This window comes from Brachyhypopomus gauderio, chromosome 6, assembly GCF_052324685.1.
Source record: "Brachyhypopomus gauderio isolate BG-103 chromosome 6, BGAUD_0.2, whole genome shotgun sequence".
Lineage (NCBI taxonomy): Eukaryota > Metazoa > Chordata > Actinopteri > Gymnotiformes > Hypopomidae > Brachyhypopomus > Brachyhypopomus gauderio.
The window spans coordinates 29,865,670-29,926,757 of NC_135216.1; the positions used below are offsets into that span (position 1 = coordinate 29,865,670).

Genomic DNA, 61,088 nt, shown 5'->3' on the forward strand with positions numbered 1-61,088 from the left:
TCATCCTGTCACTGCTCGTGGTCACTCAAGTTTGTTGACAGTGCCATTGTCTCAGAATGCCCCCAAGCCTATGTTACCTTCTGGTTCCGCTTTTTTAGCTAGGCTGTAATAATTTACCTTAATGTCGGAGTTGCTGCCACACTACAGAAATGTTTATAATCTCATCTGTCCTGTATATGTCCTTATACAGAGCCTGTTGTATCTTTCCCACATGGCTTTCCGCCTACTCGAGGAACACTAAGAGATGGCCAGCCACCTCCTGCCTAACCAGATATGCCTACACCAAGATGGACATTATTACATCTTTTCCTTTTCTTTTTATTCTTTCTGTCTAAATTGTTGTCATTGTCATGGTGACCTGTGTCAGCCAGAGGAGGATGGGTTCCCCCCCTGAGTCTTGGTTCCTCTCAAGGTTTCTTCCTCATGCCCTTAGGGAGTTTTTCCTTGCCACTGTCGCCCTTGGCTTGCTCACTGGGGGCTAGGACTCGGCACTTGTAAAGCTGCTTTGTGACAACAACTGTTGTAAAAAGCGCTATATAAATAACATTTGATTGATTGATTGATATTACATTTAGTACATCCTAAATAACAACCTAAAACTAAAAGATGGGTATGGTTTGACGACAGAGATCCTAAGTAACAGCTGACCTGATGAGTGTGTTGCAATGCTTTCCAGTGTCACAGAATACTTCGCCGCCTCAACAGACAGCAGACTCAAATAGTATCGCGCAAGCTATCGCTGCTCAGGGACAGCTCCTGGGACAGCATCAACAATGCTTTGGTGACCTTAATGGTTCCTTGCACCTCATCTGAAGACATCAGGCCAAGAATCAACAACAGCTAGCCAGTATGGCACAGAACATGCAAGAGATCACCTCGCAGCTCCAGAGGATTGCTAGCGCTACACCCGGTCCTCCGGTGGAGATACCCAGTGAATGCCAGATTCACCTCCTTTACTATTATTTTAGCAAACCTGACTGTAATCCGGAAGCTTGCCATGGGTTCTTTATGCAATGTAACATTTATTTTAGCAATAATCCCCCTAGCCCTGACAGTAGTAAAATCACCTTTTTTATATCGCATCTCTTTGGAGAACACAAAGGGATTAACGTATGACCAGTTCCTAACTCAGTTTAAGGCAGTGTTCAATCACCTCCAAGGGGGAAGGTCCTGCAGGAAGCTCCTTCCTAAACTTAAACAAGGCAAGCGCTCAGTGGCAGCCTATGCGTGAGAGTTTTGCACTATTGCAGCTGGTAGCTGATGGAACAGGGCTGCTCTCCAGTTTACTTACCGTAATAGACTAAAGACTAAAGACAGTTCCTTCAGGAACTGGCCTGTCGGGATGAGTGCCTCGAACTGGACCAACTCATTGTGCTCACCTTATCCAATCTGTTAAGTGATCATAGGAGCAACCTGCCCAGGCAGGCTGCTTTGTCACTGTCACAAAGTGTCACCCGGGAGACAGAATATTGGAGGATGGAGGAACCCACTGGCTTGAGAGGGCTGACCAGTAATCATGGACCACAAAAATTTTGAATTCATAAGTAACATACAAAAATTATCTCCACGCTAGGCACGGTGGGCACATTTGTTCAAGATTCAATTTCACAATCACCTACCGCCCAGGGCAGGGGAATACTAAGGCAGATGTTCTTTCCCATATGTACCAGGAGGAGGAGGAGGGGAGAGAGTGAAAACCAGGGACCATCCTCCCTTCCAAGGTGGTTACCTCCTCTATTCGATGGGATGTTGATGAGGAGATTGAAGTGCAATTGAAAGGCACAGAAATACCCGCAGCATGCCCTTAAGAGAAAATCTATATCCCTCCGGCATGCCTTGACCAGCTCTTAGCATGGGCCCATACCTCTCTCAGAACAGATCACCCAGGGGAGACTCATACCCATCAACTCATTACCCGGAGATATTGGTGGGAAACACTTACTGCGGATGTGCACAGGTACGCCGCATCATGTTCAATGTGTTCCCAATGTAAAACTCCTAAATAGCTTCCAGCAGTTAAACTCCACCCCCATGTATCCAGAGAGACCCTGGTTTTCGTAAGGAGTGCGTTTCATTCCTTTTCCTGGGATCCCTTGTGCCTTCCAGACTGCAGAAGCCATATTCCAACATGTTTTTCGGATCTTCGGAATCCCTGAGGACATATTGTCTGACCGAGGACAAGTGTGGTCAGCTTTTCTCGAGTGACTCGGAGTCGCAGTGAGTCTCACTTCCGGATATCACCCACAGTCAAACAATCAGTGTGAACAAATTAATCAAGAACTCGGGAAATTCTTATGAATACTCTGTCATAATAATCCAGCTGCCTGGTCTAGGTTTCTCCTATGGGCAGAGATGGCACAAAATTCCCTAACCAGTTCCACAACCGGTCTTACGCCATTTGTGTGTTGTCTAGGTTACCAGCCTAACATGTCACCGTGGACAGTGACCCAATCCCAAGTACCCGCAATAGAGGACTGGATTACGTGCTGCGAAAAAGTCTGGGAGGAGACTCATCAACGTATTAAAGTTTTGCAGCGCAACAAGGAGAAGGCAGATCGTCTGCGTAGTCCCAACTCCAACTACCAGTTAGGGGATTGCGTATGGCTGCCCATAATATATCCCCGCCTGAGAGATTTCTGCCACAAACTGAAACCCAGGGACATAGGACCATTCCGCTTCCCATCATGCCCGCCCACGATGGCAGAGATCCACCTCCCTGGATTATTAGACACCTGTCACCCATTAGCTATTTCCTATATAAGACCTCCCTATACAACCCTTGTTGCAAAGTATTGCCTACATTCCTGAAACCATACTGAGCATTATAATTCTGTTCTGATTCTCTGGTTTAGCTATTCTCTGTTTTCCCTTTTGGATTTGCCCGCTGGTACTCCTGTTCATTTGGATTGTTTCTAGTGTACGGAACCGGACTGCCTTTGACCCCTCCTAGGATTACTTCTCTATTTGCCACGTTTCATTCTCTGCCATTAAAAACTTATTTAAAGTCTGCAAGCGTCTGTGTATGCCTCATGTTTCCAGCATCACATATTGTATAAAATTGGGTTGCGAGCTAATGACAATGAGAAAATGTTGGTCCCTGGCTGAGACCAGTTGAGAACCCCTATCTTAAACTGTGTGATGGAAATGTCTTAACACTAGAAGTGCCGCCCCTCATTTACATACTTATACCTAGAAGCGCGGAGGGCTGGTTATCTGACCGCTTTCACCACCTCCTACTAGCGCCGTGTTGTTTTCACCTACTTAAAGCGTGCCTCGGGCGGTCAAAAGAACACTGAGTCTTTACACAGGGAAGCTGGTACTGACACATAATTAACACTAGATGGCGTTTTGCACAAAAGGAAGAATGAGCCGCCCAAACAAAATATTCGTAATGGTGACATTTGCACGTAACGTCAATATGTTAACAAATTAATGTGTCTAAACCTTTTAGAATCAGTGCCTTGTGACCTTGTTTTCAGTAGCTTCCCCATTGCCAGTTTTGTTTAGTTTAATATTGCATTTCCTGGTTTGTGCGACAATGTAAATGCAAAATATAGTTTCGGTTTTGTTTCTTGGTTAGTGTAATAGTTTGCTTAATTGTCTGTGTGTTATTCTGTTGGCATATATGTCACTATATTATTATGTTCATTCACCACACCACTAGCCCACTGGCCTGCACCCCCCACTGTGAAGCGTTCTTTTGTTTTGCTAATGCTACCGACTGCGCTGCAGCCTTCGACCCCCACATCCACAGAAAGCTTGTTCAATACTCAGAGTACCAAATTGAAGCCCGCAGACCGAGCTAAAGTTTATTTGTATTCTCAATGTTACGCCATTTCAAGTTTTTATGTCTAAACGTTGTGTATGTTAGTGAATTGCAGGCTATGTTGAACATAACAAATTTACAAATAAATATCTATAATATTTTGTGTTAGACAAAGAACAAAAAGCATAAATAGGCAAAATTAATTTTTGACAAAAAAATATGACAAAAATATCATTATAAAAGGTAGGCTATATACCTTTGCGTAACAAAATGCAAAATTATTAAAACTATACTTTTGATGGCTTCACGAATATAGTTGCCTCTCTCCTCTCTAATGTTACCTTTTTTATCTTGCCGTATTGTGTTGCTGTTTCAAATTCACACAACTCAACATTCAAAACACAGCTTATGTGCAGTCTTTGCACATTTGCCACAGACCAGTCACTTACATCTGGCAGATGTCATATGTTTTGTTCCCTGAACATCTGCCCACTTGGCATTGTTTTCTTTTTAAGGGAGGGCAGGGGGCTTCAGGTAAAATTCCCTTTTGTGCCACTGCCCTAGCCACTTTCGCCATTTTCTGCTGTGCACACAGCTCCTTTACCAACTCGAGAATAAACCTTCGTCTTGAGAGAAAATATGCTTCTTTCAGATCTCACCCCTTTGTCTTAATCGTCTCCTGTCTGTCAACCCCTGGTGGGGCAACCAGTGTGATGGTTGCCCACATTTGCATGCCCAACACCTCTGTTCTTTGTTTGTATATCATCTGTCCTTTGTTGTATATCCTTTGAAGTCTTAACCCTAAGGTGCAACTACCCAACCAAATGTAGATTGCACCTTCATCCCCAATTTACCCCCCCCTTCCTCCACAATGTATAAAAGGCTTCCCACATAGACCCCAGTAGATCTGATCATGCTCCACCTTATGTTACATGCTCTGTGTGTCAATAAACTTGTCAACACTGAAGCCGTCCAGTCTCCTGATTCCTGAAGGCCGAATTTCTAACAGGTTAACGTTCATGCACTGTTTGAACAATATATGTGCATTTATTGCAGCCAGGTCTAGGAGGTTGTAGAAAACCGCTACAGGCCAACGACGGGTGCCTCCCTTCACCGAATCTATATAACTGAGTCAAGATGGCGCCTGTGTGTTTGGCTGGCCGTCTGCTCCTACTTCTATTTTCAGTTTTCTCTTCTTTATGTATGTATGCGTGTGTTTGTCTGTTTGTCAAGCACACAGAATCAACTGCACTGATTTACAATCGCCAAACTTTATTGAGCATACGATCAACTGTTACGGACTTATGTATCCTAAATGCTGGAGAACATGATTCTCGTCACCATTGCAGCACGCTACCTGAATGCTTTCATCGCCTATCCTGCTGCATTCCTCAGAAAAAGAAGCACAGCAGAAAACGAGGGAAGCGTGGTGGTGTTTTATAGAGGGTTAATTGTCTTGCACGCGTTCATCACGGAAATGCGCGTTTTTTAAATCGTGTCAACAGCGCTGGCTTAAAATGGACTCTCTCACACCGTTCACTGGAATTATGCTATGCTGATCTTCTGGCTGTTCACCCGGATCAGAGCTGTCCGATGAGACTGAGACTGCACGCTCGCAGAAGAGGAGGAGTAGTTCACCAGAATATTCGAATACTGGATCACATAACACAGGAGAAGAAGAGGGAACCCGTTACTATGGTCAAGGTGGCTCTGATAAATGCTAGATCTGTCTCCAATAAGACATTTATTTTAAATGACTTTTTTACATCCCGTGGACTCGATCTTCTATTTTTAACAGAAACATGGCTTACTGTTGGTGAACTTGCTCCATTTTCCGAAATATGTCCCGTGAATTGTGGCTTTCTTAGCTCACCTACGATTTCAGGTCGAGGTGGAGGTTTAGCAACAATTCATAAAAATGTTTATAAATGCTGCCGTGTTCCAATTGAAAAGCCCCCTAGTTTTGAGGTCCAAATTGTAAAAATTGTTCATATACAGACCACCAAAAACAAACCAACATTTTATTAGTGAATTTTCAGATTTTTTATCTTTTATCATGACTACTTCAGACAGGATATTGATCCTAGGTGATTTTAACATTCATGTGTGTTGCCCATTGAAACCAATGGCCAAGTACTTTATCCATCTCCTGGATTCTTTTGGCTTAACACAGTGTAATAAGGGTTCTACACACAGTCACAGTCATACATTGGATCTTATTCTTTTATATGGTTTCTTAGTTGAGGAAATTGATATTTCCTCCCCTTGGAGGTGATATATTGAGGACATTGGCTTTTCTGACCAAAAATCAATAACTTTTAATTTAGTGCTACCCAATAAGATGGTTCCTGGTAGAACCTCAGGAAAACTTTCCCGAATATTCAGACCTTGTGCAGCTGATCAGTTTTCCATAGCATATACAAATACTCTTAACAGTTCTGACCTTGTAAATTTGTCTCAGATGGGCATGGAAGAGGGGGTGGATTCATTTTATTCTGCATGTACTGAAATTCTTGATGTTATTGCCCCTTATAAAGTTAAATGTCCTAGATCTAGCACACAACCTTGGGTAAACGACGAGATTAGAACATACAGAAAAGAATGTAGGAAGGCAGAACGCAGATGGAAAAAAGATAAGTTACAAATATCTTTTGACATTCTGAAAACTACTCTGTCTAAGTTTCAAGAGGCTTTTAAATCAGCCAGGGCAGCCCATTTTTCAAATCTTATATCAAGAAATGCCCATAGACCAAAGATCTTGTATAGTACAATAAACTACATACTCAGCCCTCCTATCCCGGAGGGCCTTGAAGCCTGTCCAAAAATATGTGAAGAATTTTTACAGTTTTTTACAGATAAAATCAAAAATATTAGACAGCATTTTATACCTAAGATTAATGAGCCTGTTACATATAAACCATGTACGTCAACATTCAAAACCTTCAAACCAGTGTCCCTTTTACAGTTAAGAGATATAGTTTTTAAAATGAAGGCCACTACTTCACCGCTAGACGTTATTCCATCATGGCTGCTTAAGGAAGCTTTTGATGTTTTAGGACAAAATCTTCTAACTATTATAAATACAAGTCTCAACACAGCTACTGTTCCTGTTTGTTTCAAACATGCTGTTTTTCAACCTCTCCTTAAAAATCATAATCTTGACTCTGAAGCCCTGAGCAATTATAGACCTATTTCCAAATTATTATTTTTATCTAAGATTTTAGAAAAGGTTGTCTTTAAGCAGCTTGTAGATTTTTTAAACATGAATAATATTTACGAAGCTTTTCAATCTGGTTTTAGATCAAAACATAGCACAGAAACCGCACTCTTAAAAGTGACTAACAATTTGCTACTTGCCAGTGACCGTGGTGATTGCTGTATTTTGGTTTTATTAGATTTAAGCTCTGCATTTGACACAGTGGACCATACTATACTTATTGAGCGTCTGAAGTACTGTGTCGGTCTAAGTGGTACAGCTCTTGATTGGTTTATCTCATATTACAGATAGGACTTTTTCAATTAACAGTCGCTGATCAGTTTTCCCACTCTGTAACTATGGCTTCTGGTGTTCCCCAGGGGTCTATTTTAGGGCCGGTACTATTCTCTATATACATGTTACCACTAGGGCAAATAATACAGAAATATGACATTTCTTTTCATTGTTATGCTGATGATGTACAGCTCTACTTTCCCTTAAAATTGAATACCCAGAGCTCCTTAAAAATGTTGCATGATTGTATCCTGGATATTAAAACATGGATGAATAACAATTTTCTCCAACTTAATGACAGGAAAACAGAAGTAATTTTGTGTGGTTCGACCAAATTAGCACAAACCAGTAAAATTAATTTAGGCTCTCTGAACTCCTATGTTCGATGTCACGTAAGGAATCTGGGGGTAATTTTTGATGCAGAGTTGAAATTTGATAAACAAATCAGTATAGTTGTCAGAAATAGTTTTTTTCAATTAAGAAGCATTGCCAAAATTAAATCATTTGTTACTCCGCATGATTTAGAGATAATTATTCATGCTTTTATTATTTCCCGTTTGGACTACTGTAATTCCTTATATTATGGAAAAAGCCAATCCTCTGTTAATTGTTTGCAGCTTGTCCAGAATGCAGCAGCCCGCCTTCTCTTGGGTATAAAGAAAAGAGAACATATCACCCCAATTTTAGCTTCTCTCCATTGGCTACCTGTGAAATTCAGAACTGAGTGCAAAGTTGTATTGCTTGTTTTTAAAGCCCTGCATGGAATGGCTCCGTCTTATATTGCGGATATGCTGGTACCATACACTGCTCAAAGATCATTAAGGTCTTCTTCTCAGTCTCTCTTGACAGTGCCCAGAGTTCGGTTAAAACAAAAAGGAGATCGTGCTTTTTCGACTGCAGCGCCAAGAATTTGGAACAGTTTATCCCTGGAATTGAGACAATCAACATCTTTAATTTCTTTTAAATCTAATCTTAAAACACATTTTTATTCTCTTGCTTTTGAAAATAACTAACAACGTGTGTGATCGCGATTATATGTGTGCTGTAAAGCTTTTGGTCTATATTGGACATGTAAGAAGGGGGAGATATGAGCGGGATTTTACAATATGTAAAGCACTTTGGTTAACACCCTGTGTTTTTAAATGTGCTATATAAATAAAGTGAACTTGAACTTGAATACAGTTGTGCCATTTGATCCATAACATCAATGCCACATTTAATCGTGTTGTAATGTGAAACAGTTTCAGGCAGTTTCTTTGCGCCATTATCAATTGAAATTGTCTGATGCATTGAGCTCAGGATGCATAAATATTTTTTAGGTTTTGCCAAATCATTAGAGTTATTTTTCCAGCCCGCAACACCTTGGTGGAAAATCTTTTAGACTGTGCCTGTATACATGGGGGCATCTCACGTCGGATTTTATTAAATCGTACCAACAATAGTGGTTTTGTTCACCAAAAGGGTGTTTGCAAGTGCCAATGAAGTGACGAAATTGTCAGTCGTAACATTTCTTCCTTTACAAACACAACACAATATTGTCAGACAACCGTTGACCAGCCGGCCTGCTTTCATCTTTCCCTAGATAGGGAATGGCGTTCAACATATATTTTGTTTCAACATCAGCGGCCACCCAGAACTTAATCCCAAATTTATCAGGTTTATTGGCCATGTACTGAGTGAAACGACAGCGAGCTTTAGTTGGGAACAGTTGCTCATCAACAGTTATGTTCTCAAACTACGTTCAAATGCCCAAGCCGAGCTTTCAAGCAAACTACGTTGCTGTTCGATCGCCCAAGCAAAGTTTTCACTCAAACTATGTAGCCGCCCTGACTAATTTATAGCTCGTGTTGCCTCATGAATGCTATTGTGAATAAAGTGTTCATAACAGCACTGCCCATGCTATCATCTCAGTTTTACATTGCTCGCAAAGGTATGCATTTACATACGTAACTTGCGTTCTACTTAATTATTTTGTAATGCCAGTGTGGCAAAAGCAGCCATACTTAATGTATGTATCTAACAGCTAGCCCTGGCGAAGAGGGATTATACCCGAGAGATCATTTATTTTGAGTTATTGACTTGATAAGTAGGTTACCATTCGCAGAATTCCTGCAAACTACTAAAGCATTTATTAGGCAAAGCAAGACTCACTCACGGTTTGAAAACCGTTGATGTAAACTTGTATATAGTATAAATTAAATAATATTAATAAATAAAGTATTTTAAGACTTTGGAAAGTGAAACACTTTCACTTTCGTTCAACAGACGAATTCTGTTTTTTCTTTACACATAATCAGTTTGAACTTTGTGATTAATTTAGTTTTGAAAACTATTGATCTTTATTTAGTTATACTAAATATTAAATGACATACGAATCTTTGCGACACCCGTTGGCAGAAAAGAGAATCACAGTCTTGAAGTGTAGGCGATGACGGCAATATTACAGAGATATGAGCTAAATCAATTTAAACTAGCCTGTGCAGGGTTTCTTTTAACAATGTAAAAATACTAGTTTATTAAAAGGACAATTCTGGGAAAAGTCATGAAAGGAGGGTTCTGAAATTGGATCCAGTGCAAAGATATTATTTTTTTAGTGCTGATGCAGTCAAGTAACCAGTGCTCAGTGCTTCTAGGTATAATTAGGTTGAACAGAGGCGGTGCTTCTATGGAGAGGATTCAGTGCCAAATTGAAATGTAATCCCTACTAGGCAAAAATGGAAATGCAATCCACAAAATGCATTGCTTTTCCATACAAACATGCAGAATACGTGCCAAAATGAAATGCAAAAGCACTATTACATTACATTTCAATGCACTTTATCTCTTTATTGAAAAACAATACACAAGAATTTGCATTCAAAACCAAAACGCTGAATTTGTGCCAGAATTGAATATAATACAGCTCGAAATGTAATCACGGCACAGAGGTATTGCTTTTCAACATACGGTATTTGAGACATAAATATCTCCTTTAAGAAGCGCTGGTGATATGGGACACCTTGAAGCTCGCCACAAATGTCCATTTGAACATGCTGCCATGGTCCAGCTGGCCACTGCAGTGGCTGGAGGGGTGGAACTGTTGGAGGGCCAGTCTTTCCACTCGACAGGCATGCTGTACAGTCTTTAACCATAGTCTCAACGTCCTTGTCGATGCCCGTCACCAAACTACTTCCCGGCACCGCTGTTTGACCTTGACAATGCCCAGGTGGCCTTCGTGGGCCATAGCCAGTACCTGAGCCCGGATTAAGGGCCCGTGAAGCAAAAGCAATGGGTCGCTCTGTGTTGTCCTGGAGCTGAGACAGCACAGCCCCGACTGCAAAGTTCGAGGCATCACAGGTGAGGAATGTCGGACTGGATGGGTCAAAGTGAGCCAAGACAGGTGGTGCAATGATTTGGGCCTTCAGCTCTGTGATGGCATCTGCACAGGCTGGAGTCCAGGCCCATGGGGCATCCTTCTTAAGGAGCTGACGGAGAGGGGCAGTGGTGGCTGAGTACTGTGGGAGGAACAGTAGGTAATATGCTGTCATGCCCAGGAAAGAGGCAATGTGAGTGGGGCTGGACAGCATGGGCAACCGTTGGATGGCTTCCACATTCGAATGTATTGGACTAAGCCCACCTGCAGTCAGACGAAAGCCCACATACTCTACTTCAGATGCTGAAAAAATGCACTTCTCCCCATTCAGCGTCAAGTTATGGGAGGCCAGAGTGTCCAGCACTTGCGCGAGGTGTTGATCGTGGATGGTGGACGTTGGTTCATGCACCACAATGTCATCCAGGAAAACAACTACTCCAGAAATGCCAGAAGAAATAGTTGACATTATTTTCTGGAAACAGCTAGGGGTGGAGCAAAGACCAAATGGTACCCTCGTGTAGCGAAAAACACCTGCGTGTGTGACGAATGCAGTGAGGTTGTGACTATCTGTGTGCAGAGGAACCTGCAGGTAGCCCTGGTGGAGATCCAGCTTGGTGAATACTTTTGAGCCGTAAAACTGGCATGTCAGCTCCTCTGCCGTAGGCAATGGGTATTTTTCTGGGACCACAGCCTTGTTCACGGCTCTCAGGTCCACACACACACGCAAACCTCCTGATTTCTTTTTTGCGATCACCAGGTTTGAGATCCATGGGGAAGCATTGACTGGTTCGATAACGCCTGCTTCTAACAACTTAATAAGCTCCCCTTTGACATCCTCACGTAAAGCTAGGGGAATGCGGCGAAGAGGCTGTATGACTGGGTGCACATCAGAGCGCAGGAGTGGTTGGTGTGTAAAGTCTAAAATACAGCCCAGGCCCGAAAACAGCTGGGGCCACCGCTGCTCCCATAATGAGCTGACCTGAAGGATTGCTGCCCCACAGTTGTCCAGGAACCTGAAACCTAGGCTTGTGATTAGATCTAACCCCATAAGATTAGCACCATGCTGTGCCACCTGGAAAGTGAATGTTGGGACGCATTTGTTTCTGTGGCACACTGCACAGCTCAAAGAGCCAACTAAGTTGATCAGTGTATTGCCATAGCCATGCAGCACTGCAGATGGTGTCCTCAGCGTTTTGTGGGGCAGGAAGTGCTTAACAGTGGACCAGTTGAGAAGAGATACGGCTGCCCCCGTGTCTACTAGTAATGGTTGCTCTTCCCACAGCGCTGACACACTTGGCCCCTAGCAGGGCACACTGCGGCTTTACTAGCATGCGAAGAAGAGCCACAGTCACCACAAGTACGGCGCGATTTGTCACGCATGCGGCTCGTATAGTGTACACCCATGTTGATATCAGAGGATGCAGGGCTAGGTGGCCCTCGGGTTTGTTTACATGCTGAGCGAAAGCGAGCTGTGGAGTGGTGCTATGAGACAATTTGCTGGATAGCTCAGTAGCCATTTCAATTTGCAGTGCAATTTCCAAAGCCTGGCTAAGTGTTAGGTCATCTGGGGACATTACTAACTTCTCTCGTATTTTAGAGTGCGTTGCATGTTCCGCGAGCTGATCTCTGATAATTTCCTCTTCCATGGTTCCGAATTTGCACGACGCTAAGCCGCGGAGATCGGCTACATAATGCTGAATGGACTCACTCGCATTCTGTCTGCACTGCCGAAAGACGATTCTGCGCAGGATTACCGTATGTGGAGCTGCGAAATGTGCTTCGAGTAATGTTGTAGCGTCCTTATACTTCTCCGCTTGTCCCAGTGTTCCGAATATGCGCTGGCCTTCGGTGCCTAAACAGTGAATCAAAATGGCTTTACGGCGCTAGCTCCGCCAAGTGCGAGAGCTGCGAGGTATGTCTCAAATGATTCCAGCCACCGAATCCATGGGCTCGCCTGGTAGCGCGAGAAATGGGGCTGGTGGCAGAAGCGCCAAATGTTATATATGAAATCACACCGAGTCGTACGGCTCGTCCACACTTGTTTATTCACACACACCGCACAAGACAAGATGGGCTTCCCGCTAATCTGTAACCCTTAACTCTAGATGACATTATGGCTTTTAAAGACATAACAGAGCCCACACCCTCATCCAATCACCAGCCAGCTCTCCCCTGACACGACCAACTACAAAACGTGTACAGCACGGGTTTACTGAGACGCCAACCACAGCTATTCACTTTGCTGCCACACTGTGACACACCTGCACACTATGAGGTGCACTGCAAGGAATCCAACAATGCAGGATTTTGCACAATGCAGGGTTTTCCAGTGACTGCTGCTCCATGCTGAGCTTATGAAAGACCTGAGCAATGCTGGCCTCCTCCAGACTCCAGACCCAGCAACCTTACCCAGACCCAGCGACCTCACCAAGGCCCAGCGACCTCACCCAGGCCCAGCGACCTCACACAGACCCAGCAACCTCACCAAGGCCCAGCGACCTCACCCAGGCCCAGCAATCTCACCCAGGCCCAGCAACCTCACATAGACCCAGCGACCTCACCAAGGCCCAGCGACCTCACCCAGTCCCAGCGACCTCACCCAGGCCCAGCAACCTCACACAGACCCAGCAACCTCACACAGACCCAGCAACCTCACCTAGGTCCAGCAACCTCACCCAGGCCCAGTGGCCGTGACCTTGCCCAGACTCCTCATGTTTACCCGGTGTTGTTCTTCTGCCAGTTTGCCTCCACCTGACCATCTGAAGTGTGGACTGTCCTGCTCATGATGCTTCCCTGTTCCTCCGTGCTGATGCTTATTGGTCTTTACCAGCTGTTCCCATGCTAAGACCTAGACGAGAAGTAGAGAGTATGGCATAACTCTCTCTACACTCTAGTTTAATGAGTGAGAACATATTTGTTCTTCAGTCCTAATGATGCATGCAGGTCTTCTTGCTAAGTTTTGAGTCACAGTACACACTGCCAGCTGTCATATTGTATGCTAAATATAAGGACATCATAGTAGTGTATGGTGTAATAGGCCTACAATATATATTCATGATCTTAATGCAAATGTTTTCTAATTCTGCATTATGTTCAAGTCCTATACAATGTTTCCAGGTCTGGGTTGTGATTGCATAGATTTTAAATCAATGTTATTTTGAAGGCCAGGGTCCATTGACCTATTTAACTCTGTACAGATGAGCCACTATAGTGGTTATACTATAATGTGAGCGTGTGTTTGTGAAACCACAGAAAGCAGAAACTAAATATATAGACCAACCAACACAGGGAAATAATTAAGCAGGAAGTAAGACAATATCAGAAGAATGTGAGGGTGGGTTCAAAGTGCCCGTGTCCCAAGGCTTTATGGCAGCCTAGAAGATAAGCTGAAGATATGACCTCAGACTGACATCATCAGTACACAGCACCAAGAACTGTGACCTTGAAGGACTTTAGAGAAACTAAACAAAGCCATGTGTACATCATTCACACTTCATACAGTAAATATGACTAACATGCAACATTAATACACAACATGGATTCCACATCAGAGTTACATACACACAATGCTGTTGTCTCTGTCTGCTCATTCCCATGAAAAGTGACCTTTCAACTACATAGACAAGATACAGTTTTATAAGGTTTTCAAAAGAAACCTTCAGTGTAAACCATATCAACACCTAAAATTCCACATTCACAAAAAAAAACAAAACAGTACAATTCATAAAAACATTATCAGCTACAGGCCGTGACTGTATAAACATTAGCCTACAGATTTACTGGGTGTAGCTTGTATTTGTTCTTTATAGGACCGTGTGTATCTAGTCAGCCTACGCGGGGAGATGTGACAACACCTACGGGAAGAGAAGGACATTCCCAGTACAGCCTGTGGGAAGAGAAGGACATTCCCAGTACAGCCTGTGGGAAGAGAAGGACATTCCCAATACAGCCTGTGGGTGGGTGTGAAGTCATTCTGGTTCAGATCTTGTGTGATATGCTGTTACTATGCTCCTGTCTGAGACTCGCTGCCCTTTGCAAAAGTCAATGAATTTCTTTCTATTTTTCAGACATGTACCTTTTTCTGTCATCATTAACACAACAATAGCAAAAACACAGATTACCTCACAGTCAACATTTTTTTCCTTCCCAATCAGTGAACATGTGTGCTAGTGCAATGAAAAACAAATAATTAAAATTCGGGTTCTCTTTGAATGTGTATTGCAAATTTAATATTTTTCACAACAAACTAACTGTTGTCACATGCATGTTTAATTATTCTCCTGTAAAGTACTAAAGACATAAGGAAATACAACTAAAATCACTGTGATTGTCAGGCACACCAATAAAAATGACCCAGCCCAAGTTGCTCTAGTTTAAACCAGTCACCGTTAGAGTTTGTCAATATTTTAACAAATTTTACATAATTTTGCATGTCAACTCAATATAGCTGACAGATTTACTGTGGATAATAATGAAATACAACCTTAGATTGCACATTTTCCTGCTTTTGGTCTTGATTGGCCATCAGATCTTCCTGGCATGACGCTGCTCCTGCTGAATGAAAGAACTCAGTGTCTCACCTTTTACGGTAGACGTGTGTTAAAGTCACGTGACACAGATCTGACAATGAGGACAGAAAGATCACAGGTGTTGTCACAGTGCAAGAGGCAACACGGATATTTCCGTCAAAGCAGTAAATCATTTTATCTGAGTAACATCTAAGAAATCTCAATCTGATCGTGACTTTTGGAACAGTGTGGAGTCTCAACACTCCCTCAAACTCCTGCAGCATTGTGCACTGAGGCTCTGTCTGAAATAGTGTACTTCCCTCCTACACTGTACACCAAGGCAGTACGGTTAGGGGAGACTGGGGTAAGATGAGCCATTTTTCATATTTAGGATCATTACATCAAGGCAGTCATAGTTTTGTTGTGAACTAACATATCTGCAAATATTTCAGGATGTTGTGCATCCCTCCAAACAAACAGAATGAGTGTAAACACAACTGTTTCAATAATATAGCATGTCCAAAAAATGATGTCTCGTGGCTCAACTTAAGTTGAGCATATGAATGGGGTAAGTTGAGATGTATCCCTGCCCCCCCCCCACCCCACACCCTTGCCTTCTTTACCCCAATCCTGTCTTACCTTCTCCCTCCCTAAATAAGTAACTTCTTCACATTCATGTGTGTTTTTATTTATTATACACAATTATATTGTCTATATTGTCATCTTTTGCTGCTGCTCTAATAGACTTTCCTTCTCTCACTTCACTGGTGGCTCTTTCAAGAACCTCAGTGGTGGTTCCCCTGCTTGTTTTGCGCTTATATTCTCGAGGCATGATGTCTACTCTGTAATCATACAAAATGCAGAATCTTGATTTAATAAATAAGATATAGGCTACAGCCAAAATACGCTTATTAAGTGTATGGCTCAACTTACCCCAGAGCTACCATTTTGACTTTATTAGTCCCCACAGTTAAAATGGTGCACTTTTAGGCCTCATGTTGTAAGTCACAGATACCACAATTGATGTATAAAATAAATAAAAAATTATCTATTTTGGTCTAAACACAATTCTCAGGAAACTTATGATAGACTAAATTCACTTTCAAAAATGAAAAATGTTTTTTAGACCCTTGATTAAAAAACAGAATCTCGATCCGCAGATTCTAGCCAACTATAGACCCATTTCTAATCTCCCATTTATCTCTAAAATTCTAGAAAAAGTAGTTTCCAATCAGTTAAACCACTATCTCCAATCAAATAGTATCCATGAAAAGTTCCAATCAGGATTTAGACCAAACCACAGCACTGAAACAGCTTTACTCAGGGTAGTGAATGATTTACTAATATCGGCCGATAATGGGTTCGTCTCATTCCTTATACTGTTAGATTTTAGTGCAGCTTTTGATACTGTAGACCACAACATTTTGCTGGATAGACTAGAAAACATGGTAGGTATTAAAGGAGTTGCGTCTCCTGGTTTAGATCATATTTGACCGACCGCTTCCAATGTGTAAGTTTTAGTAAGAAAACCTCTAAATCTGTGCAGGTTAAATATGGTGTCCCACAAGGGACAGTCCTAGGACCACTTCTATTCACACTGTACATGTTACCCTTAGGCGAGATTATGCATAAGCACAACATCAGTTTCCACTCCTACGCAGATGACACTCAGCTACAGTGGCGTGCATAGACATTTTGGGGGGCAAGTGCTCGGGGGGGGGGGGGGGGGGGGGGGGGGGGTTGGGGGGACTTTTATTTGTCACATTCTCTAAACGTGAGTTTTCAATGGAAAAAAAGTCACGCAGCCAACTAATATAATTCATATCCAATATACAGTCATGTCCTTCAGTTAATTTCTGTTTACCCTCCACTGTCTGCAGGCCTTGTTGCATATATTTTGCAATTAGTAATCAATATAGGCCTACAATTAAGTGTGTTGTCATTACATGAATGCAGATGGGCATTTTTCACAGGTAATGGGGAACTTCCCGTTTCTTCTTTCACAAACGAATGTGTTAATTTATGTTGCCTAACAAAACCTATACAACAGAAAACTTTCAGCTTAATACATAGATTTGCAAACTCTACCTTAATTATTTGTATGTGGTCTTCACGTTATCTATCATTGATTTGGGCTAGAGCGACTAGTTCATCAGGTGACCAGTCGGCTAAAAATGCTTAGTAGTTTGGTGCCGTATGAGACATTTTACTGCACAACAAAATGATTTCACGTTGGGCTTAGAGGGCAAACGGTACGATTTGACTTGATGTGTATGTGACCTGGCTGGTGGGGCACGGGAGAAGAAGTCTATCTGTGACCGTGTGTGCTGTGCTGAAGACGCTTCCTTCCACTCGCTGAACTGAACTGCTGCTGCAGCGCATCTGGTGTTAAAGGAAGAGAGAGGTCGGGTGTGTGCGAGGTGGTGGCTCATTACAGGGCATTGTTTTTAATCGCTCAGGTTTTCAAAAGATCATTTCAAACCGACCTCAGTAAAATGATAATAATAATAATAATAATAAAAAAACGAAGTTTCAAAAGGGCACTTTCGTTGATAAAGGGCAGAGTTCCACAATTGTGGAATAATCTTCCTGCCTTTATTCGGGACTCAGACACGGTCTCAATGTTTAAATCCAGACTAAAAACTTATCTGTTTTCTTTGGCCTTTGAATAATCTGTTACATATTTACCACATCACGTATATTTTTTCTCCGAGGTTCACCCTGGGAGTAACACTGGAGTCGGAGCCTACAATACCAGTATCACTGCTCCGACATGGAATGAAAGCCTGGCGTTCATCAACAGACATTTACATTGACAATATCAACACCCAGAACATTCATTTTTACCTTTTACTTAGTCTGATTGTGTGATTTGTGTGTGAATTGTGTATTTGTCTGTATTTTGTGTCATTTGTGTCTTAACGGGCCGCCCAATGGAGGATGGGTTCCCTTTTGAGTCTTGGTTCTCCCGAAGTTTCTTCTTATTCCCCACCATCATAGTGAGTTTTTCCCTTGCCACTGTCGCCTTTGGGTTGCTCATTAGGGTTCTGTATGGTGTGATTTTTGTTTCAATAGTTCCACAAAAAGCAAAAGTAAATCCAAGAGCAGAAAGTAAATGTTATGAATGCAAAACAGAAAAAAATATATCAAAAGTATATTTTTTTAATATAATTGGTTATTTGAAACTTATTTTCGTTTGCATTTTGACAAGTTTTTGGTTCCATTGTTTTTGTTTTTTTGGATTTTCCCAGTAAGGTCTTTTGCTTCTGGAATCTCTCTTTGCTTCTGCTTCGTTTTTTGCTTCTGACTTTTGGAACACATTTAACGTGTGGGAGGGTCTTAGATGAAGGCGTTCCTCTGCAATCTCCATTGGTCACTGATTCCGGACTGACACAGAGCTCTGTGACCGCCTCTGGGACCAAGCCACGCCCACCCCACCAGCTTCCAGCGTTTTCAAACATGGCGGAACGCGGGGGTTCTGTTTCACAGTAGCATGTAAACTGAGTTTTACCATTAAAGTTTATACAAAGGTTTTAGTTAATTGCTAAATGGTTTTTAGTTCTGGTCCATAAATGGTCCATAGTTCTGGACCCATATTTGTGGTGAGTGTAAATGTGTATTTGTGGTGAGTGTAAATGTGTATTTGTGGTGAGTGTAAATGTGTATTTGTGGTGAGTGTGAATGTGTGTTTGTGGCGAGTGTGAATGTGTATTTGTGGTGAGTGTAAATGTGTATTTGTGGTGAGTGTGAATGTGTATGTGTGGTGAGTGTGAATGTGTGTTTGTGGTGAGTGTGAATGTGTGTTTGTGGTGAGTGTGAAGCATGCCAGCTGTGTAGGAGGTTTTAAAGCCACTCAACATAATCCAGACTCTGGCTTTAAACTTTATTAATATAATTACATGCTTTATTTGGTATTTTTGTTAGATTACTCCTGGTTGCCAACAATTAACTTCACTATGTACTGAAATATTGCTAACACAATATTTTCCAAAGTCATGTGAACACACAGGTATCCACTATAGGCTAATGGAGGTCAGTAATCCAGCCACGACTCAAAGTTATGGATGACTGACAGCGCGGCACCACCCTGTTCATGAGGAAATGGAGGTACATGTGAAGTAATGTTGTATCAAACTCATTACTGGAAGGTGAAGTTCTCAATCTGCATGGATCAAATATCAATTTACCACCAAGTAACTTAATGAATAAATTCCAGAATTTATTAAATGATTAATATCAAAACTATGAGAGTTACAATATGTGTGAAGGACTTGGCTCAGGAGAGTAGATAATAGCAAGTCATGGCCTGGTGGTTAAGGAATTGGTCTTGTGACCGGAGGGTCGTGGGTTCGATTCCCAGACCTGAGGCCATGACTGAGGTGCCCCTGAGCTTAACCCTCAATTGCTCACTTGTATAAAAAAATGAGAAAAAAGTCGCTCTGGATAAGGCCGTGAGCCAGACCATACCCTCAGGGGAGATGCCCACACACACAGGCACACACCCTCTATCATACACACAGCCCAAACCAATCCCATGATCCCAGTCTCCTCCTACTGACAGTGCCACTCCTGTCAGCTAAGAACAGGAAACTGAGGCTACAGTTCACACAGACTCACCAAAATTGGACAATAGAAGATTGGCAAAACGTTGCCTGGTCTGATGAGTCTCAATTTCTGCTGCATCATTCAGATGGTAGGGTCAGAATTTGGCATCAACAACATGGATCCATCCTGCCTTGTATCAACAGTTCAGGCTGGTGGTGCAATGATGTGGGGGATATTTTCCTGGACACTTTGGCCCCATTAGTACCAGTTGAGCATTGTGTCAATGTCACAGCCTACCTGAGTATTGTTGCTGACCATATCCATCCCTTTATGACCACAGTTTACCCATCTTCTGATGTTACTTCCAGCAGGATAACGCGCCATGTCATAAAGCGTGAATCATCTCAGACTGGTTCTTGAACATGACAATGAGTTCACTGTACTCGAATGGCCTCCACAGTCACTAGATCTCAGTCCAATAGAGCACCTTTGGGATGTGGTGGAACGGGAGATTCACATCATGGATGTGCAGCTGACAAATCTGCAGCAACTGCGTGATGTTATCATGTCAATATGGACCAGACTCTCTGAGGAATGTTTCCAGTACCTTGTTGAATCTGCCATGAAGGATTAAGGCAGTTCTGAAGGTAAAATGGGTCCAACCTGGTACTAGCAAGGTGTACCTAATAAAGTGGCCGATACACACTGATACACATTTATGTAGGACACAATAATATCTGTTCTTCACAACCACAGTTAACCTTTATATTAGAGACGGGTAATTATCATCGCAAATGGATATTATAATTTGAATGGCTTAAGAGTTTGACCAAAGGGATGAATAAAGGGAGATGCAGAATTAGTGAGAGAGAATATCTCAGTTTAGGAAAGATATGGACTTCAGCTTGTTTACAACATGATATGAAGAGATCTGTGAGAGAATGTTGTGTGGGGAATACCAAGATCACTATTTGTGCACAGAAGGAAGAAAGTTTGATACATTTTTCTGAAATATGTTGATGAGTGTGAAGAATGCAGTAAGAAGGATATGGAAAGGGATCAATATTTGTGCATTATTCCCTACAGTAATCAAGCAAAGGGAATACTGTAAATATTCATAATGGCAAATCTAATTATGTAATTAGAACAACTGTAACTCCTGGGGTGTCATAGAGCAATGAGGCAGACGCATGTACTGAGCAGAGCAGGTTAAAGGGCAGATCCATAATTAGAGCAGGTTAAAGGGCAGATCCATAATCAGAGCTGAGCAGGTTAAAGGGCAGATCCATAATCAGAGTCAGGGTCACGGTCCAGGCTCAACAAGCCAACACTGAGATTCATAGTATCTAACAAAGAGAAACTAGGCATAAAAACAAACTGAAAATAACCAACAGGTAGTGATGTTACCCTTGAGTTACCCGAGTTACCCTTGAATTTTGAAGCTTCGAAGCGTGTGTCTAAAAAACGATACGCATTGGTACGCATGGGTTCTGGACCCATAGTATTGTTAACCTTGTAAACCCTGTAAAGCTGCTTTGCGACAACTTGAGTTGTTAAAGTGCTATACAAAATAAATAAACTTTGACTTTGAATCACTGTGCCGATGCTTGATTTGTTCTACATTGATCACGTGTGAACAATGACGTCCAATCTTCATTTCGGCACACAATCACGTGACTGCTTCAGGGAACGATTCAAAAGCATCAAAACCTGACGCGCACTTTGAGGGTCATTAGCAGAGACACAGAGATACACAGAGAAATCCATTAAATAATGTGACCATTGCCCCTACACGAGTATAAAGTTCCATCATTTAAGCCATGTAGCAAATCTACATGAGCCTTGCCTATGGACAAATAGACAATGTAATAGTGATACAAAACCAGCTTGGTAGGATGTAAATAATAGTGAATAATATAGTTTTATAAGTGAGTAATATAATCAGTAACATGGTGAAGGGAAACAAGGAACAATTTGCAATTAGAGTTATGTGTAGTTTCTCCAGTGTTCCTTATCAAGATACATTCTGAGTATTATATATTAATTCAAAATATATTACGGTGTAATGTCTTTTAGTATACTACATTAAATTATCCAGACATCAAAGTATTCTGCCATTTGTTTTATCAGTTGTTTTTTTTTATTATTATTATTTAAACCTCAAATGTCATGTTAATGCACTGGAACAGTTTTAAGCTGTAATTTTTTTAAAGCTCCTCGTCCACTAAATACACAAAGCACTTTCAGGTTTTAACCACCAGATGGCGCTAATGCCCACTGTCTTATGAAGCGCCTAGTACAGGGGTGGCCAACCCACGGCTCGCGAGCCGCATGCGGCTCTTTGCCTGGTTTCATGCGGCTCCCCAGCCGGTCCGCGGGCTCACCTGCACAAACGGGGCGACACACTGCTACATTTTCGTGGTGCACAGTTTGTTTACAAACCTAGCGAGCCGCTAATACTTTTAAAGCCGGTGTAGTGGAAAACACACATTTGACTGTATTCACAGCTAATAATTTACACAGTAATTTAGCATAGATGGAAAATCCTGAAACCTATAAACAGGTGATTATGAGTTTCTATAGAAATGACCAACAGAACGATTCCCAGCGCGTTACTAAAAAAGAAAAAGCAACAGATTGAATAGTTCAAACCGCTAGTTGACAAACAGGGAGGCTGAAGATGATTCAACCAAGTGATACACTAATGCAGGGGTGGCCAACCCGTCATAGACCAAGAGCCACATCATGCATGGGCGAGTGTAATTTGTTGAGCGGGGGGGAATGGCGAGTGTAAATTATTAAATGTGAAGACAGTCAAATGCGTGTTTTCCACTACGCCGGTTTTAAAAGTATTAGCGGCTCGCTAGGCTTGTAAACAAACTGCGCACCACGAAAATGTAGCAGTGTGTCGCCCTCAGAGCTGATGAGGTAACCGGACCACGGCACAGACCGTTAGTGCTGGTGAGAGTGCAGACCGGCTGGGGAGCCACATGAAACCAGGCAAAGAGCCGCATGCAGCTCGCGAGCCGCGGGTTGGCCACTCCTGCACTAATGAATACAGGGCACCCCAGAGAGGGGTGATGGGGTGAGACACTAATGAATACAGGACACCCCAGTGAGGGGTGATAGGGTGAGACACTAATGAATACAGGACACCCCAGTGAGGGGTGATAGGGTGACACACTAATGAATACAGGGCACGCCAGAGAGGGGTGATAGCGTGAGACACTAATGAATACAGGGCACCCCAGAGAGGGGTGATAGGGTGAGACACTAATGAATACAGGACACCCCAGTGAGGGGTGATAGGGTGAGACACTAATGAATACAGGACACCCCAGTGAGGGGTGATAGGGTGAGACACTAATAAATACAGGGCACCCCAGAGAGGGGTGATAGGGTGACACACTAATGAATACAGGGCACGCCAGAGAGGGGTGATAGCGGGAGACACTAATGAATACAGGGCACCCCAGAGAGGGGTGATAGGGTGAGACACTAATGAATACAGGGCACCCCAGAGAGGGGTGATAGGGTGAGACACTAATGAATACAGGGCACCCCAGAGAGGGGTGATAGGGTGACACGAGACACTAATGAATACAGGGCACCCCAGAGAGGGGTGATAGGGTGAGACACTAATGAATACAGGACACCCCAGTGAGGGGTGATAGGGTGAGACACTAATGAATACAGGACACCCCAGTGAGGGGTGATAGGGTGAGACACTAATAAATACAGGGCACCCCAGAGAGGGGTGATAGGGTGACACACTAATGAATACAGGGCACGCCAGAGAGGGGTGATAGCGTGAGACACTAATGAATACAGGGCACCCCAGAGAGGGGTGATAGGGTGAGACACTAATTAATACAGGGCACCCCAGAGAGGGGTGATAGGGTGAGACACTAATGAATACAGTGCACCCCAGAGAGGGGTGAAAGGGTGACACACTAATGAATACAGGGCACCCCAGAGAGGGGTGAAAGGGTGAGACACTAATGAATACAGGGCACCCCAGAGAGGGGTGATAGGGTGAGACACTAATGAATACAGGGCACCCCAGAGAGGGGTGATAGGGTGACACGAGACACTAATGAATACAGGGCACCCCAGAGAGGGGTGATAGGGTGAGACACTAATGAATACAGGACACCCCAGTGAGGGGTGATAGGGTGAGACACTAATGAATACAGGACACCCCAGTGAGGGGTGATAGGGTGAGACACTAATAAATACAGGGCACCCCAGAGAGGGGTGATAGGGTGACACACTAATGAATACAGGGCACGCCAGAGAGGGGTGATAGCGTGAGACACTAATGAATACAGGGCACCCCAGAGAGGGGTGATAGGGTGAGACACTAATTAATACAGGGCACCCCAGAGAGGGGTGATAGGGTGAGACACTAATGAATACAGTGCACCCCAGAGAGGGGTGAAAGGGTGACACACTAATGAATACAGGGCACCCCAGAGAGGGGTGAAAGGGTGAGACACTAATGAATACAGGGAACCCCAAGACACGTGGCGTATTGTGACAGAAATGATGTAATTCTTGATGAGGTCATCCTTGCTCATGTCATTTAGATTATAAGAGATCATTATGAACTTTATGATTTAGTACGTGTCATTTGATTAGACAATAATGAAGCAGTGTGTTAGTGTAATCATGTACTTATGTTTAGTTCATATACATATGTGTGCTATACTGTGACCCAGGTCAAGGGGAGTGCAAAGGGTAAGATCACTCTGTTAACTGATAGTCACTAGGCTACTATACTTGGGTCATTTAGCTTTCTCTGTGTTAAACTGATACATCAGTTTCTTCCGCTAACTCTAGGGAAGTCCATATTAGGAGATACACACGTGTGAGACAAAGTAGCCTGCTGGACGCCTATGTTTTGGATCTGTAAGGAGTCTTTAAGAGTTTCTTGACCCTTGTGACCGCACTGATTTGTTTACAACTGCTGACACATCACATGACTTTGTAAAGCACTTTCAGATTTTGAGCTCAGATTGAACTCTTAACTCTTACCCTAACACATACTGAACTCTTAACTCTTACCCTAACAGATACTGAACTCTTACCCTAACACATACTGAACTCTTAACTCTTACCCTAACACATATTGAAGTGGTAAAAGGAAAAATGAGGTGTAGACAACAAAACATACAAAAGGTCAATAATCACAAAACTATGTACTAATGTAAGTATATATTGTTGCTTAGTTTATTATTATTAAACAATTTTTTTAATGAAGACATATTTTGGCCCAGAAATAAACTTGTGGCATCACTGATGCTCAGGATATTACAACCTTTGTCACCCACATGTTCATATTTTAAAATCAGAATTATACAAAATGACAAAGTGTTTTTATTAAACAGACAAACATGAAAAGTGAACTAACTGCAATATATGATTAGATTGGACATCTAAGAATACCATCTGACACTAATGATACTTGAAGGTTTCTTGATCCAATTTATTGATTGATATCTTTGTAGTTAAACAAAACAGAAATACTACACAAACTCTAAAAAAGATAGAAATTGTTAACAATTGTCTTTGTTTTTCCCCCAAGTCTTAATTCAGCATAATAAAGTGTTTTACTAATGTGTGTGGGGGATGTTGACAAGTGGTTGCTCCTGTGAACAACACCACATTGTCCTGTCTACAGGTGATCTGAACAATATTACTGTACCTGTGAACCAAAACACATTGACCTGTCTATAGGTGAACTGAACAATATTACTGTATCTGCTACTCCACCCACAAAACAACCCACAGGATATCACTCCAAAATCAGAGGGCTTCTACTCACATTTGTTTGCACGTCCATTAATGTGCCTCCAACTAACTGCTGGAAGACTCCACAGTCTTGATCATGTTGCTGGGTGGGTCTGTGGTGTTTAGGTGTTGGGACCTAGAACATGAGTGTAAAATGAGTGGTACGTTAATCATGATGTGTTTAGGTGTTGGGACCTAGAACATGAGTGTAAAATGAGTGGTACGTTAATCATGATGGCTGCTGCTTTAGTGACTGCATGGATGTTCTGGGCTTGTGTTTTCTTCTTGGGCAACATTCAGATTTGAAAAACATGACACTATGAAAGTAAATGTTAAACTCACTATGTCAGTTAAACTCATTATGTCTGTTATGTATGCATTCATGGCCTAGTGGTAGGGAACTGGTCTTGGGACCGGAGGGTCGTGGGTTCAATTCCCAGACCTCAGGCTATGACTGAGGTGCCCTTGAGCAAGGCACCTAACCCCAACTGCTCCCCGGGCACCGGGCTAGGGCTGCCCACCGCTCTGGGCACGTGTGATCCACAGCCCCCTAGTAATCACTAGTGTGTGTGTGTGTGTGTGTGTGTGTGTGTGTGTGTGCACCACAGCCCCCTAGTAATCACTAGTGTGTGTGTGTGTGTGTGTGTGTGTTCTAACTGCACAGATGGGTTAAAAGCGGAGGGCAAATTTCGATTGCGGTGTAAAAAGCACAATTGACAAAATATGGCACATTTCAGATGGGATTAGTTTTACATGCAAAAGTGGATTAATGTGGTCAATTTCAGTCCATACATTCCAGTGCCTTTTGCTTGAATATAAATAAATAATATTGTCCCATCTAGTCCCGCCCCACCTGTCAATCATGTATGTTTTGTTTATGTAGCCATGTTTCTCTTGCACACCCTGCGGCATCGCCGGTTTGCCCTCTGACGTCTCCATCACCAGGAACTGGTGTAGTGATGTGGGAACTGATGTAGTGATGTGGGAACTGGTGTAGTGATGTGGGAACTGTTGTAGTGATGTGGAAACGGATGTAGTGATGTGGGAACTGATGTAGTGATGTGGTGTAGGGGTTTTAGTTATGAGATTTAACTAACCTACCTGCTTGCCTACAACCAAGGACGGAAATAGGTGCATAAGAAGGATTGACATGCATAAAACCTATAAACTATCTGACTTCTAATTATAGTTCGTAAGAATCTAAAAGAACTCACTTCTCAAATAGATCAGTGCAGGTTATACAATATACCTAACCAACTTTATAAAGTACCTTGCTATAAACAATAGCCTGCTTTGTCAGAGGTTTATCATAAACATGCGTAGCAGATGGGATACTTTAGAGGGAATTGGTATTAGCACTGATTTACCTTTTAACTGATACTAATAATGAGCTCATCTGGCCCAGTATAGCTATAATCAAGGAAGACCGTGGCTACACAATTAACCAGATTTATTCAATAACCAACAAAATATAAAACAATACCAACCATACTAGATTAAAGTAACAATAATACCTAATGGAAACAGAGATACCAACCGGTGCAGGCTGCCTCACGGAGAAGGACCCCAAAGGAGGCCAAGAGAGAAGAAGACAAAGCCCAGAGAGAAGAGCCCCCTGCACCCACAAACCTCTCTTTTTATATCCCCCAGCATCTCAAAGGGACAGCAGTCACAAAAACCAGGTTAACCAATGGGAATCAGGTTGCTGGTAAAGACAACAGAGGACATTTGCATACAGAGTACATTCCATACAGGACTGCCACCTTTGGGGTGAAGTCTACAAACCTTCTCAGGGAGTGATGGAACTCTTACCCTGTTAGCATAGCTTTTCCCAGTACACAACAAGCTGCAAAATAAGACTAAACATGCCACACAAACATACTGACATAACTAAAATACAAATGGTCAGTTTTATCCCATTGCTCTGGGAACCTCTTGAGGTAAACCACCATTTGTTGCCCCCCATAGTTTTATGGAGGAACACCAGATCCTGCATCCTCCACAGGAACACATCTGATCACTCCTACAGTGGGAACTAGTGTAGTGATGTGGGAATGGATGTAGTGATGTGGGAACTGATGTAGTGACGTAGGAACTGGTGTAGTGATGTGGGAACTGATGTAGTGATGTGGGAACTGATGTAGTGATGTGGGAACTGGTGTAGTGATGTGGGAATGGATGTAGTGATGTGGGAACTGATGTAGTGATGTGGGAACTGGTGTAGTGATGTAGGAACTGGTGTAGTGATGTGGGAACTGATGTAGTGATGTGGGAACTGGTGTAGTGATGTGGGAACTGGTGTAGTGATGTGGGAACTGATGTAGTGATGTGGGAACTGATGTAGTGACGTAGGAACTGGTGTAGTGATGTAGGAACTGGTGTAGTGATGTGGGAACTGATGTAGTGATGTGGGAACTGATGTAGTGATGTGGGAACTGATGTAGTGATGTGGGAACTGGTGTAGTGATGTGGGAACTGGTGTAGTGATGTGGGAATGGATGTAGTGATGTGGGAACTGATGTAGTGATGTGGGAACTGGTGTAGTGATGTGGGAACTGATGTAGTGATGTGGGAACTGATGTAGTGATGTGGGAACTGGTGTAGTGATGTGGGAACTGGTGTAGTGATGTGGAAACTGGTGTAGTGATGTGGGAACTGGTGTAGTGATGTGGGAACTGATGTAGTGATGTGGGAACTGGTGTAGTGATGTGGGAACTGATGTAGTGATGTGGGAACTGATGTAGTGATGTGGGAACTGGTGTAGTGATGTGGGAACTGATGTAGTGATGTGGGAACTGATGTAGTGACGTAGGAACTGGTGTAGTGATGTGGGAACTGGTGTAGTGATGTGGGAACTGATGGTTTCACAGACACTGAGAAGCTGTTGAAATGACACTCAACTGCATGACCTGATCACAGTAACGAGGAGGAAGCAGCACCTTTGATATGTGGCTTCAGTGTGTTTGCATACATTTGTCTATTTGAGCCTCTTTATGTATCACGGGGAAACATTTGGAAAACTGTTCACAGTGACTTTATTAACCAGATAGTAAAATGTCACAACCCCAATCCCCAGAACATTTACTTTATTTCCTCCAGTGAAATTAAACTTGTTTTTAAAACCATTCTACAGTACCACACACTGCTGAACCAAAAAAATGGCAGTGAATCTATAGCTTTTATGTTTTATTATCACATTAAATGTTGATTAGACTCAGTTACATTTTTGTCTTTTAAAATGTTTTACATTTCAGTCCCACATCTTGTATTGAATAATAAGGAAGTGGTGATATGCAAAGTGAACGGTGGTTAATATTCCTCTAGGATACAGTTGGCTCACACAGAACACACAACACAGCACATTTGGAAATACACGTTATACTTTTTTGTTTCGAGTAAATTATTCCCAGATCGTTCTAAAGGGTTAGATTGAAATGTTAACTAATTTTAATGTTCTTTTTAGTGTTACTCTCAGTAACAAATATGATATATTGCACAATACCTAATGGTTTCTCTGTGTGTCCATTTGCACATTCTTAGATCATGCGTAGAGGTTTCTCTTTTGGCCTTTGTACAGTTTTACTATAATTGGCTTTATGAGACTTTTTCTCTACTTTATTCTCTAATGCAGCTCTAGTTCAAAGTCTTTTTGAGTTACATCTCAACATATGAGCTGGTGACATCACACCTCATCATGTGATGTCACCACGATGAGAGCTGTTGGGGATTTGAAAATTCTTCTCCATTCAACAATAAACACCTAATCAGGTAAGACTGTGTCCTTAGTTAACTAATTATTTATTATGTAGTTCATCAGTTATTAACCAGACATTTTATTTGACCTTATTTACTGCTGTATTTGCAATGTTTTTTTTTACATGTGAAAGGTTTGTAATCAAAGTGAACACATACAGTGTCTGGTGTGTATGTCTGCAGATTAGATCACTACAGCCCCTCTGATATTTCAGCACTCAGGACTCCAACTCAGAACTAGTGTGAGTTTATGGAATTACCATGGAAACCATCTCTGTGCTTCTCTCTCTACTGTTGGGTAAATATTCACTAATAATCACTAGACTCAAAACACCTGTTTGCTCTGAACATATTAGTTTGAATTTGTGATTCTTACGCATATTTGATTAATCTGGTGGAAGAAATTATTTTCACAATGTTAAAGAGGTCTGGACACCAACTGTTTTCAGCTTCCTGTGTATGTTTTACAGTTCATTAACATAAATGTTATAAATGGCAATGTTGTAATAACTCTAAAAAATTTGAGTTCAACCAGTTAAATTTTGATAAATGAAACTGAATATTTAAATATAAAGACAATGTAAATAATGCAGTGAATTTAGATTAATAAGATTTTTGCTTCCTCTTGTCATACTTGATGGTGATGGTGAGAAATAAAATAAAATGTCCTCTTCTTAGAGTTCTGTTCATTCACTAAAAGGCGAGACTTGTTTTTCTTCATGTCTCTGATTGTTACACTCCCCCACTTAACAAGTGGGGGCTCATGAAATGAAAAGTTGATATGAAAGTAGCCCATCTGGGGAGTTCGTGGTGGAGTTTAACGTAGAGGTCTTTGTGAACTCTCTGTGTGGAGAGGTCCTGGAGTGATGTCGTAAGGATGACCTCACTACCATCACGTCCCATTATGGTTTGCAGGTGCCTAAGGGCATTTATACATTCATATTTTATACATTTCCTCCTTATTTGTTTAACAGTGGCAAAAATTGTTAAACAATTGTTAAATTGAATCACATAGGATTGAGTAATATAAAACACTAAGCTTTATTTAAAATGATTAAAAAAAGTCATATGATGTGTGTTTCCTGGTCAGCTGAGCTGAAGTTTATGTGCACCCCCGTTCATCCCCCTGTTCACCCCATTTCACCCCCCTGCTCACCCCACTGTTCACCCTGTTCAACTCCCAAATTCATCTGTTCACCAAAGTCTTCTAGTTTTGAACATCTCTTAGACTGAAAGGAGAGAGGAAACGTTAATACCCTTCACATTTACCCCGTCACATCTACCCCGTCACATCTACCCCGTCACATCTACCCCGTCACATTTACCCCGTCACATTTACCCCGTCACATTTACCCCGTCACATCTACCCCGTCACATCTACCCCGTCACATCTACCCCGTCACATCTACCCCGTCACATCTACCCCGTCACATCTACCCCGTCACATTTACCCCGTCACATTTACCCCGTCACATCTACCCCGTCACATCTACCCCGTCACATCTACCCCGTCACATCTACCCCGTCACATCTACCCCGTCACATTTACCCCGTCACATCTACCCCGTCACATCTACCCCGTCACATCTACCCCGTCACATTTACCCCGTCACATCTACCCCGTCACATCTACCCTGTCACATTTACCCCATCACATCTACCCCGTCACATCTACCCTGTCACATTTACCCCATCACATCTACCCCATCACATCTACCCCTGTCCTTCACATCTACCCCATCACATCTACCCTGTCACATCTACCCCATCACATCTACCCTGTCACATCTACCCAGTCACATCTACCCCGTCACATCTACCCTGTCACATTTACCCCATCACATCTACCCCTGTCCTTCACATCTACCCCATCACATCTACCCTGTCACATCTACCCCATCACATCTACCCTGTCACATCTACCCAGTCACATCTACCCTGTCACATCTACCCTGTCACATTTACCCCATCACATCTACCCCATCACATCTACCCCATCACATCTACCCTGTCACATGTTCCCTGTCACATCTATCTCATCACATCTACCCCTGTCCTTCACATCTACCCCATCACATCTACCCTGTCACATGTTCCCTGTCACATCTACCCTGTCACATGTTCCCTGTTACATGTTCCCTGTCACATTTACCCCATCACATCTACCCTGTCACATCTACCCTGTTACATGTTCCCTGTCACATTTACCCCATCACATCTACCCTGTCACATTTACCCCATCACATCTACCCTGTCACATCTACCCCATCACATCTACCCTGTCACATCTACCCCATCACATTTACCCCATCACATCTACCCTGTCACATCTACCCCTGTCCTTCACATTTACCCCATCACATCTACCCTGTCACATCTACCCCTGTCCTTCACATTTACCCCATCACATCTACCCTGTCACATCTACCCTGTTACATGTTCCCTGTCACATCTATCTCATCACATTTTCCCCTGTCCTTCACATCTACCCCTATAGCCTCATTACTGTTACTTTAACCAACAGTATTTTTTCCACAGTCTTTTCTCCAACAGACCAAAGTCGTCTCAGAACATTCCACATCACAGGATATGAGAATCTGACTCAGTCTGAGGCTCAGACAGCTTGTAGAAGAAACTACACCGACCTCGTCACTGTGTACAGTGAGGAAGACAACAGTGTACTGGCTAATCTGACTGAGGAGGCTGGATTATATGCTGCCTGGATTGGGCTCCAACACAGTCAGCCCAGTTATAAATGGTCTAATGGTGAAGCAGTTACATTCAGAGACTCAACACAAGACTGTGGGACATGGAGCTGCTGTGTTGCTATGAAGGCTGAGGGTTCATGGGAGTGTGATCCCTGCACACAGAAAAAGAATTTTATGTGTTATAAACAAGGTAAATACTTACTATTGACGTTTTAACAATATTCAACACTATAATTACTGATGTCATCACCTTTAACTCTCAACAGAATTTAGGATTGATTTGTTAATTGTTTAATCACTGCAGATTCGTGCCACAGTTATCAGTTAGTGCTTGAGCCAATGTCCTGGTATGAAGCCCAGAGATACTGCAGGGAGAAATATACTGATCTGGTCAGCATCAGAGATCAGGAGCAAAATGAAGAGGTGAATCTGAATGGGAAGAACAGCACCACCCCCTTCTGGATCGGCCTGCTGTGTGATGACTGGGAGTGGACTGATGGAGGTCTCTCCACCTACAGGAACTGGGGGACTGATCAGTCTCAGAGAACAGGAGACTGTACAAAACTGCAAAGAGGGAAATGGACCTCAGTGTCATGTAATACTGGTTTTCCTGCTCTGTGCTACCACAGTAATGCCACAGGTATCACAACACACGCCCACAGCACTGGAGAACATTCCTGACAGTTTCTCATCAGACCATAGTAGAACATCACCCCATCACTGAGTCACTAAGAAGAGAAACTTTTCCAGTCTTTTCTGCTGCAGGTGGAAATCGTCTCAGAACATTCCACATCATTGTGGATGGGAGTCTGACTCAGTCTGAGGCTCAGACAGCTTGTAGAAGAAACTACACCGACCTCGTCACTGTGTACAGTGAGGAAGACAACAGTGTACTGGCTAATCTGACTGAGGAGGCTGGATTATATGCTGCCTGGATTGGGCTCCAACGCAGTCGGCCCAGTTATAAATGGTCTAATGGTGATGCAGTTACATTTAGAGACTCAACACAAGACTGTGGGACATGGAGCTACTGTGTTGCTATGAAGACTGATGGTTCATGGGAGTGTGATAACTGCACACAGAAAAAGAATTTTATGTGTTATAAACAAGGTAAATACTTACTATAGAAGTTTGAACAATATTCCACACTATAATTATTGATATAATCACATTCAAACATATAATTAAGGATCAATTTTAATTTCATCTGGTATAAATATGGTAACAACCTTACTGGAACTATTGATAAATTACTTATATCAACTTCATAACTTCAACTGCATAAACATAAATAAACCGTGTTTACCTTTGACCTCTACAGGTGTTATTAGAGCCATGTTCAGTTATCAGTTAGTGCTTGAGCCAATGTCCTGGTATGAAGCCCAGAGATACTGCAGGGAGACCTACACTGATCTGGTCAGCATCAGAGACCAGGAGCAAAATGAAGAGGTGAATCTGAATGGGAAGAACAGCACCACCCCCTTCTGGATCGGCCTGCTGTGTGATGACTGGGAGTGGACTGATGGAGGTCTCTCCACCTACAGGAACTGGAGATCTCGTGTCCCTCAGCCATGTGATTGTGTAAAACTGATGAAGGATGAATGGTCTCCATCAGCGTGTAATGATTCTGCATCTGCTCTGTGCTACAGCAGTAAGTGATGATGTTAAAACACTAAAATGTTCTCTGCAGTCTAGATCAGTAGAATGAAGAAGTGTCTCTGGTGTTTGTGTCTCTGTCAGCGTCCATCCATGTGAGTGATGACAGTATGATCTGGGAGAAAGCTCTGGACTACTGTCAGGAAGGTCACAGGTCTGGTCTCCTACGCATTGAGTCTGACCTCGACCAGAAAGAAGTGGAGTCTGAACTCAGAAGGAATAACGTCTCTGGGCCTGTGTGGGTGGGGCTTGGACAGAGTCGACTGTCTGAGCTGTTGAGTTCATCCAGTACACTGGCTCCTGGAACCTGGACCAGCTGGGGGGGGATGAGACAGCCAGTGTCTCACAGCTGCAGTGCCACAGAAAGTGTGGAACAAACATTTAGACAGAAGATGGACATTTCTGAACTTAGAGTTGTATGTGAAGTTAAACCAACCTAAAATGGTGTTTTGTCAATCCTGGAAGAACAGAGCATTGTATAGTTCATCGTTTTCTCACCCTGACTCATCTGATCTTTTCATCTACTGATCTTCTTCACTAGAGGAAAAGATGAACCAAGAAAGATGATGTATTACACATTTAGGCTTAAATTAAAATCATATTACAACAGTCTTTGAGGTTTTCTCTGTATTTTAAGACTTTGATGTTAATTTATCTATATATTTATCAATTTTGTACACAATCTCAGAACATCTCTCGCTCGCTGTTTATCTCAGTTAATTGGTTTGCGTCATATTTTAGGTAATTTACACAGCCTTTCCAGAATTTTGCCTCAGATCCTTATCTCAGATCTTTAGTTGAATTCATTACCATATATTTTCAAAGCATAGTTTGTCTTAGGTTTACATCCTGATTTTACAAACATGTTTAGCCTTTAGTTCAGTTTCTGACTGACAACTAATTTTAGACAGACACAAATGTCATTACATGAAATATTACAGTAATAAATGACCCTAAAGTAGGTAACAGGATGGGTGTCCTGCACATTTGTGTCTGACCTTGACTGTGTCTCAGGAGGGTCTGTGTGCGTGGATCTTGGATAGAGAAGACTGAGCTGTGGAGTTCAGCCAACATGCAGCTCTGGTACTCTGGACCAGCAGAGAGGGACACGGACAGTGTCTCACAAATGCAGTGTCACTGAAACAGTGGGACAGACATGTAGACAGATGATGGGCATTTCTGAACTGATGGTTATATGTGAATTTCTTCTCAATCCTGAAGAAAGAGCCCAGTACAGGTTTGGTCTTTCCTAGCATCACACACCTGGACCATTCAGGATGGTTCTTGGTCACTAGCTGCTGTGTTGAGTCCGATGTGTTAGAGCAGGAACATTTCTAAAGTGTGCAGGGCCCTGGTGTCCAGGAGCAGGAGGAATCAACAGTGGAGATTCTGTTCATTACTGAACATCAAACTAATGAACATTAAACACAGACAGTCAACTATTCACCCTGCAGCTATGAAGCATTCGGCCTTACAGATGATTAAGAAAAACACAAAAATGTGATTATACAATAGAAACTGATTATGTAAGATATTCTACTAATTTAGTGTGATTATCATATCAGAATTACCAATTTACGTCCAACACAATAATCCAATACGTCCCATGTCAAATAGCATCCTAACCTAGATAACAGCTTAACCTCATGACCACTAGATGGAGACATAATATTTATTTTCTCAGACATTCGTTAATTCATCAAATTCATAAAGAAGAAACTGATTAACACAACCTTTTGATGTGAGTGTTTCTGATTCATGCAATTTCCTGTGAATATCTTTGTAATAACAATGTGATAATTTTCCTAAGCCTAAATCTAAAGCCCAACAATTTGGTGACCTCCCAACGTGTTGGGAAGAGATAGATTTTTGGAACACGTCTTCTAAAATACTGTTAGTTTGTCCGAGCCGGCTCAACTAAAGGTAAAGCAGAATACCTGTTACAACAACATTTCTGCACATTTGTATAATACCAAATTGTGAAGAACTAATGGTGTTTGGTCGATGCTAAATTAAATAGCAATTTTAAATTTTTTGTTATCTTTTTTTGGTTTGGTTTAAGATTATATAAGCAGGGGGACTACCCCCTTGCCTTCAGAGTTGTCATGCTTGAATGAGACTCTCATGTCTGTGTCTGTCTTGTGTCTGTCTTTGTCCTATTTATATATTTCAGTGTTTCTCAAAGTGTGGGGTGCGCTCCACTAGTGGGGCGCATGGGTATTGCAGGTGGGGCGCGAGTAATTGGAAGAAATTAAATGAAAGAGACCTGTTCGTTTTGCATAAGCCCCGGATGTATAAAATGTCTGTGGAACATTGCGAACAACGGCTAGATTCGGCTCTTTAATGAATTTTTACCGGTCCCCCGGTCAACAAATCACATGCGACATAAGAGAACATAAGAGTTGCGCTGTTTCCTCAGACTTCCACTGTAAGGAACATGATCAGGACATCAGTAGCAGTGAATGATGTAATGGTCATAAATCTTGGGTGTTTCCAGGAAAAGAGCGGTCAGCCGATATGCTACTGTATATGGGGATGGGCGTAATATATATCACATATACATATACCAGTGTGTGAAGGGAGGAAACCCCTAACCAATTAAGCTTAAAGGATGAACCCTAAGGAGCCAATAAGGTCTATGGGAGGTCCTACTTTTTTCTTAAAGAATCACATCAGACTTAAAGACAACGGTAAACCCAATAGGTTATATAATGGTAAATTATCAGAAAAGGTGTGGACTAAAAAAACAACGTGTTATGATTGGTCACTTTCACTTTTTGGATGAAGATAAAAAAGGAATACAACGAGGAGCAAGCCAGTTGTTGTCAAGGCAACTCCTTTGTTGTTACCCTGTGTAGTATGGTATTTTTTCACTTTCCTGTTTCCAAGTGTTGTTTCTTCACTGGCCTGACAAAATGTCTGTTTTTTTGCTACGACAGTGTTGAAAAAGACAATTTGTTCTAAAGATTTTCATGCACAGGCTCTAATGCAACTAAATGGATTGGATTTAGTGCCTGCTAGGATCTAGGATACACAAACAAGACTGACAGGTGTGAGTTGAGCTAGATGTGACGCACTTAAATACACACACAAACGATACACACACTTAAATACACACACAAACGATACACACACTTAAATACACACACAACAGACAAACTTAATACACAAAAATGAGACACACTTAAATACACACACAAACGAGACACTTAAATACACGCACACACTTTGCTAATGTCATTTAAGATCACAACATGATTTAGTACATGTCCTTCTGATTAGCAGAAAAACTGTGAATAAGGTTGATCAGTGATTTGGTTCAGTGATTCATTTGTAATCATGTCCTTGTTTGTGTGTAATCGGTATCAGAGGAATGTGCAGAGACAGAAAGCTTGTGTACAACTGATACATCAGTTTCTTCTGCTAAAAACAGGAAAGCTCCATATTAGGAGGAATACACACGTGAGACCAAAAGTGTCTACTGTACATTCTCCCCCTTGAATTTCACAGTGTGCCCAAATGTACTGTAAACATGTGATAAAGGAATGAAGGAGATTGGACTGCCCTCTCTCCTCAGAGTTCTTGTTCTAGATGAGTCTCTCATGCTTTTTACTTTTCTAATAAAACTCTATTTTATTTTCTCAGTCCTCATCTATTTTCAGGAAATTTGCACAACAATACACACACAAATGAGACACACACTTAAGACACATATAAATGAGACACACACTTAAATACAAGCATATAAATGAATAAATAAACATGACTAACAAGATAAGGAGCAGATTAAATGAACAAACATACACATGGCCATTCAAACACGTAAATGTGTATACAGTCACGGTGTGGTGGCCCCCTACTGGTCGCCTCCGTCTACAGCGGCAGCGGTCCCTCAGGTGGGTGGAGCCCGCGATCCGTCTCACCTGAGGGTCGTTTGTTTGTCTATATATGTCTTGTCTTTGTACCAGTTGACCGCTGGTCATTATATCCTTATTTCGGATCATGTCACGGGTTTTGGTTTGCGCACTTTCTTCATTAAATCCTCCTTTTTCCCTGAGACTTGGCATGATCGCTTTCATTTTATTTCGCTCTCCCTGCCCGTCACACGGGGGAGGAGCCAGGGGTACATGGAAGCTGGTTTAAATGCGAGGAAAAAGCTGTTGCTAATAGCCACAATTTTAACGTGACTCTTAATTCACCTTATGTCTGTGTGGAAGTGTGTGAGGGAGACAGATAATGAGGTTTTGGGCAAACTGTAAGGAGTCTTTAAGAGCTTCTTGACCCTTGTGACCGCACTGATTTGTTTACAACTGCTGACACATCACATGACTTTGTAAAGCACCTTCAGATTTTGAGCTCAGATTGAACTCTTAACTCTTACCCTAACACATACTGAACTCTTACCCTAACACATAGCCTACTGAACTCTTACCCTAACACATACTGAACTCTTACCCTAACACATAGCCTACTGAACTCTTACCCTAACACATACTGAACTCTTACCCTAACACATACTGAACTCTTAACTCTTACCCTAACACATACTGAACTCTTAACTCTTACCCTAACCCATATTGAACTCTTAACTCTTACCCTAACCCATATTGAACTCTTAACTCTTACCCTAACCCATATTGAACTCTTAACTCTTACCCTAACACATATTGAACTCTTAACTCTTACCCTAACCCAGTGGTTCCCAAAGTGGGGGGCGCGCCCCCTAGGTGGGGCGCGGAGCTATTGCAGGGGGGGCGCGGAGCTTGAAAGTAAAACGTGCACATGTGTCAATATTAGGGATGCACCGATTCCGATATTAATATCTGAAAAAATTCTAGATCGGGTATCAGTGACAATGTGACCGATCCATTAAAACAGATCTATTCAGTCTAATTCTATGCTTGTAACGCTTTTCGGAGTTACACTCCGACACGGACAGAAAACTTGGACAGTTAACAGGCGAGTGAAACACGAAGCACACAGAGAAGAGGTGAATCACTCACTCGTACTCGCGCTGGTGCTATTCCACTTAGTCCGTTTATGTGCTGGTTAACCAAAATAAACCTGGGCTCCATCATTACTTGACTGTTCATACATGAACTGGTGAGTTGTCCAAAGCTCATTGAATGCGTTACTTACAGAAATAAAATAAAGATAAAATAAAGAGCAGTGGTTTTCTACGGCAGAAAGCTAAATAACAACAATATTCCATACGCGCGCTCAACTCGCTCCCTTAAAGAGACAGTACACATATTTCTGGCCGTTACATGCTTTGTGCTCTGCGTGATGTCAACGCTAGCAAACTAGCCGCATAGGTATTGCTGTTTCTCTTATTTCATCTCCTTATTTATTTTAAATGATATTTAGAATTCTTGAACCATTTCAAAGGTTTCTTGCAGTTTATTTTTTTCATGTTTGACCAAAGTTGTGAACCTATTGTTTTTGTAAGTTTCAGGTTCTTTGGTATTATTTATTTTACATTCAATGTTATATTCATAATTGCCCTGACTGAACAAATGCAAGTTGTGCTGTTTTTACATGTTTTTATGTGTGTTTAAGTGTGCTATACTGGTGCAGAGTTTTCAATAAACTTGTAATTCAGTATGTCTGTGTTTAAAAAAAAAATGTTTTAAGTCGATTCAGCACTGTTTTATCAGATCGGTATCGGATCAGTATCGGCCGATACCAAGCCTCAGATAGATATGAATGGGTATCGGAAGTGAAAAACGTGAATCGGTGCATCCCTAGTCATTAGGGAGGGGGGGGGGGGCGCAAAAATATTCTCATCTACTAAAGGGGGGCACGGCAGAAAAAGTTTGGGAACCACTGCCCTAACCCATATCGAACTCAAATATATTTTCAAATAGTTCAAAATATATTTGTAGCGCTTTTCACAACACATGTTGTCACAAAGCACTTTACATGATTTACAAGGTTAACAATACTATGGGTCCAGATCCCTAATGAGCAAGCCAAAGGCGACAGTGGCGAGGAAAAACTCCCTATGATGATGGGGAATAGGAAGAAACCTCGGGAGAACCAAGACTCAAAATGGAACCCATCCTCCATTGGGCGGCCCGTTAAGACACAAATGACACAAAAACAAATTATACAGATGAATACACCAGTTACAAACAAATCACACAATCAGGTTAAGTATAAGGTAACTAGAATAAAAGTTCTAGGTGTTGATATTGTCAATGTAAATGTCTTGTGATGAACGCCAGGTTTTCATTCCGTGTCAGAGCGATGATACTGGTATTGTAGGCTGCAACTGCAGTGTTACTCCCTAGGTGAACCTCAGAGAAGAAAGATATGTGATGTGGGAAATATGTAACAGATTATTCAAAGGCCAAACTAAACAGATAAGTCTTTAGTTGAGTTTTAAACATTGAGACTGTGTCTGAGTCCCGAATAGAGGCAGGAAGATTATTCCACAATTGTGGAGCTTTAAAAGAAAAGGCTCTCCCACCTGCTGTGATCTTTTTGATCCTAGGAACAGTTAATAACCCTGCGTCCTGTGAACGAAGTGAACGTGCTGGGTTGTAATGATCAATAAGTTCACTAAGATACTCTGGAGCTAAGCCGTGCAGTGTTTTATATGTTAATAAAAGTATTTTATAGTCAATACGGAATCTAACTGGCAGCCAATGTAATGACGAAAGTACAGGACTAATGTGATCAAACTTTTTAGTTTTCGTTAAAACTCGAGCTGCTGCGTTTTGAACCAGCTGGAGTTTGTTTATCGATTTACCAGAACATCCAGCTAGAAGACTATTGCAACTCTTAACTCTTACCCTAACCCACAGGTGTCAAACTCATGTTACCCGCGAAGTGACGGCATCTCGACACTGCGGTGTTTCCATATCGATGCGATTTTCCCAATAAGTGTAATTGAAAAATACAAATAATGATCCCAAAATGTCCAGGAAAAGAAACATCAATGCAGATAGAAGGATGTTTCAAGAAAGATGGGGAAGCGATGTTTGCGCTTCAAGGAGAAAAACGTGTATGAAGCGATGGCAGTTGTCAAATAGTACAATATACGTCGGCATTTTGCGACCAAACACAGAGCGAAGTATGCCAAAATTGGCCATAAAAAACGACGGATTGTCAAAAAATTAAAAAGCAAACTGCGATCGCAACAAAATGTGTTCACAACCACAAACAAAACAACAGTAAAAGCTGCTTTGTTGTGGCTAAAGAAATGTTATATATTTAATTTTTTTTCTTTATTCACATGGATAGTTTGATCGTTGATTGATGGAGTAATGTGGGTTTCATAACCTAACAAATTTAAAGGATTTATGTTATAATAACAAGCAAACATTTTTTTACATTTACGCAAATATATCTGTAATATATGTAACTTGAATAAGTTATAAATTCAGAGTTATTTAACATTAAGAAGTAGGTACATTTATAAGTTACATAGCCCTCCGTGGGTAACAATTATGCTGATGTAGCCCATGGTGAAAATGAGTTTGACAGCCCTGCCAAACTCTTAACTCTTACCCTAATACATACTGAACTTTTAACTCTTACCCTAACACATACTGAACTTTTAACTCTTACCCTAACCCATACTGAAGTGGTAAAAGGAAAAATTAGGTGTAGACAACAAAACATACAAGGTCAATAATCACAAAACGATGTACTAATGCAAGTACGTATTGTTGCTTGTTAAACAAAATTTTTAATGAAGACATATTTTGGCCCAGAAATAAACTTGTGGCATCACTGATGCTCAGGATATTACAACCTTTGTCACCCACATGTTTATATTTTAAAGTCAGAATTATACAAAATGACAAAGTGTTTTATTAAACAGACAAACATGAAAAGTCCAACCATTTCAACTGCACCAAAAATTTCCAACCATTTATTTCATCTTATTGATGAGACTCAAAAGGTTAGGTTATATTTTCCAGTAGCATATACATATTTACAAAATGATGTTTTATACTATGGTGATAAAGTTTGGAAAATGTTACATATTCATTTACATCCATATTTCTTCTGGAAAGCTTGAACTAAAATGAATATGTCACGGTGGGGCGGCCCCCTACCAGTCGCCTCCGTCCACAGCGGCTGTTGTTGTTGTTGTTTTGTTAAGTCGTGTGCGTCCCTCAGGTGGGCGGAGCCCGTGATCCGTCTCACCTGAGGGTCGTTTGTTTGTCTATATATGTCTTATCTTTGTACCAGTTGACCGCTGGTCATTATATCCTTAATTTGGAACTATGTCACGGGTTTTTGGTTTGCGCACTTTTCAATTAAACCATCCTTTTTCCCTGAGACTTGGCGTGATCGCTTCCTTTTTATTCGCTCACTCTGCCTGTCACAGAATAATTAAAAAATGCATTTCGAAATGTGACTTTAACTGTGTCAGCATTAGTGACACTACTGAATCTAATATTATGGACTCGTCTAAAATGAAGAGTTATTAAATGTATTACATGTGATACATAATATATAAATTGTGCATCAAATCAACACAAAGCATTACTGGATATTTTTAAATCTTCATTGCTATATATGAAATATGAAACATCAAATCTTCTGTGCAGTTTAAAATGATAGGATTTGATTGTGCCTGGTGAGATCTCAGGGTATTTGTAACAGTGTTAGTATAAAACGTGTCCTAAGTGGGGGATGTTGCATCCCTCCTCTGGTGTGGCAGTTCCCACAGAGATGAGCTGTGTTTTGTTTCATTGTGTTCCCATGACAGTTGTGCTATATCGTCTTGTTTTAGTCATCTCCTTGTATTAGTTCCAACTGTGTCTTGTTTCCTTTGATTCATTAGTGTATTTAAAACTTTTTGGATTCTATTATATGGGCAGCATGGTGGCTTGGTGGTTAGCACGTTTGCCTCTCAGCACTGGGGTCTTGGGTTCAAGTCTCTATCTGAGTGGAGTTTCCATGTTCTCCCCGTGTCTGTGTGGGTTTCCTCCAGGATCTCCGGTTTCCTCCCACAATCCAAAAACATGGAGGTTAGGTAAATTGGCAGTCCCAGACAAATTCTCCCTAGGTCTGTCACTCTCCCTGAGTGTGTGTCTCTCTCTGTTCAATAAAAAAACAAGTTGTTGTCTGAGTGTGTGTGCATGAATGCTTGTGTGCTCAGTGGTGGATGGTGCTCTGTCACTAGGGTCTGTCCTCTCTCCCCTTCCTGCACCCCATTCAGTCCCCCAGGGGGTTGTGGATCCCGGTAGAGAGTACGCTGTGCGCTATTGGCTGTCGCTTCTCACCGGTGTATGATTGGTTGTCTGTAACGTAGCTGTGTTAATAATTGTAAAGCGCCTTGGGTATCTAGATAAGGCGCTATATAAATTGAATCATTCATTCATTCATATTAGAATTGTCAATGTATTTTGTAGGGTGTTCTGTATCTTTCTATAGTCTGATTTCCTTTTTTGATGTTTCACTGACTACCAGACTAACTCCATTTATATCTTAATTTATGTCTAAGCTTGCCACAGCATCTAGCTGATTGTAATATTTCCATTCATCAGGAATTCTCCCTCTACCACAGAACATTTTGTTGTGGTGATTTTCAAGATTTTCTTGGAACTCACAAATGAACCACTTCCAGTAGGCCAGCTCAGAGAAATCAGTGGAGATGCCCCACCTAGCAAACATTCCTCCTGCCCTCCTGTGCTCTTTGTAAGGAAATGTTCTCTCAGAGTCACTCGATGGACTAAACAGTTTGTCACTTGCTACTAGCGTTGTGCAAAAGTCTATGGAAAATTCTGTTGAATCCTTGTAATGCCTTCCATTCAGTCCCAGTGAGCGGTGGAAGTCAACGTTGTGATCTCCAGCGTGGTCTTTTTGACTGTTGGTGCAGACAGCCCCACAGAAAGGACACTGTTCCCAACAGCACCTGCAGAAGTGCTTGATCAGAATCTCACCTGGTCTTTCTCTGAATGTGTCCATTCTGAAGGATGAAAGCTTACTGAGATTTCTTTTTAGCTCCCCAACAATCTCTGAGAGCTCTTTCTTAATAACCTCCACTAGAAGGTCATAGTCAGTAATATCTTTAAAGTCATCGGTACTAATGTGAACTCTAGTGTGAATACTGGTGTTCCCCAACTCATCTACCAGGTTGTTGGCAAAATGTGTCATCCAAGTTTTCATATCTACACATCCGTTCACATAGCTCAGTGAATCTGTTGCCATTGTTGCTGCACTTATGACATTTCTCTCTTTCTCCTCCAGGTACTGTTTGATTGCAGCCACTGCCTGAGGGTTTTCTCTTCTCATGAACTCTTGCACACTTTCTTCAATAAACTGTTCAAAGTGGGACTTTGGGGAGTAGATGTATTTTAAGTAGTTTTGAAACTTCTCATTCTTGTTTCCCTTCTGCTCTGCCAGAGACTTCAGGATGTGTTTTTCCAGATCAGCTCTGTTCCCGTTAAATGGAGGCTTCCCTCTCATTTGGCCACACACAAATGTTGCCACCATATTGTAGACGCTCTGCTTGATCGGTTGCTTTAGTCTATGGCAGATTTGTTCTCCAATCACAGCTGCCGATGTTGCTCCCTGCCAGTAGTTCTGAAATATTTTGAAGTACTCAATCTCTTTTTTGTCCACATATAAAAAAGGATCATTTGATTCCTTGAATTTCCTATGAAGCTCTGCAATGAGAGGACTTACATTGTCAAAAACGTAAAGTGAAAGATCAACCACAAACATTCTCTTCAAATCAAAGGATTTTTGACTCAAGCCAAATGTTTGCACTTGTCTTCTGATATCACGTGCAATGTCTTGAATATAACTTGGATTGTATCCCTGCACTGGGAACGGAAAAGAGTTCACCTTTTTTTTTGTTTCTTCCGAGACTTTGCAAATAAGATCTTTTATCAGATTTTGTTGTTCTGGTTTAAGAGATTGATCCCAAAGACTGAGGCTACTTTTTTTCATGGATACATATTTGCTGTAATTACCAGCAGTAGAAATACTTTTATATTCACAAGAGTCTTGTCGCAGATGGACGAGGGGACGTTCATGAATCTCTCCTAGAATGCAGATGACATCCTTTGATATGTCTAAATCCTTTAACTTTGGGGCATATTTGGTTAAGTCAGAGGCCCACTTTTGCCACATGGACGCAAATTCTGCTTCTGGAACTTTCTTACTGTTACCATTTTCTTTGAGTGTCAAAGCAAGATTTTTGCACATTTCAAACAGCGTCCTCTCACAATCTGACACTTGCTTGTCCATTTCTTTGCGAATACTTGTTTGTTTAACACTGTCATCCAATTTTCTTTTTGCTTCATTGATAAGGTCATCATGAAGATGCTGAATTTGTTTCTCAAATTTGGACTTCCACTGAATCAATGTTTCCTTGTCAATATCTTCTTCAAAATACAGTTTAATAGCTTTCTGGATATTTTCCATGGTGTCTGCCATTTCCTTTATGAGCTCTAGTCTTTCAATGGTTTCCAATGTGCCACTCGCCACTCTGTTGAACATTTTGTCTTCAGTGCTCAACATGGCGCTCCTAAGAGTCCAGGTCCAACTCTCATACTGCTCCTCCAGTTTCCTGTACACTGATATCTCCTGCGCATTCTTGAAACTAAACACAAAGTTCTCATTCAGCAATGCATTCCACAAGTTTTTCACTTTTATTTTAAATTGTGATATTTTAATACCATTCATATGTGATGCACGAGAAATAATGTCTTTTTTAATCTCTCTAATATTTTCGCTGTATGATGGGTTTGGTGGAGCCATGGGTGGACTGCCCTCCCACAGCTGTGCAAAGTACTTCACATCTTGCTGAACATCGAATGCGATGACATCACCAAAACACTCTGCCTCATAGACTTCTTCTTTGGCTGCTAACAGGGTCCTATGATCAAGTGTTTCCTGCAAACGTCTTCTGCCTTCCATGATCTTTTCTCTAGCTGCAACATCAGACACATTCTGATGCACAAACACACAGCTGGGGTTCAGTCTGACCTTCTTCATCCTCATGAATGCATGAATTACAATCTGAAGGATGTCCTGCATCTCAGCAGGGTTTTCTCCAAAGATGTTGATCAGTGTCATATTTCCAAGACCTACTATAAATGTTGCAAGTTCATTGTCATGATGTATGGTGTCTTTTCCGGTTAGTTCTAGGGCTCGAAGACCTTCAGTGTCAACAACTAGAATGTAGTCAAACTTCAGCTCTGCCTTCATCTCCTCTGACACTTTGACCAGCTGCATGAAGGCTCCTCTGGTGCACCTGCCTGCACTGACTGCAAACTGGAGTCCAAACATGGCATTGAGCATGGTGGATTTACCAGAGCTCTGGATCCCCAACACTGACAGCACAAACACTCTCTGGTCTCCCAGGATCTTGATGAGTTCATCTAGAACTGCTGAAACCCAGACCAGAGGAACATGACCAGCATCTCCATCCATCAGCTCCATTGGAAACCCAGATCTCATAATTTCAGCACCGAGTTTAGGCAAATGAGAAATGGCTTCAGTGTCTTTCTTCCTCATGCCTCTATTCATAGAGAGTGATGCTTCATAAATCTGTCCCATCTCTCTGTGCATGTGCTCTAAACCAAAGGTGGCAGCATTGAGTTTTTTTGATAGTTTGTCTAGGTTTGACTGTTCTGTCTTTAGTTGATCTGTTTTCTCATGTTTCAGAGGAAAATTATTTGAGCTCTTTCCTATAATACTTTGTTCTCCTTTTGGATTCTCAACGTCTTCATGCTTCTTCTTCAATGCCAAAACTTGGGTCCACTTACTGTCGTACTCTTGATGGATGTCACAGAGTTTGTCTGATGTGAACTCATCCAATAAGATGCTACTCCATTTGAGGAAATACATTTTCTCATTGGGAGACAGAGAGTCTAAATACCCAACAAAGTCCTGCATAAGATCACTAATGTCATGTGCCTGCTGTTTTTCTCTTATTTCTCTCATTTCATGTTGAATTCTGCTTTTCTCCATTTCTATGTTTGAACTTGTAAGTCGTCGTAGGTCTTTGTTCTTCTGGCACCAAGCATGCCACAGTTGTCCTTGATAACACAAATATGTTTCTTTCACTGTGGATGGATCTTTTCTTTCAAGAAATTCCATCATATTTTGTGCTGCTTCTTTTCCTCTCTGACAGTCCAGATTAAGCTCATCCAAACTGAGTTCTGAGATTTCTGCCATATTCTCAAGCCTGAAAGTCTTGGATGTTTTGGAGAGGCAGAACTTAATCACACGTCTGAGATCATCAGACACATCACTCTGGTTTCTACCCCTCAGTCCCACCCTGAATTTTCCTTCTCCTATCTCACACATAGCATCTTCATCATCCTCCTCTTCATCAGTAAGAACAACAATCAGGGGTGTTGAAGATTTGCAAAGTCGTTTTACAAATTCCATATTGTTGTCATTCTCATCAAGTTTAGGTAAAAATACAACATTCATGGAGGCCATTTCAGTTACAATCTTTCTTTGGGTCACATAGTTGCTGGAATCACCATGTAGATTACAGAACGCTACACAGTCAGGGAAATGATCAGTGCTCTTCCCAGATGGGAGGTACCAGGCGATCTCCACCACTCCATCCATCAGTAGACGGGTTCTGCTGCTGCCTGGACAATGTCTGTGGAAGAATGTGTTGTGTTTTTCATTGATCAAACTGTTCATCAGCTGAGACTTGGATGAGGACACAGAGCCCAGCCTGAAGAACGCCACCATTGTAGTTTCAGCTGTGCACATGGGCAGGAGTTTGCTGCTGACGTGGCCTGAAGTGTCAGTTCTCTTCCAGCTCTTGTTGATTTGGCGCATTGTCCACAGAGGAAACTCGATCTTTCCAGTGAAGGGACTGGGAACCAGCAGTGGAAGAGCATACTGACACTGGGACAGTTTAGTCACTATGGTCTGTTGAAGGAAAGGATCAGCACAGAGGAACACTGCCATCTGAACATCCATTGGGTGAATGGGGTCCTGTTTTCTTTCTGTATTCACAGTCCTCTTCGTAAACAGAGCGTTATAAGCATCCGCCCCAGTGTGTTCAGACTTTGGAGCTGTAGATCCAGCATTGATAGAGATGTTTCTGGATTTATAATCAAGTGTCAACAGCCGCTGCATAAACGTGTGAGCCAGTTCCTTCTCATTACTGGGTTCCCTATTGTGCACTGAAGATGGAGATATTTCAAGGAAGTCTGTCCTTGTAAGTTTGTTCTCAAGGCCAAGTCTATGGAAAAGGTTTCCTGTTACTTGCAGACTTGGTTGATCTTTCTAAAAAAAACAAATCAATTTCAAAGATCAACACATTTCTTACTTGATTGGCCTGTTTGCTTGGTATAGGACATGATAGGTCGACTTACTCAAACATATTTTAAAGTCTTTGAAATTTGAGAATATGTTCAAAATATGAACTTACTAAAACAGCACAATATATGATTAGATTAGACATCTAAGAATACCATCTGACACTAATGATACCTGAAGGTTTCTTGATCTAATTTATTGATTGATAACTTTGTAGTTAAACAAAACAGAAATACTACACAAACTCTAAAAAAGATAGAAATTGTTAACAATTGTCTGTTTTCCCCCCAAGTCTTAATTCAGCATAGTAAAGTGTTTTACTAATGTGTGTGGGGGATGTTGACAAGTGGTTGCTCCTGTGAACAACACCACATTGTCCTGTCTGCAGGTGATCTGAACAATATTACTGTAGCTACTTGTGAACCAAACTACATTGGCCTGTCTATAGGTGAACTGAACAATATTACTGTATCTGTTACTCCACCCACCCTTCTACTCACGTTTGTTTGCACGTCCATTACTGTGCCTCCAACTAACTGCTGGAAGACTCCACAGTCTTGATCATGTTGCTGGGTGGGTCTGTGGTGTTTAGGTGTTGGGACCTAGAACATGAGTGTAAAATGAGTGGTACGTTAATCATGTTGGCTACTGCTGAAAAATGTGTCAGTTAAACTCAGTTTGTCTGTTATGTCTGCATTCAGATGGGATTAGTTTTACATGCAAAAGTGGATTAAATTTCAGTCCATACATTCCAGTATGAATATATATAAATAATATTGTCCCATCTAGTCCCGCCCCACCTGTCAATCATGTATGTTTTGTTTATGTAGCCATGTGTTGGGTCAGTTGTAACCCCTCCTCGTGTTTTGTAACCTTATTGTTGTGGCTTGTATACGTGTGTGTATATATAGTGCCCTCAATAATTATTGGCATGCCTTGTTAAAATGTGTTAAAAGCATTAAAAGAAATTCATTTTTATTGCAGAAGCATAACTTTATTTTGAAAAAAAGCAACCTTCAACTTAACTGAAAAAAAGAAAAAAAAATCTGACAATTATTTGCCATAAAATGACCTGTTCCACAATTATTGGCACCCTTAACAATTTCTTGTAAATAAATGTATGGTCATGATGCAGGTAGTCCCCCTAGCCAGTCGCCCCGCTCCACTGCAGCAGTTGTCCTGTTATCGTTGTGTTGTGTTCGTCCCTCAGGTGGGTGGGGCCTATCAGGCCACCACCTGAGGGTCCTTTATCCGTCTATATCAGTCTTGTCTTTGTACCAGTTGACTGCTGGTTATTGGCATGATCGCTTCCTTTTCAGTTCACACTCCCTGTCCATCACATGTATTTGAACCATTTATGTCAATTCTTCTGTAGTTTATAAATTGGATTAAAGTATCTAGGGACCTTTAATTAATAAATGATCACTTCCTGTTTCCCTGGGGTATAAATATGGCATTACACAGAGGTCTATTTCTCTTACTCACTCTTAAACATGGGAAAGACAAGAGAACACACTAGTCAAGTAAGGCAGATGTGTATCCACCTTCATAAATCAATCAATGTCTACAAGAAAACAGCCCCTCACATGCAGATGCCCTTATCTACAGTCAGAACAATCATCAAAAAGTTCAAAACATCTGGAGCTGTGACAAACAGACCTGGAAGAGCACACAAGTGTATCTTGCCACCACACACAGTGAGAGGGATGGTAAGAGAAGTAAAAAGTTCTCCAAAGCTCTTTGTAAGAGAATTGAATGAACTGGTAGCATCTTGGAGTTATGCGATCTCTCAAACAACCCTCAAGCACTATCTACATGCCAACAAGCTGTTTGGGAGGCATGCACGGAGAAAGTCTTTTCCGAGTTATACTTATAACCGTAACGGGTGGAGATTGCCAAGCATTACTGGGATTTTACAGTTTATCTCTGTCGATTTTGTTCATCTCTCAGATCAGAATTGAAATTCTCAAATTCTCATTCAATCTCTACATCTCCTTGTCACTAGTGCACATCATAATTGCATTTCTCCTTGTTTAACATTTTGCAAATGGACATGGACAATTGTCTGTTGTTTTTTACATTATCAATTGCTTATGTCATGTTTATCAAAACGTGTTGTACGGATTGTGTGTTGAATTGTCTTACCCTCCAAAACATTTAGTCCAAAGGTCATTGCCTAGGCCATTATATGCAAAAGTGATGAACATGTCATAATCTCTAAGGCAGGGCACAACTTGAAGGAGGAGCCGGGCCACAAATAAAGATAAAGCTGCTTGAAGGGCCATCCAGCCCATCCAGCCCAAAGTCAGTGTAAAACCCGTCCATCAGAAGCCTAAACCAGCCCAAAGCATCGCGATTGTAAATTTGTTTTGCTTGGTTGTATGTTGGTTATATAGTATTTTCTGTTATCATGAGTTTGTAATGCAAACCCCCAGGGAACAGGGGACTCGTGGGGTTTTTGTAGGAGATGAACCCAGGGGCAAAACCCAAAAGAAAACACGACAAACTGAGACCCCCGCCACTAAGCGGGAAACGCGGAAAAAGAAAACTGAGTAAAAACTAGTGATGGGACGAACGATACTGGTGCGTCAACACTGTGCCGAGCGCACGAGTGAAACCCCGTATCGATGCACGTATTGCTTTAAGCAAAAACCACGTGACCGATACAAGAAGCGTATCGTTTGGATGTGCCGCGCCAAATTGTGTTTATAAGCGAACCGTATCGGCATGTCGCGGGTTTGTTGGATGGAGTTTTACTGTTGCGTTTGGATTTTGTATTTTTTGACGCCAAATAAGGTATTGTTTCTCCTTTGGACATTATTTTTTTTATTAAATATGTTTGTACTCTTTTCTGGTAAGGGTTTTAATTGTATTCAGATGAAGTCACTTTTGATTTTATTGTAGGTGAAGTGTCGACTCTGCTCCACGGAGCTTTCTTACATCAACAAGAACACTTCATCAATGCTGAGGCATTATAGAGCTCCGCATGGCAATGAAGAATCAGCACATACTGCTGAGAGTACCCCAGGTGTGTTAAAATTCTCAAATAAAATTAAAATGTTTTAATTTAAAATGGTTTATTACACACAAAATGCTTTGTGTAACTATATGTAATATTGTTTGTAAACTTGTCAGTACTTTAATAAGGCAAAAAACATTTCCTTACAGTTCCTAACAAGCAAGCTGTGGATGAGGCTGTGATCAACATGATCATCAAAGACTGTCAGCCCCTCTCCATTGTTGAACATGAGGGATTCATGAGCTCCTGAAGATTATTCTACCCTCATATGTTCTGCCCAGCAGGAAGGTATTTATTATTGTTATTATTATTATATACTATAACATTATTATATATTTATTGTGTGTGTATTTGTATACATGTATGTATATAATTATATATATATATATATATAATTATATATATATATATATATATATATATATATATATATATATATATATATATATATATATACATACACACACACACACACATACATTATATATATGTGTGTGTGTGTGTGTGTGTGTGTGTGTGTGTGTGTGTGTGTGTGTGTGTGTGTGTGTGATTATTTTTAGGCCATAAAGGACTTGCTGAGCCAGAAATATCAGGAGGAAAAAGAGAAAACTAAAAAGGACCTCCAGAGCACCGTTGCTGTCAGTTTAACAGCTGATATGTGGACATCCATTAATATGGAGGCATATCTTGCTGTTAGCTGCCACTATGTAGACAAAGAAAGCCATGAACTCCGTTCATCAGTCTTGGGAGTGCAGCACTTTTCTCAGCAACACACTGCAGAAAACATAACCACCGTTAAAAGGAGCCTCATGGAGGAATGGGGCATCGTGGGCAAGGTCAGGTGTCTCGTCACTGATGCAGCAGCAAACATGATTTCATGTGCTCGAATGCTGCAAATATGCCAAACTATTTGTATTGCCCATTCCATGAACTTAATTGTAAGAAAGTCATGTGATCAAATCACAACACTAACAGAAATACGTAACAAAACACGGCAAATTGTAACATACTTTCGTTCAAGCACCACGGCCAAAGAAAAGCTCACTCAAATGCAGCAACAGCTGGGAACACCGTTCCACAAATTAATAAATGAGGTGCCGACACGATGGAACAGCACCTACCACATGCTGGAAAGAATGAATGAGCAGAAGGAGGCAGTCTGGGTGTCACTGGCCTCATTAAAAACTGATATAACTCCACTGACTCCAGAAAAATCTGAAATGATTGAAGAGATGCTCAGGGTGCTTGCTCCTTTTTTCCAAGCTACAAGAGAACTCTCTGAGGAAAAAAAAAAGAGTCTCCGGGTCAAAGGGTATACCATTGATGAAAATGATCCACATTGAGCATCAACATCAAGCTTCAAAAGTGACAAAAGCAGCTGCTCAACAACTGGCTGAAAATTTGAGAAACCGGCTAATGAAAACACATTTCTTTGTGTTTATTTGTATATTTCTGTAGCAGTTTGGCATGTCCTAATAAACACATTATTATTAAAGATTTATTTCTGTAATGTTTTTAGGGCACAGTCTATGGAAACCTCTTGATATGGAAGTTGAGGAGAACCAGAAGACGACTAATGTTACAGCAGATTCCATAATTGAGGTCCAACGCTACCTGGCTGAAAGCAACACACCCAGAACACAAGATCCGTTACAATATTGGAAAGATAACCACAAAACATATCCACACCTTTATGTACTCGCACTTAGATATTTATGCATACCATCTTCATCTGTACCCTGTGAAAGAGTTTTTTCTAAGGCAGGAGAACTTGTATCAAAGAGGAGAAATCGCCTTGGAGCTACCACACTTCAATAACTTTTGTTCCTCAATAAAAATACATAAATGAATGCATTTTCTTGTCATTTTTTGTGTTTTATATTATTTTACTCTTTCATTAATGAAAATCCTTACATAAGTTGCACATTTTAGCTGAATTAGACAAATTAGACAAATTTGCTATCTTTTGCAGAGTTGGTTTAGCATTTACACAAGGTTTTAAGCAAAATTTGGACTCTTCTGGACACAACAAATTGAGCAAATGAAATTATAAAATGATGAGATATTTTAAGTAAACGAATGTCGATTAAATATTTCACGAGTTGATGTGTTTTCAGGATGCTTTTTCACCTTTTCATTTTGTTTACCTGCAATGATATTATAAATACTGCAGGGGTCACTATTGAGTGACCAACACCGTGTCAATACTGTGTCAACACAGTTTGTGTAGTGTGTCGATACACTCCTTGAGGTATCATCTTCCCATCACTAGTAAAAACTCAGAAAACAAACAGAAAAACACACAGAGGAAACTACTCAACGTGTCATGATCAAAAAGGGAGCACAAACGAACAAAATAAATACTAGCCAGGAAAGGGAGCTGGCTGAATACAAAAGAACAAAAACTAAAAATATTGAGACAAAACAGCTTGGGGAAAACTTGAGAAAGGCCAGTAAGGGCGCAGGAGAAGAGACCTCGAAAAAACAGAACAGAGAGAAACGACTGCTCAATAACTGGGTAGAAGGTTGGCTGCAAGAGCGAGAGGCAACAAACAACTCAGCAGTGAAGCACTGCAACCGTGCCCATTAAATAGAGGAAGGCACAGCTGCAGGTCCTCACCGCTGATTGCGTCTCCCACGAGTGTTTGCTCGTGGGTTCCCTCCAGTGGCGACAGGAGGGATGGTCCTGGACCCAGCCCTGACACTACCACGAGTATTTGCTCGTGGGTTCCCTCTGGTGGCGACAGGAGGGATGGTCCTGGACCCAGCCCTGACAAAGTTGGTTAGCACCTGGTAGGGTAGGCTGCTGATTATTTTATTGTTTCGGTTTTCTTTTCCTTTCCCTTTCTTTTCCTTATTCAGCGTGGGCCTACCTGAAGTTCAGCCGGTGCTATGCTTGTAACATCTTGCATTTAATACATTCATTTAAATATATATTTTGAAACTGCTAAGTTGTTGTTGGTTTCTCATTATTAATTCGCTCATCAAGGCAATTTTCTTTCATTCTTTAATTTATTTTTCCTGTTAACCGCCTGACCTAGACCGGGTGGTAACAATAGAGAAAACATGTATGTAATTCAGAAATGTGCTCTCTGCTGTAATGCTGCACATTGACATAAATTCTGACATGTTATTCAATTTCTTGTTTTGGATTTTTGCATGCTTAAACCATATAGGATATCAAGACTAGCTCATAGGGGGGCAGAGGTTCCATTTTCACACAACAAGAGGAGGCTGTATGTGCTCAGGTTGTTTTGAATGTGTAGAATAAGTTTCTAATCTTGCAGTTTTTCCAGTCAGTTGTCTGTCTTTTCTGAATTTCAATCAGATTTGTTTTTGTCAACAAATTGCAGTGCAAACAATACAATACAGTGCAAACAATATTGCTGTACAATATCAAACAATATTGCTGTACAAATTTCCCAAATTTCCCTGATCCGTGTTGATACTGTTTGTGCTTTAAAATAGTTGGTTGTAAATAAATGTATCATTTATTTTCACTAAATTGTGTTGAAGTCATTCAAAAGTGGTTGCTGCCAAAACCTTCAAAGATTTCACAGTTAAATCCTTCAAATACCAAACCATTAATTACCTAACTAAATGTTGTGGTTCTGGTATAATTAGAATATGAGATTGATTCTAAATTGATTAAACTGATTAATAGTTAAGGTTAAATAACATTATATCTACTTTAAATGATTAATTCAGTCACTTACTGTATAAACTGTTGTCTGAGCGAATTTGCACTTTGTTACTTTTCACCCTTGAAAATAATTCTGTTTTACTTTCACCATGTTGATTCATGTTGATTCATGATTGTTGCTGTAAACAGCAGTAGATTTAAGAGCCCACATGTCCAACATTACTCCACTTGTAACTCTAAATCACTCACCTGGTATAATTCTTCTGTTGACGTGTCTTCACCAAATCTGGAGTGTGCACTAAGTAGCCCATAATTTTGATGGTGTTTCTTTTCATGCTGGTAATCTTTTCTCAGTCGATGTTGATGCTGTGTTATTCTGGGCTTATCCTGTGTAGGTCCAGCCTGTTGCCATGCCAATACATACAAGGAGTATAAGGATAAATCACCTAGTCATGATCATGAGTAAAACTATCCCTACCTAATGGCTGGACTGAAATCTCCTCTTAGTCTCCAACACTGCAGAGTCATCCATTTGCTTCCTGTACAGGAGTTTGGATGTTCTAACGAACCACCTACAGAATTCGAAATGTGCCACCCATATCTCCTCCACCTTCATATTGAACACATCCACCTACCTTTGTCTTACCATACATAACTACAAATATTGAGAAGGAGATTGAGCTGCTTCCTTCCAGCCACATATTGACACTCAACTCCAGCCTGATCAGTGTGGTGCACGAGCATCTTCACCAGTCCACTCAGACCCTGGTGAAAATCAGTCTGGTGTGTCACTTGCTCAGTCTGCAATCAAATGTCTCCAGTGGGATGAAACGTCTCTCCAGTTAGATCAGACGTCTCTCCAGTGGGTGGTAAAACTGCCCAACATATACCTGCTGCTAAACTCTCCAGTATTGAGGACAATCATTGTTAATGTTGAATACAGAGTATCAAGCGTCTCTCACAACCAAACACGAACCATATTCACTCTCTTCTGAGAAGCACTATGGGAACCTTCACTGGCACACGATCAGACTAAACACTAACATCTTCCAGGCTGCTGTCAGTGTTGGCTAAAGTCTGCAGTGGTGTTAAGAGGGTCTCCCCTCTTAACACAAACCCCAAGCCTATTCATACGGTCTGTGGCATCAGACATTATTTTATTTAAATATTTTTTATTTATTTATGCTATGCTGATTTATTTATTTGTTGTTTGCACCATCAGTACTGCACTTAGATGTATTTATACCATCATTGGTTACATTTTGCTAGTTTCTTATGACTACTCACCTTCCTCTGTAACATGTAATCATGTAATAATGGGGTATGTAATAATGGGGTATGTAATGGGGTATGTAATAATGGGGTATGTAATAATGGGGCATGTAATAATGGGGTATGTAATAATGGGTGTAATATGGACAGTGTCTACTTGCTTGTTTTTGTACTTCTGTCAGGTTGCCAGCTCCTCCTCTAATCCACGTATGGCGTTTCCACATGTGCCCGTCCCGTTTCCATCTGCGTGCCTGGATGATGAGAAGGTCCTGGATCATCTCATCATGTTTAATACCGTTACTACCTTGTGGTTTGGTTGGCAAAAACCAGTGGACGTCTGTGATTGGCTGGTAATAATTGGTGGAGATCTGTGATTGGTTTTTGATTTATTTAAATTTTTCAAGATGGTGCTTAAAGGCAAAACAAATATGAATGTGAAATATTCTCAGCAGCAGAAGTGCATTGCCTGTTTGCTATAATGATATTGTACTAATGAAAAATATATGGAGTACTTATATTTACTTTTATATGCATTTTGCCCTTTCATATGCTATGTTATGATTTGCCATCACGATAATTGATCCTATATTTTGTATCATTATTCGCACTTATGGCAATTTACCTTAAGAAAAATTATTTTATTTCACTGGGAACTTGTGTGACGGGCAGGGAATAGGAAATAAAAAGGAAGCGATCATGCCAAGTCTCAGGGACAAAAGAGGTTTAATGTTGAAAGTGAGCAAACCAAAAACTCGTGACACAATCCAAATCAAGGACCAGCAGTCAATTGGTACAAAGACAAGACGTATATAGACAAACAAACGACCCTCAGGTGAGACGGATCATAGGCCCCGCCCACCAGAGGAACGAACCCAACGCAACAACAAGAAGACAACTGCTGCTGTGTAAGGGGGCGACCAGCAGGGGGCGCGCCGTTCCATGACAACTTTTACGTAACAGCAACGAAAAACTCTTGACTCCTTTATAAAGAAGCAAAGCTAATTATGCTGCCTGCTTAATTATGCAGAATAAATGGGAACCTCACTGATGTAAGTGAATGGTGCTCAGTAAATCTGTTCATATTTAAAACGGGTTGTGAGCTCATGCTCAGTACCAGTGTCAGTGTTCTACTCTATTTCCCTAACTGCACTCAACTCACGTGTTTCCACATTCAGTGTATTTGTTCTCATCTTCATGACATATGATTATGTTATCAGGGAGCAAGGTGTATGAGACAGAATAGAGTGTGTGAGACAGAATAGAGTGTGTGAGACAATAGAGTGTGTGAGACAGAATAGAGTGTGTGAGACAGAATAGTTTGCGGACTGCTGTGAATTGCTGATAAGGAGAACTGGACTGAACTAAGTGGATTTCAGCTGAGCTGATTTAATCAACTTGCTGCTACGCCCTTTTTGTTGAGATCACACCTTTTGCTGAATTATGATATAACACAAATAATGGTTAATAAGGCTATAAGACAAAGCTGTGTGCATGTGTGAAAGTTAAAGTTAAAGTGAAGCAACAAGGTGAAGCAGAGAGTCTGTTTACCTTACGCCGTTCTTCTGTTGCCTGGACTACAGATAACGTGGAGTCTACTCTCTCCTGTTCCTGCTGTGTCTCTCCTAACTGTTCCCACACCACCACCTGAAAGAGGAACAGAAATATCAGATGCAAACTCACTGGAATCAGACCCACACTCACTGGAATCAGAGTCACGCTTACTGGAATCAGACTCACAGTTACGAATCAGATTCACACTCACTGGAATCAGACAGACACTAACTGGAATCAAATTCACACTCACTGCAATCAGAGTCACGCTTACTGGAATCAGATTCACACTTGCTGGAATCAGACTCACACTCATTGGCATCAGTCACACTCACTGGAATCAGTCACACTCACTGGAATCAGGTTCACATTCACTGGAATCAGAGTCATGCTTACTGGAATCAGACTCACAGTTACTGGAATCAGAGTCACACTCACTGGAATCAGTCACACTCGCTGGGATCAGATTCACATTCACTGGAATCAGACTCACTCTCATTGGCATCAGTCACACTCACTGGAATAAGTCACACTCATTGGAATCAGATTCACACTCACTGGAATCAGTGTCACACTGGAATCAGAGTCACAGGATACCCTGTCCCAGCGTAATAGCACAGCTGGGATCTCTAGAATCATGGATGGTGTTGGGTGGAGTAAATGTGTTTGTTCTTTCGTTCTATGGGAGTCACTTAAACAGCCTCATGATTAGATATTTCCCATATTTGTTAAATTTAATAATTTAAAGATTTATATAAAAAAATTCAATTATATTAATTATACAGTTAATTTGGACATTTATGTTCACTGGTATGCTTAGTAGATAGTTGTATTTTTGTAGATGTGTGGATCTGTCTCCAAATGCCTGATTTTGTAATATTCATATTTATCAATTCATAAAATACAGTTCAAATCTAGTCCAGTTCATTCCAGAGCCTCAATCCAGCAGATCTAAGTGTGTTGTTGTGGGTAAAACTGACTCCACACACTACTGGTCTGTAACTGAAGTTGCTCTTTTAGCAAGGATGGTGTGCAGAGGAGAAGATAACTGGTGTGTGAGGACTTCACCTGTATTCACTGTCCCAGAGAAGAGGACACAAACTACAGAGGACACAAACTGCAGAGAAGAGGACACAAACTGCAGAGAAGATGACACTAACTACAGGGAAGAGGACACTAACTACAGGGAAGAGGACACTAGCTACAGGGAAGAGGACACTAGCTACAGGGAAGAGGACACTAACTACAGGGAAGATGACACTAACTACAGGAAAGATGAAACTAACTACAGGGAAGAGGACACTAACTACAGGGAAGATGAAACTAACTACAGGGAAGAGGACACTAACTACAGGGAAGAGGACACTAACTACAGGGAAGAGGACACAAACTACAGGAAAGATGAAACTAACTACAGGGAAGAGGACACTAACTACAGGGAAGATGAAACTAACTACAGGGAAGAGGACACTAACTACAGTGAAGAGGACACTAACTACAGGGAAGATGAAACTAACTACAGGGAAGAGGACACTAACTACAGGGAAGAGGACACTAACTACAGGGAAGATGACACTACTTGGCATCTTTGTGCATGAGGCATCGTGAAGGTTCGCTTTTAGTTTTGCTTTAGTTACACTATGATATATATGACACGAGGTGGAGACGAGGGTGTTTTCCTCAATGTGCAGGGCCCTACACAGCATGTGTAGTGTGTGTATAGGGCACACTAGCTCTGCCTGTACACACTAGCTGAGCCTTCACAGGTAATACAGGAAGATGTGATCTTTACTGGTCTGAGGTCTAATCACTCAAACACACTGCAGCAGGGTCCTCATTAGTCCTCACCATTAGATCAATCATAGTGTTCATACTTTATATATTAACCTTAGACAAGCTATTTACAATGGAAGCCAATAGGAGACTTAATGAGCATATCTGTGTACATTGTGTAGTATGGTGTTTATAAGACATTGTTCAGCCCCTGTTGTATGTTCATGAGATTTGTTATTTTACACGATTGTTAAAATATAACATTAATGTTATTAGCTGGTAAAATATCTATAATGTGCTTAAAAATGATACAAATCAAAAAAACATTAAAGATATTTAAAAATGCAAATAGCAAAGCAACAGAGAATGCGATATCTGTGTTTGATTATAATTCCTCACAAATACTGTAACTCAGGGCAAAATCTTGAAATAATAGTTTAATTTAAAAGGCAATATATCACAAACTGCCAATAATTATTAAGGTATTTAAGATGAAGTTGCTATTGGTATTCATGACAACATAAATATTTATTGTATGGTCAATTCCTTGTCTTTGTTTAATGATAACGTGTAAGACCTGAGAAGGAACATCTACCTGCTTCTGGTCTGTGCTGGCCATCAGGTCTTCTAATTGTCACTCTCCATCTGCTGATCTTCAGTTACAGTGACCAAAAGTCCTCAGCTGTTTGGCTTTTTATGTTCCCCACAAATCACATGACTTCTCTAACACTAAAGGAAGATTAAGCTGAATAACTGGTTTAGTCAGATGAATGAGATCAACAAGCCAATATATGTGAACAACTTTCATCTGTGGCTGTTTGTGTTTCTGATTATCAGTGTCATTTCTGAATGAAAACCCACCTTTAGTGGGTAGTGTGTGATCTTTAAGAGGTAACTGTTCACCTTTAGTGGGTGTAGTGTGTGATCTTTAAGAGGTAACTGTTCACCTTTAGTGGGTAGTGTGTGATCTTTAAGAGGTAACTGTTCACCTTTAGTGAGTAGAGTGTGTGATCTTTAAGAGGTAACTATTCACCTTTAGTGGGAAGAGTGTGATCTTTAAGAGGTAACTGTTCACCTTTAGTGGGTGTAGTGTGTGATCTTTAAGAGGTAACTGTTCACCTTTAGTGGGTAGTGTGTGATCTTTAAGAGGTAACTGTTCACCTTTAGTGGGTAGAGTGTGTGATCTTTAAGAGGTAACTGTTCACCTTTGTCTCTATAGAGATTCTTCGTCTGCTGTCTGACAATATGCAATCAACCCCTGATGTGACAACCATCAAAAGTGTTGATGGTTGCCCACCTTTGCATGCCAAACACCTCTGTCCTTTGTTTGTATATCCTTTAAAGTCATACAGACGACTATCAACTATCCAACCCAATGTTGATTGCCCACTTTGACTAGCCCAGGGCCCAGTGGACCCTGGACCCTGTATGTAATACAAATGTGAAGGGGGGGTACGGGGGGGTGGTCATTGAAAATATTTTCTGATTTATGTTGCTCACAGAAAATGAGCCAAGGACCAATGAATCTCAGTTTGAAAAAAAAAAATTGTAGAATTTTTTTAAGCTGATTTTTAAAAAATGGGTCCCACAGACCCTTGGACCATATAAGGGTTAAGAGGTAACTGTTCACCTTTAGTGAGTAGAGTGTGTGATCTTTAAGAGGTAACTGTTGACCTTTAGTGGGTGTAGTGTGTGATCTTTAAGAGGAAACTGTTCACCTTTAGTGGGTAGAGTGTGTGATCTTTAAGAGGTAACTGTTGACCTTTAGTGGGTAGAGTGTGTGATCTTTAAGAGGTAACTGTTCACCTTTAGTGGGTAGAGTGTGTGATCTTTAAGAGGTAACTGTTCACCTTTAGTGGGAAGAGTGTGTGATCTTTAAGAGGTAACTGTTCACCTTTAGTGGGTAGAGTGTGATCTTTAAGAGGTAACTGTTGACCTTTAGTGGGTAGAGTGTGTGATCTTTAAGAGGTAACTGTTCACCTTTAGTGAGTAGAGTG

General features: G+C 41.2%; 2 protein-coding genes across 5 annotated transcripts; one reads left to right on the forward strand and one right to left on the reverse strand.

The window, feature by feature from the left end:
* The first annotated feature begins 28,819 nt into the window (after nucleotides 1-28,819).
* On the forward strand, nucleotides 28,820-35,518 carry LOC143517638 (C-type mannose receptor 2-like). 4 transcript variants are annotated; one of them, XM_077010359.1, is made up of 7 exons: nucleotides 28,820-29,222; nucleotides 29,423-29,505; nucleotides 31,746-32,105; nucleotides 32,220-32,555; nucleotides 32,666-33,025; nucleotides 33,237-33,566; nucleotides 33,656-35,517. In XM_077010359.1, the coding sequence occupies exons 2-7, from the start codon at nucleotides 29,469-29,471 to the stop codon at nucleotides 34,009-34,011; spliced, it is 1,779 nt and encodes a 592-aa protein (XP_076866474.1). In that variant the 5' UTR covers nucleotides 28,820-29,222; nucleotides 29,423-29,468; the 3' UTR covers nucleotides 34,012-35,517. The 4 variants fall into 4 exon arrangements, with proteins under 4 accessions (XP_076866474.1, XP_076866473.1, XP_076866475.1 ...); XM_077010358.1 differs by having other exon boundaries at nucleotides 29,391-29,505; nucleotides 33,656-35,516; XM_077010360.1 differs by lacking the exon at nucleotides 28,820-29,222 and having other exon boundaries at nucleotides 29,330-29,505; nucleotides 32,681-33,025; nucleotides 33,656-35,518.
* Nucleotides 35,519-40,885: 5,367 nt separating this feature from the next.
* LOC143517640 (interferon-induced very large GTPase 1-like) lies at nucleotides 40,886-59,755 on the reverse strand. The gene is made up of 6 exons (XM_077010362.1): nucleotides 59,687-59,755; nucleotides 57,316-57,411; nucleotides 55,929-56,018; nucleotides 54,745-54,897; nucleotides 48,334-48,435; nucleotides 40,886-47,800 (listed from the first exon to the last, which is right to left on the reverse strand). Exons 1-6 carry the CDS (start codon nucleotides 59,708-59,710, stop codon nucleotides 43,022-43,024), a joined length of 5,244 nt encoding a protein of 1,747 aa, XP_076866477.1. The 5' UTR covers nucleotides 59,711-59,755; the 3' UTR covers nucleotides 40,886-43,021.
* Nucleotides 59,756-61,088: the final 1,333 nt, after the last annotated feature.

Coding starts and splice junctions, on each gene's coding strand:
- LOC143517638 (XM_077010359.1), top strand. CDS start 29,469: ATGGAAACCATCTCTGTGCTTCTCTCTCTACTGTTGG. Junction 32,556..32,665: donor CTACCACAGTAATGCCACAG/GTATCACAACAC, acceptor AAACTTTTCCAG/TCTTTTCTGCTGCAGGTGGA. Junction 33,026..33,236: donor TTTTATGTGTTATAAACAAG/GTAAATACTTAC, acceptor TGACCTCTACAG/GTGTTATTAGAGCCATGTTC.
- LOC143517640 (XM_077010362.1), bottom strand. CDS start 59,710: ATGGCCAGCACAGACCAGAAGCAG. Junction 56,019..57,315: donor CAACAGAAGAACGGCGTAAG/GTAAACAGACTC, acceptor CTCATCATCCAG/GCACGCAGATGGAAACGGGA. Junction 48,436..54,744: donor CAACAGAAGAATTATACCAG/GTGAGTGATTTA, acceptor CTCATGTTCTAG/GTCCCAACACCTAAACACCA.